Source organism: Poromitra crassiceps, assembly GCF_964638095.1.
Source record: "Poromitra crassiceps genome assembly, chromosome: 8".
Lineage (NCBI taxonomy): Eukaryota > Metazoa > Chordata > Actinopteri > Beryciformes > Melamphaidae > Poromitra > Poromitra crassiceps.
Window position 1 is genome coordinate 16,537,297 of NC_139629.1, and position 70,859 is coordinate 16,608,155.

Below are 70,859 nucleotides of genomic sequence, written 5' to 3' on the forward strand. Positions count from 1 at the left end.
ATATATATATATTTATAAAATGGCTCTCTCAAATCAAGCAATCTGATTGGTTCACAGCCATTGTATAATTCCAGTAACCGAGTTCAATAACCCATGGCCATGGGTTATTGGTTGCCATGGCAACTCTCTTACTAAAAGAGTAATAATAAGGCTTACCTCAAATGACAACGTAGGAAAAAAAAATGGCGGAGACAGCTGTCAGATCCTTGTGAATCGATCTTCGCTTATAACTTTACTAATACTTCGCAGAAAATGATGTTTTGTACAAGAATAGATGCGGGCTAATGTCTTCTTTGCAAAAGAAAGGCTGTTAACTCCGCATTTAACCCCGCATTTAACCCCGTAACGTTAGTTGGTGTCGGGCAAGCCCTGAGAATGCAACGCTGCGCTCGAGCTGCCTGGGTTTCCAGGAAGCTCTCAGCCAAGCGCCAGGATTGGCCAATGTCAACTTCAGTCTCCAGAACGATCCAATCAAATCACCCGCACGTCTATCTTCTTGCTAGAGGTCCCGCCTTACAGTAGTGTTTCAACTGACTCTCAGAATACCATGCCAGTCGGACTTATAGTGTTATTATTATTATATTATTATACTTGGAACCCTTTTATAAAAGCAATATAGCACTCGAGCAGCGTGTGTTGTGGAATATATCCCCCTGCTCAGTTGTTATCCCACTCGGCCTGCGGCCTCGTGGGATAACAACTGATCAGGGGGATATATTCACCACAACACACTTGCTCTCGTGATATATTGCTTAAATATATATATATATATATACACTATACACACTTTTACTACTTGATTATATATATATATATATATATATATATATATATATATATATATATATATATATATATATATATATATATATATATATATAATCAAGTAGTAAAAGTGTTTAGCATGGATTTGACATATTTGCACTTTGATATGGTTCAAAGGTAACTAAACCTCCTTACTTTACCTGTACATAGTGAAAGATGAGTGAAAGTAAAATAAAGTAAAACTCACTATGGATTATTATCTAAGATGGTTGTTTAAGGAATATATAATGAATTATATTGTTGAAATGTTTTGCAATGAACATCAGGTTCACAATCTTCATTATAAACTGTTTTGGGTTGAGATCCTCCAGATTTTCAGTTTGAACATGTCAGAAGGCAGATAATCATCTATCTGCTCTCAACATTGGGGGGGGGGGATCTGTCTATTTTCTTACAAAGGGCCAAATAATGAGCATGACAGTATATCTGGAGAGGATGTCGTCTTTGTGAAAGAGGTAATACATTTGGTTCACTGTTTGTCTTCTGCTTTTATATCTACTACTAACATGGAAAAGAAGCAACTTTGTTAAAAAGTTAAATTTTGTATGACTTGGTTATGCTTACTTAATAACTGCACCTCTTATCATTTGACTGTAAATATCTTCAACTCGACTTGACAATGGAAACAAATCAAAACAAAACAGAAGCATTGCTTTTTGTCGCAATCATTTTAAGCTTCATTCAAAATCCTAAATGGCACCTTTTTTAAACTCTTGCGCGCTACGCTAGACAGAGGGAGGGACGCCTCCCTCTGATGGACAGCCAGAAAGTACCAATCATACCCAAGCGTGATCAGGACACTTACCAAATGTGGTTGATTTTCAGGTGAAAGAGAGTTCCCCATCCAGTAAGAGCCTCCGGAGAGCAAAACGGGTCTCCGCCTACCAGGTAATATGAGTACCTTGTTCTGTGACAATCTTCTGTATTCTCAAAAGCCCTCTAGTTGTGAGCGCGCACTGCGCACAGCCACGCAAATTGATCTTAGCCACCCAAGCCCCTACTTAGTACAGTGGTTCCCAACCATGGGGTCATGACGGTTGTTATTTTCCGACCCTGCTTCTCTTCCTCTTGATTTGCCGCCCCTTTTCCAGCGTGAGTCAGTGATTCAGTGATTCCCACAGGCTGAAATTCAACTTTCTTTACAGTTAATTACTTTACATTGACGGAATATGCCGAGAGAAAAAAGTGTATCTCATGCACGAGTGCAGCCCACACAGCCCAGGCACATTGACTGCGTCATCAGCCAGAATGTAAATAGGTACGTCGCTTTGGTGTACGTCGCTTTGGAGAAAGGCGTCTGCCAAATTAAATAAAGTAAAGTAGGTCGTCCGCTTTAGCTCTTTCAAAATAAAACCCTCGTTGTAACGTTAACATTTTTTTGAGTAATGTTTTACAGCTACAGTTTCACTCCATATGTAACATCACAAGTATCTTGATACGTTTGCTGCTTCGTTTGTTGAAACACCCTTTTCTCCTCCAACGTGCATCAGTAAGGCTATTTACTTGTTTAAATTACATTACTTTGAAAGCTTTGCCCGCAAAAAAACATGTATTAGTGGGGCTTTTGATGTAAAAAAAAAAAAAAAGATTAGATGTGTTTAAAAAAAGCGCGTATACCCAATACTTCTGTAAGTATTAGGCACTATTTCTGCTTTGTCACTCCTGTGCTTCCTCCTTTGCAGGACGGGAAGGGGTTCCAGACAGGAGAGCTGGTGTGGGGGAAGGTGAAGGGCTTTTCCTGGTGGCCGGGGATGGTCATGCCCTGGACCACTAAGTCCGCACCGCCCGGTATGAGGAGGGTGGAGTGGTTCGGTGACGGCATGTTCTCAGAGGTTAGAAGTCAATCTGGTTTTGATCTGTGTGTGTGTGTGTGCGCATGTGTGCGCGTGCCAGACCTGCAGAAAGAGTTGAAATCAGTTTGAATGAATCTAGCTATCTTACCTACCGTAATTGTTTTCTGCTGCAGGTCTACACACAGGGGCTTTTGTCATTCGGTTCATTTTCTACGTGCTTCTGTAAGGACTCCTATGCCAGCGTGCCCACCTACAAGGACGCCATCTACCAGATCATTGAGGTGAGAGGCAACATCACACAATCAGAAGCATATCATACCTGATAGTATCTCTGCAACGGACATGTGATGTGATGCAAGATTGAATTGCAGGTCTGTTGTCTGTCTACTGTTCTTTTGAATATATGCCTCCCTCCCTACCAACACTAGCACTGGGTATATTGTGTACTACAGAGGTTTTCAAAGTGGGAGGCGTGACTCCCCAGTTCCCAGGGTGGCTCCAAACAGTTTCAGGGGAGGCTCAGTGAATGGAAGTGCATAAATAGTACATTAGTCATTAGTTATCAAACGGAGATGACATAGAATGGCCGAAATGTGTGTGACTCCCAGAGTCAGAAACTAATAAATGCCTTCAGAAGACCTTTTTATGTATTTGATGTAGTCAAGTCGAACAGCAATATCAGGATATCTTGGCTCAATTATTGAGTGTCTACGGGATCAAATAAGATAATCACGATCCCATAGCCATCTAGGAATTGAGCGTAACTAAACAAGTGAACCGATATTAGACAACAACAGCACGACCTCGAGTGTGATATTGCTTTTATACAACAGTTCTATTAAACAAAGCTGATTTAAACAAAATGACAAAAAGCTGAGAAAATATATGATTTCTCTATTTATTCCTCCGCCAACAAAAATAGTCCCCTCAGCTTTCTGCTTTGCCGAAAATGTAGCCTAATCAGCCTAATTAACTGCAGGCTGTCTACTTTACTACTGTCTACTCTACAGCTGTGAAGCGTTTTGTTGATTATAGCAGCTTTGAAGCGGAGTGATCTACACACAGTGAAGCGCCAGTGCGTTATCGTGAAATATCGGCGCTGGTAGGATCCCTCTTGTCCAATCAAATTGCTCGGCCGGAACTACCTGTTGTATAATGTGCTGTGACTCCCCCAGATGTTGACTTGAGCCTGTACTGTTCAGCTGGCAGGTGAGCGATGTTGACTTGAGCCTGTCATGTTCAGCTGGCAGGTGAGCGATGTGGGAAGTCTTTTACTCAGGAAGGAGGGAAGGAGGGAAATAAAGAAGAAGAGTTGAAGCTGATGCTGGACTGGGCTTTTGGAGGCTTCCTGCCTACAGGACCTGATGGATTCACACCTCCTGACAGTATGTATATCTGTACTGATCTATCCAGTCCTCTTCATGGCCAATACCACAGACTGCTGGTAGCCATGTTTGATTACAACAAAAAACTGGACTCACAAGGAGGCGCTGCATTTTTCCTGGTCTGACCATTTGTTTAGGTGTATTTCTGGTGGTACGAGAGTTTCATCCATATAAAAAGATATTTGCAATTCTATTTGTTCTCGTCTTCAAGATTCTGCTGTGAAGACTGAATCCTCAGACTCCTCCCTGTCAGACTACCAGCCCCCTGCAAAACGGAGGTATGTTCACAAAGCTAAAGTAATGGCAGCCATCGTCACCCACAACAGAGGTACGTATGAATTGCGTTGCAGCACATAAGCACACCAACTATACTCATAATGTAGCATATCAATATCATCATTATCATGTCCAAGTCTAATACTTTTCATGTTTTACTTTACAGAATCAATGATAAAAACAGTCACTGAGAAAGGCAAAAAAATTGAAGGTATGTTTTGGGGGAAGAGTAAAAAAGAAGTGTTATCTTACTGATTTAAGGCCTTCAATATTAAGTATATTAATATTTGTTCTGATCATTACCGAGGTAATATTTTGTCATTTCAGATTTCTGCTTGTCTTGTGGTTCAAATGAGACTGAGGCGTTCCACCCGCTCTTTGAAGGGAGTCTTTGTCTGCAATGCAAGGTAATCTAATCACTAGTTTGATTTGCTCTGCTTCACTCCCAAACACAGCTACCGTTTATATCCCCAATGCTGTCAAACTACATTCTCATTGTTTGCAGGAGAACTTCATCCAGACGCTTTATCGCTACGATGGAGATGGCTCCCAGTCGTATTGCACCGTGTGCTGTGCGGGCTTAGATGTCATTCTTTGTGACAACGCTACCTGCTGCAGGTAAGCTGCTCAGACATCACCTCTCACAAAACAAATGAGAAACACTAGGGATGGTAAATTACAACAAGATCTCACCTCGTTCATCACCTTCTTTCAGATATCCCACATTAATCACCCTCTTTGTTTGTCTGCCCTGCACTTCCAGTCTCTGCTTTTTTGCTCATCCACATGTATCTCCTTGGGTGTTGCCCCCTCCCCATTCCCTTCCAGGTGTTTCTGTAAGGACTGTGTGGACATCCTGGTGGGTCCGGGAACCTTTGAGAAACTGAAAGACATCGATCCCTGGAGCTGCTACATCTGCCAGCCCTCCACGTGCGACGGGAACCTTCGACTGAGACCCGACTGGAGCGTCAAGTGCCAAGAGTTATTCGCCAACAACAGTGGCTTGGAATTTGTAAGTCGCACATGCTGCATCTCTCCTAGTCTCGGCTCCCAGACGTTTGGTGAGCTGCGCCACCAAACGTCTGGGAATTTCACTGTCAGAAACTGTCTGTCCAAGCCCGGCGAGAACCGCCGGCAGCAGACATGCCTACATTTATTATTAGAATTTTATTTGGTAGTGGCAATGCCATTTATCATAGTCCTAACACAGAGCATGAAGCTGATATGCTCCAAACAAAATTTATAGCTGTGGTTTATTTTACAATCATTTTTCCTACCCGGAAGTGGTCCGCTTGCTACTGTGAAGTCATCAGCAGGCTCTGTAACGTTAGCCTCGGGAGTCGGGTTTATCGCTGGGGGAAAGACCTCTAGCCGCCGGGGCCGGATGAAACACGTCCTATTAACAGGTTATGTTTGTTTCTACGTGATTAATATGTTTCTCCGCAAATGCGACGATGTTTTGCGAGACACCGGTTCTGCATGAGATCTGCCCCCAGAAAGCAGGCCCGCCCACAACACTCATGATTGGTTCTTCGATGCAAGGCTTCCAACAGCGCCACCTAACGTTATGCAAAGATTTAAATAGTAATATTCTCAGTCTTACAGGAGTGAAACGGATTAAGACTGAGGGCCGAGTCTACATCTCTCCTAGCATATTTCTCCCCTCGTTCACAGCTCACCATTTAGTGATGATTTTTCTTTCTGAATCCTCCCCCAATTTTTCTCCCCAATTGTACATGGCCAATTCCCCCTGCTGCCCCGGTCGCTGCCCCACCCCCTCTGCCGATCTGGGGAGAGCCGTAGACTAGCACCAAGCTTCCTCCGATACAGGTGCAGTTGCCAGCCGTTTCTTTTCACCCGACAGCAGGGAGCATCATTGACTATGAATGGAGCGCAGGGCCTTAGCCTTCACAAGTGCATCACATTGGATTGAAGGACTACTTGGCAAAGTCATCCTGTGGGCCGGATCGGACCCTTTGGCGGGCCGGTTCTGGCTCCCAGGCTGTATGTTTGACACCCCTGCTTTACAACACCCTAACTTGGAGCCGAATGCACAACCAGCTGGTGTGTCAGGCTGCATGTACATGTCCACTGTCTGGGTCACTGACTTGATGTTTGGTATCAGTTCTCAAATTATTATACTTATTACAGTAACGGTTGGTTGTTTCTTTTACCCAGGAGCCTCACAGAGTCTACCCCTCCATCTCTGCACACCAGCACAGACCACTGAAGGTGCTGTCCCTCTTTGATGGCATTGCAACAGGTTGGTTTGTCTTCTTATGTAAATGTCATATACTGTACATAATGTCCAGCTCTGCACGACTAGGGTCCCCCCATGGACATTTTACATGGACAGTATCCCACCAACACAAAGCCCCCCCCCCCGCCCATTATATGGCTTGGACTTACATGGACATTTACATTGACTCCAATATACAAGTCACTTTACAGGACTTTTACTTTGCACTTTATAATTTATGATTTGATTCATTGATTGCTGCGCTGCATATGGGGGGGGGGGGGAATAAGTGAAAATAATTTATTTTCACTATAATTCCATCCATAAGTTACACAATGATGACTATTTTGGTCATGGATTTCATACATTTTCTGTAATAAAACATGTAAAAGCAAAAATCCTATCAGATGGCAGCCTGGTATTCAGTCCCATATGAATCACAGTTGTCGGCGCTCTTGGGGCTGGATACCAGGCTAATCAGATGGGGTAAAAACGAAGAACGCCAGCACTCTGTGAATGTCCTTTCTGGGTTTTTATTCCATCATCAAGACCAGTATAACAACGAACGTTTCAGCCAGCAGGCCTTCTTCAGCGTTGTAATGTAATCATCATCATACCATGGGACAAATTCTTATCAAATTGGGGTCCGTGGTTTTATTTGTCAGTTGAGGGGTCCTTGACAAAGTCCTTGAAAAAGTTTGAGAACCACTGTTCTAAAACATGCATATTTCTTGAATGAGTGAATTGCTTGTAACTCTGGTGCCCTGACAGGATACCTGGCGCTCAAAGACCTGGGCTTCAAGATCGAGCGCTACATTGCCTCAGAGATATGCGAGGATAAAATCGCTGTGGGGATGATCAAACACGAGGGGAAGATCGAGTACGTCAACGACGTGCGCACCATCACCAGGAAACACGTGAGCACAACTTAAAGGAGAATTCTGTTTTTTTTTACAACCTGGATATTATTTCCAGCTTTATTTATGCTTTATAACTCAGCCAGAAAGGGAATTTCTGAGATCCATGCACTATACAATGTGCCAAGCAGCAGCCTGGAACAGAGGAAATAGGGGCATGTGTAATGTGTGTATTTACGTCCTGTAAATAGCTTATTTTTTGATCATATCCTTATTATATCATAGTGACAATGAGAAAATGAATGCAGTATTTACCTTGCTGCAGCCAGCATGTTCACCCTCTCTCTGTCCATCACATTGTTAGTGATAGAAGCTCCCGTTCCCCCCACTCCTTAGTTTATAATCCATATGATGTTATTCCGGCTCAAATAAATATGGGCAGCCATCAAATGCAAATGCATCATCCATATTCTCGAAATCAGATAAATATCCAGCCATCCTACGGTGTTTACCATGGACTGTCATGGCAGGCTTGATCCACTTTTCTGAGCTCTCACTCTCTCACTGATGTGAGTCCCCGGATGTCAGTCACTGGATGGAAAACAGAGCACTGGAGACTGGCAGAGGTAAATACAGCGGCTCACATTTCTCCCAGTATGCTATAATAAGGATATGAGCTGCTGCGTGTCAGAAAATAAGCTATTTACAGGACGTAAATACACAAGCATTACACACACACACACACACATGCCCCTATTTCCTCTGTTCCAGGCGGCTGCTCGTAGCTTTGTGGTGCATCGATTTCAAAAATGGCTTTTTTTTGTTTTGTTATAAAGCATAAATAAAGTTGGAAATAAGGTCCAGGTTGTTAAACAAACTGAATTCTCCTTTAAATGATAAATAAATTATCAACATTGATAAAGCAACAATTAGCTAAGATGCTGCCATGAACTTTATCAATGAGTGTAGCAGAGTTTGAACCCAAATGACTGACCACCCAGTGTTTTTGCTTTTCTTTACTTTTCTTGAAATTTCTTTTCTTTTCTGCCTTTTTTTTTTTATTATTATTTTTGGGGCATTTTTGCCTTTTTATTAGATAGGACAGTGGATTGGCGGGCGGGGTGGGGGGAGAGAGGGAGGATGACGACATGTGGTAGATGACCACGGGTCAGATTGGAGCCCGGGTCAGCCACGTGAGGGACTAAGCCTTGGTGGTACCAGGTGAAAGGTAAAGGTAAATTCCCACTGATTGTCACACACCTGAGTGTGTGAAATTTGTTCTCAGCATTTGACCCATCCCCTGGGGGAGCGGTGAGCAGCAGCAGTGCCGTGCTCGGGAATCATATGGTGATCTAACCCCCCAATTCCAACCCTTTGATGCTGAGTGCCAAGCAGGGAGGCAAATGGGTCCCATTTTTATAGTCTTTTGTATGACTCGGCCGGGGATCGAACTCACAACCTCCCAGTCCCAGGGCGGACACTCAAACCACCACACTCAAGCCACTGAGCTGGTGAGCCGGGGAGCAGGTGAGCCACCGGGGCGCCCCTTTTTTGGACTGATTTTAAAGCCAGTGTCCCACCGCTGTATAGAAAAGCTTAGTGGCTGAAATGTCAGCCTCCTAGGGCGAAAATTGTGCCCGCTAAAGGTGGTGAACTTTTTGTGGACCGACTGGCTGACCGACCGACCGACCGACAGAGTGACTTATAGAGCTTCTGTTGATAGCTAAAAAAAACCACAAGGAATGTAAAAAGGTTTTTGTCACACTTGATCAGCTAAATCACAATGTAAAAAAAAAACAGCAGTCACCTTTAGCTCTGCTGTCATGTGTTGCAGCTCGCTGAATGGGGTCCGTTTGACCTTCTGATTGGTGGAAGTCCGTGCAATGACCTGTCCATGGTCAATCCTCTTCGAAAGGGCTTATGTGGTAAGGACGGAGCCTACAAACTTCTGGGCTTTTCATATGTATGGACCATTTCAAAAACTAGTAGTAATTGATGAAGTAATGGATAAAGCAGGTAAAGTAAAATTTCTCTCTCTCCTCCTTTCCTCCTGCAGAGGGCACTGGGAGGCTGTTTTTTGAGTTTTACCGCATGTTGACCATGATGAGGCCGAAGCAAGACGACGACCGTCCTTTCTTCTGGCTATTTGAGAACGTGGTTTTCATGAATGCCAACGACAAAGCAGACATCTGCAGATTCCTTGAGGTGATTATTTGTGATTATTACCAAAGTGTCCTGTCAACCCGATGGCTGAAAGTAGGTCATGTCTCGCTTTATTACTGATTATTTGCCTTCACCTCTACTTTCAGTGTAATCCAATACTCATCGATGCAGTGAAAGTCAGTCCTGCTCACAGAGCGCGCTACTTTTGGGGAAACCTCCCTGGCATGAACAGGTAGGTACATGCATCATGTTTCTTCCCCCGTTATGCATCATCTCACACTGAAAAAGACGTATTTTCCTCAAACTGAACTTTCCACGCCTGTCTGCCTTCCTCTTTAGGCCTCTTGCTACGGCCCTAAATGATAAATCGGAACTCCAGGATTGCTTGGAAGTCGGACGCATGGCAAAGGTAGAAGCTGCGATTTGTCATACTTTCACCTTATCTTAAGGTTGTTGTTTGTAAGATGACAGTAAACTTGGAAGTATGAATGCTTTGTGAACATCATTTTAGATGCTGTTGTCAATGCAACCAGGAAAGCTGGAGTAACAAATGATAGAAAATATGATTCTGATTTGTCTACTCGACTTGCAGTTGGACAAGGTCTGCACCGTCACAACAAAGTCAAACTCCATAAAGCAGGGGAAGATGGTGGCAGCGCCTGTCGCCATGAATGCAGAGGAGGACTACCTGTGGTGTACTGAAATGGAACAGTAAGAATTTCTGGAATAAGTGTATAAAACACCAATAATGTTTACATTGTAGCTATAATGTCATGTTCAGTGCGTACATTTTCCTAAAGCTCAGACATTGAAACATAAACGTTCTGGACAAATCATTCTAAGATTGGTGATCAATTATTTGCTGAAGAAAATATGAATACAGTCCAGCAAGCCCCTTCTGGGCTGTGACCCTCTGATTGCTGATTGAGAAACATTTCTATAGAGGAATATATGAATGTTTCATATTTCAGGCAAGCTTTCAACCAGTATTTCAATATATTTCAGTCATATGAATGTCTTGTTAATATAGGGGCTGAATTGGATCAGAATGCACTTGATGTGATGGTTTTACATCTCTTAACGTTTCCCATGTGATTGCCTTGTGCAGGATTTTTGGTTTCCCAAAGCACTACACCGATGTGAAGAACATGGGTCGGAGTCAGAGGCAGAACCTTCCAGTTATTCGTCACCTCTTTGCCCCACTGAAGGATTATTTTCTATGTCAATAGAATTGTCAGTTGTCTGTGATTGCCCTGCGGTGTAACCTCACTATTGTTTCCTGAGTGTGTGACTGACTGTATTTTATCTGTTTATTTTGTGTTTGTGTGTATTGATGTAACTGTCATTATGCTGCCGTTTTGGCCAGGTCGCTCTTGGAAAAGAGGTTTTAATCTGAATGAGTTTTTTACCTGGTAAAATAAATGAGATTGATTGATTGAGTTGTGTTGTCAATAGAATGTCAGTTGTGGTGGTGTCAACAGAATGTCAGTTGTGGGGTGTGTAAGTGGTGTGCTGTAGTAGCTGTGTATTGTTTTTCCAAGCTCTCACCAACACCTACCTCTTTTGTGTGTTTTTGATATAAGTTATGTTGTTGCTGTCATTTAAGATTGATAACCCTGTTCACTACAGGTCTCTACCTCAATACTGTTTGACTGGTTACAAATCTGCCTTTTTTAATCGCCATTTAATGAATGAAAATAGTTAATTCTGTTGACTTTCTAGATGATCCGTGTTTTATATTATAATATTCTTATCAGGGGTTTAGTCTGGTATAATCATGATCCTCACTAATCATGTTGCATTTTAATGTTTTGTACTGTAAAATCTGAGAAAATTAAAGGGTTAGCCAATTTTAACTCTTAATCCAAATAAAACAACCTCTCCATGGTGTCTCCATATGTCAAAAGCAACAGTGAAAAGGTGGTTCAATTCTGTAATGGTGTAACCATTTCTGCATACTCCGGTACAGTAGGTGGCGGTATGCACCTTCAAAGTCAAAGATTGCAATCCGCCATTAAACAAGAAGAAGAATATGAAGATGGCGGCCAGTGTGTGAGCCGTGTCAGCGAAGGTCTACTTTACCGAGCTTTCCCCCTTTCATCAGTTTACAACTAATTGACCAACAGAAGACTGTATGTATGCATGCTATTATCACGAATATATAAACTGGAGGCGATCGAGGCTCCGTTTAGCACTGAGAGAGGAAGAAGCTCATCTCTATGGGCTCAGATGAATGAAGCTATGGAGCTAATGTTTATTTGAGCTTTGAAGAACAACGTTTGTCAGTAAATCGTTCAGGAGGAAACGTTCCTGTGTCACTGTATGGAAATGTAATGTCCAAAAACCTGACAGCGTTGGTGAACTAGTGACTAACTGCGGCCGTTGAGAGCTATTTGGGCTGTTTTGAAAGAAGATAGAGTACGAGGAGGGAGCTTCTTAAGTCCAGATCGTCAGATCTTCCCACTCCACTGAATTTACTGCTTCTGAAGAAGGAAATGGAGTGTAACGAGTTAACCATTCAGTCTAGAACCAGGCTAGAATCTCGTTCCAAAAAGAACGAGCAACAACGAAAGGTGCTAGACACTGTTTTAAATCCTGAAGTGCGGTTACACAGAGCAGCTGTCCCTCCAGACTTGCAGCATCTGTTGGTCAGTAAAGAAGAGCCATCTGAGCTGCAGGAGTGGACCACCTGCCTGGACCAGGAGGGCCCAGAGCCCCCACATATTAAAGAGGAACAGGAGGAACTCTGGACCAGTCAGGAGGGGGAGCAGCTTCAGGAGGACCAAGAGCCCCCTGCACACATTAAAGAGGAACAGGAGGAACTCCGGATCAGTCAGGAGGGAGAGCATCTTCAAGGGCTGGAGGAGGCTGATATCAACAAGTTCCAATTCACTCCTGTTCCTGTGAAGAGTGAAGATGGTGAAGAGAAACCTCAGTCCTCACAACGTCATCAAAGTGGAGCATCAGAACCAGCCAGTGCTGGTAAGACTGCAGACTCTTCTGAGACTGAAAACAGTGATGATTGGATGGAAACTAGTGAACCTAGACTCTCAGACTCACAGAAAAACAGTGAAGTTGTTGGGAATAAACATGTTAGTTGTTCATTCTGTGGTCAAATATTTGTTCATAACAGAGACTTGAACAGACACACGAGAGTCCACACAGGAGAGAAGCAATTTAAATGCTTGGTCTGTGGTAACAGTTTTGGCCGTAAAGGAACCTTGAAAGAACACATATTAGTCCACACAGGAGAGAAGCCATTTAATTGCTCAGTCTGTGGTAAAGGTTTTGGTCATAAAGGAAACTTGACAAAACACATGCTAATCCACACAGGAGAGAAGCCATTTATTTGCTCAGTCTGTGGTAACAGTTTTCGTGAGGAAGAAACCTTGAAACGACACATGAGAGTCCACACAGGAGAGAAGTCGTTTAATTGCTCAGTCTGTGGTAACAGTTTTCGGCAGAATGTAACCTTGAAAAGTCACATGAGAGTCCACACAGGAGAGAAGCCATTTAATTGCTCAGTCTGTGCTAGCAGTTTTGGTCACAAAGGAACCTTGAAAAGACACATGAGAGTCCACACAGGAGATAAGCCATTTAATTGCTCAGTCTGTGGTAACAGTTTTCGGCACAATGTAACCTTGAAAAGACACATGAGAGTCCACACAGGAGAGAAGCCATTTAATTGCTCAGTCTGTGCTAGCAGTTTTGGTCAGAAACATAACTTGACAACACACATGAGAGTCCACACAGGAGAGAAGCCATTTAAATGCTCAGTCTGTGGTAACTGTTTTGGTCGTCGACATCAATTGACAACACACATGAGAGTCCACACAGGAGAAGAAGTAATTTAATAAACCCTTCTCACGGTACCATTTTGTGTCGAAAAGGCAAGGTAAACACAGGTGCAAGCAAAACACTAATGAGGGTTTCAAACTTCCATGATTGGAATTTGGAAAGCCTCATTAGTGTTTTGCTTGCACCTGGCCTACTCTTTAATTCATAATAGGAAATCACAAATAAACACATTTATTTAATTATATTTACATCATCTTGGTCTTGACCACAACACTGCCATTTATCATGCAAACTATACGAATATATGAACTCAAGTATACAAATAATACAATAAAAATACATACCAAAAAAACTGCTGACTTCCTACCAGACACGAGTTTAAAACAGCAAATGTTGTTTCATGAACCTCTGGATATAACTGGAAAGCTGAGACAAAATAAAGGAGCATATTGAGAGCTTTGTAGCATCTGTCATTTGTTTGGTCTTTTCTACCTCTCTTGAACTCTTCTTTGGTCTAGCACTTATATCATAAATGGTTATTGGTATCGGCCAAAATTTTCATATTGACAAGAAACAATCTATGATTCATGGGCTTTTCCAAATGTTTTGGAAATAAAGAAAGATTGTTACTTTTTCAAATTCACAGTGCATTTGTGTTTTTCAGTATTTACAAAATTTGATTATCATAGAAACTTGTTTTTTACAGATCCTATCGACATAATTAAATATCGGTTATCGACCATAACAGCAGTGTTACTGTAATATCGGCAAAAAAAAATCATATCGGTGCATCCCTACTACAATATAAAATATACCGGTATAGGGAGTTCGTCGGTGGAGAATCGTTGCTTCAGTCTTGCTTTCTGCGCCAGTCCAGGAGGTGGACGGTGATGACGGCCAACACCATGATGATGAGACCGACAGACAAAAGGATGGTCTTCAGCAGACAAAATGAGATCCCAGAGACACTCTCTGAACCTGGAGCACAACAAGGACAGAAGGTTATTTCATCACAACACTGACACCCCATCAGAGACTGACTACTACAGCATATTTGTAGAACTAGGTTCAAGGTTCAAGGTTCAAGGTTTTTATTAGTCACATGCAGCATCACAGACATGTCAAGAGCAGTGAAAATTAATCCCCAATCTGCAGTGTCGGCATATCAATCTGCGTTTCCGTCTTACCAGTGCCTACAGTTAAGTGTTAAGGAACCTACCTTGAACTGTGACATTGTATTCAGCAACTATATGGTTTTGATCCCCAGACAATAGAGCAGTATAAACTCCACTGTCGGCTTCTTGTAGATTCTTCAATCGTAAAGCATAATCTTCAGTAGAAACATCAACTCGTCCTATGTAATTTGCCTGGACTATTGGTTTGATATTAGAAGATAATGTTACTACAGTGTGTTCTTTGAAGGACCATAAAAACAAGTGAATTTCTCCTTTCAGAAGATCAGGTTTCTGGACATCCAGACGTACATCCTCTCCCTTCAGCACAAACACAGGGCTCACAGCACTAGAACCTGTAAAATGAATACACATGATCAAAATCACATGTATGGTTTTATATATTCAGTGTTAAAACACGTCTGTCAAACTGAATCATTATCCAATTCTCACCCTACCTGGTGATTGTATGCAGCCTAGCAGTCCCAGTATCAGAAAGATTGACATTATAGTCTCACTGTGTAGATGTATCTTGTGTTAAGGAAGACTAGCTGTTGAAGCGATGAATTGTGTTCTGTTCTGCTCTTATAAACACACTGCAGAGTCAACACTGTTAAAGTGATGTTTTTCCGGTGTAAACCACAGGAACATTGTGCATTCACTTCGGTGAATTGTGCAAACCAAGTAACTTCTCTATTCAGGCCAGTTCCTCTCTTAACTCTTATTTTGCTGAAGATTGAAATCTTGTTTTACTGTAGTTTCAGAAACGTTCCTTATCTTTTACATGCTCAGAAATCATTTTAACATTAGACACATATTTATACTTAAAAAGGCCTTGCTTTATAAATATAAAAGGTATGCCTATAAAAAGAACATAACAAAGGTAAATTGTTAAAGATCTATTTCTATCTATTTCAACATTTCTTCATATCTAATGTTGCTTAATTTGAATCAATAATAGCTGTCTTTATTTATATTTAGTAGACAGGGACCATGCAACATGTTGCACCAGAGTTAGCTGCCTGTAAGTTAGCTGGTCACGGGTCACAGACCACAGGGGTGTGGGGGTGGGGTGTGTGTGTGTGTATATATACACACACACACACACACATATATATATATATATAGACTATATATGTGTGTGTGTGTGTGTGTGTGTGTGTGTGTGTGTGTGTGTGTGTGTGTGTGTGTGTATGTATGTATATATGTATGCGGTCTCATGATCCTTATTATTAGAAACTGGACACAATGCTCACAGTATTTCTATTGAAAGGAACAATATGTATTGCAGCAAGGGTGACGCTCCTCGTCCTCGCCCTGATCTCGATCGCTGTGTTTCTCCTATAACTGTGGCTTAGGTATCAGAGTAAAGATCCATCAATTCTGTCATTGCTCTTTTCATTTGATAGCCTACTTTATGATTCAATTTTAATGAATTGAAGTTTGTGTTTGTGTTTGTGTTTGTGTTTGTGTTGTGTTGTGTTGTGTTGTGTTGTGTTGTGTTGTGTTGTGTTTGTGTTGTGTCGTGTCGTGTCGTGTCGTGTTTGTGTTGTGTTGTGTTGTGTTGTGTTGTGTTTGTGTTGTGTCGTGTCGTGTCGTGTCGTGTCGTGTCGTGTTGTGTCGTGTTTGTGTTGTGTTGTGTTGTGTTGTGTTTGTGTTGTGTCGTGTCGTGTTTGTGTTGTGTTGTGTTGTGTTGTGTTGTGTTTGTGTTGTGTCGTGTCGTGTCGTGTCGTGTCGTGTTTGTGTCGTGTCGTGTCGTGTCGTGTTTGTGTTGTGTTGTGTTGTGTTGTGTTGTGTTGTGTTGTGTTTGTGTTGTGTTGTGTTGTGTTTGTGTTGTGTTGTGTTGTGTTGTGTTGTGTTGTGTTGTGTTGGCTGACTGATTCATTCCAGGAAGAAGAAAACACTGCACTCCATTGAACCGAGTGGCACGTTCTGGCTTGCTTTAAAATCTTTGTTACATTATTACAGGATGCAGTAACAAACTTTATCCAATAGATGGTAGACTAGGCTTCATCTCCAATGGGAGGCTGTGCCAGTTTGTATGTTGGCAATTGTAATAAATCAAGAATTTTGTCCCAGTCTTATGTTGAAAAAATATTGTCTTCTCTATTTCTGGGTAATTTATTATGATTAAATGTAATGGAGTCAATATCAAACGTGTTCTCATAAAACATGAGTAAAGGTCTTGAAAATGAGCCTAGAATAGGATATGCACCAGCGTCTATAGAATCCAATTTATTGTAGGGGCTGGCTAACTTCATGAGCTGATAACTGTGACAAAGCTACCATTCTGCAAAGGCTATCATACTAAAATATCATCTATGGTCATATTATACCTGTTCAAAAAGCATGATTAGAATTTGCCCACTTGAGTGCTACCGAAATCTGGTCTGGACCATGGACTATCAGCAAACACCTGGAAATAGGCAGAGATGATGACCCAAATGTAAAGGAATTTATTTAGCCATTGACTTAAGGCTGTGATCTGCGATCAATACAAATTGGTGAATGATGAGTCTTCACGGACCTGGTTTTCACCAGGCTAGAGTATCTGGCAGTTGTAACATAATTACCAGCTGTCTTTTCCTTTGCCCTTTGATTTCATTTCGCTACTTGTGTCTTCTTTGTTCATTCAGTAATTATTTTCTATGAGCAAAATATCTCATTTCAGTATCTGCCTGTGATTGGATGACACCTCCCCTGCTGGGCGTGTTTGAAGAGAGAGCTCGCTCGCCATTGGCTGAGCTCATGTCTTGGGCGTTTCGTTGTGATTGCCCGGTTGTGTCCGGGTAAGATGGCGTTGGAGGAGCAGTGCTCGGCACCACCTCGATGGCGGTCAATATCTCTGACACACGTAGAGTTCCCGGAGGGTACGTAAAACTCAACCTCTTTCTCCGATCACCGCCGCTGAGCTCCAAGACCGTACGCTTCGCGATGTTCGACATGTGTTTTCTTGCTACTGAACGGACACGGCCGTCGGTAGCACCATTACCAAATAATGAGATGCTGCAAAACCCCAAGCACAGCAGGGAATGTAACCCGGACTGCGAAATAGTGAGACACTGCCGCATGCGCAGTTGGTAAAATGTCCACAATGATGGCTAGCCAGCTAACTAGCTAGCTTAAATATCGGCATTGACATTTTATGAATTGGTGGTTTCCCAGTTTGTTGCAAGAAACGCGCAGCAAAATGCAAGCATTATATTATAATGTTTCTATAAGCGCGTTGGAAGTAGCTCTTCCGTGTACAATGCATGTCAAACTGAAGCTAACGTAGTAGCTTCCTGGCCTGGTTTGACACTGGTGTCTGTAGCATAAACCACGACAGTGCACATAGGACGGTCTGAATTTGATCAACTGTTGTGGCCTATTATTATGGAATGACTTGATTTGCTACACCAGCTTGCTAACATTAGCCTACCTGTGCTGTACTGTAATGTATTCCCCAATATATTGATCATCCAGAATCACTGTCTGACTGTCTTCTTCTTTCTTATTTCCTGTCTGACTGTCACTACACACCACAGGCTTAAAGGGTCACTCCAGCAAAAGCCCATTGGTGATGCTTTGACTTTTTAATGGGGGTTTGTGGTGTTCCCTAACAAGTATTGTTTTTGTGTATTGTTTTTAGACGATTTAACGGGACAAGCGCTGGCTTACATCAGTCTCCTACCCATAGCAATTCTTGTGGGGTTTGTCACTCTCATAGTGTTCAAACGGGAACTGCACACAGTAAGTGGTGTCCATGAACTTTGAACTTTGTGAATTAAGGATTATTATACAGTCTATGATTAAGGAGCATCATTTTAGGTCAGTCTCCAACTTGCATGTTGTATGAGCCTGAAGAGTGGCATTAAGGGGCTAAATAGCCCATGATATCAAATCTTTTAAATGAACTGCCCACCTTCCCTGAATTTATTATTTACTCTCTGCCCGTGTGTGTGTGTGTGTGTGTGTGTGTGTGTGTGTGTGTGTGTGTGTGTAAAATAAGTAAAAAAAAAAATATACACATCTTATTAAGTTGTTTGTTTAAAATAAAACTGTGAAATTAACTTTTTTTTATTTAAAATCACCTGACTGTCCTTATCTGGTGGAATAGTGGGAGCCCTTGGAATGAAATTGTATCCCTATGTGCAGCAAGGTCTATTAACATTTCATGTGATTTGAGTTGCTATAGAAAATATGCTCGGCAGATATGGAACAGGGCATTGCTATCTGTTCTCTTGTTCTATTTGGTTCCTGTTATGATTATGATTTAATGACACATGCGGTGGCTCTACTGTACTCTACATGGACTTATCACCGATCATATGATGTCAATTTAATCCATTTAATATCAGTCAGAATAATTGACTATTGGTCAAATAGCTGATGATATTGATCGATTGTTGAAGTATTTCTTAGCTGTGGCTCCTCCGTTACGTGACTGAAAACCAACTTCTATTTAATTATGCAAAAGATTTTTCAAGGGCCTATGCGTCAGAAGGAATGTTGTTATGTATGGTTGTGCCTGCTAAGGTTGGGGCGAGTCCATCGACGATGTCGGGCACAGCCGATGGTCTCAGCCCCCACCATCCAAAAACATTGTGATGTCTAATATAAGAGCCGCGCGCGGCGCGCATTGCATAAATGTCTGGCGTGCTGCGGGGAAAAGCAAGCAATGCATTTATTTACCAACCCGTGCTGAAGCATCATTATGTGCTTTATTAACTAACAATTTTTTCTCTCAGACAGTTTTATTCACACTCTCACAGACACTGCAGTTAAAGCCACGCCATTAGAAGTATTACAGAATTCTACAATCTATCTAATAACCGCAATATTAAATAGTATAACCGGCGTAGTAGCCTATACAACCATCACTCCTCCGTTATTCCACTGCTGCTGCCTCGCCTGCCCGCAAAGCCCTGAAAGCTGTACTTCCTCTCTCGTAACGGACAAGCCCGTCTCTCTCTCATAACGGACAAGCCCGTCTCTCTCTCGTAACGGACAAGCCCGTCTTTTATTGTCACACGAACACCACAATACATGCATGCGGCCACAGCACACTCATGCTGACGGTGGCCGGTGAAAAGTGTCCTCTGCATTTAACCCATCCAGGCATGTCCTTTCCTCCGGGGGGCAGGCCAGGAGCAGTGGTCGCTTTCTCGTACAGCGCCCGGGGACCAACTTCGGATGTTGTCGTCACTGGTCGGATGGCGATGACGATCTGATCTTCTGCATGTTTTTAGTGGGGGGGGGTTATATACGGAGGAACCCCCTGGGGGAGCACGGGGAGAACATGCAAACTCCACACAGAGAGAAAGGCCCTTACGACGAGATACCCCACCTGGGCAGTAGGCACTGAAGATATGGGGGGGAACACAACCACAGCGCCCACAGTGTCCCAGGCGAGAATCGAACTCAGGACCTTTTGACTGTGAGGCGACAGCTCTACCGACTGCGCCACTGTACCCCACCGTTCCTCAATGGCCATTTGAGGTTGGACCTGGAAAGGAGTCGTTCCCGTTCACCCCCATGTTCAAACGCCCCACTTTGTAACAGCGATTAAGCGATAGCCAGCACATTTTCAGCAAGCACCTTTTCAGCTGCAACCAGCAGCACACCAAAGTTTGACAATTTAGGGAGAATCTATTTGTGTGTGTGTGTGTGTGTGTGTGTGTGTGTGGGGGGGGGGGTCAATGTAAAACATATGTAGCAAAACACAACGCCAACTAATGCAAAACAGAAAATACAAAAACTGTATCATGTTGAGCTCTCCCCCATCTCAAAATAAAGTACCTTGCCCTCCCCAGTACTCAAAATAAAAATAAAAATGCCCTCCCCCCTTTTCACCCCCACCCCTCCTAAATATTGAAGTAGGCCAGATTTTGTAACCTCTCTGTGTTGTGTTGTGTTGTGTTGTGTTGTGTTGTGTTGTGTTGTGTTGTGTTGTACACATACTCATTTTGACATGTCTTTTTAGATTTCATTCTTCGGTGGGCTCATCCTGAATGAAGGGGTGAACTGGCTGCTGAAGCACATTCTTAGAGAGCCACGCCCATGTCCAGGTAAACAAAGTCACACGATGTGGTTATGGTGTGTGTGTCTGGGGCCCACAGAGTGAGTGCATACTAGACTTGTGTATTTATCCCTATTGTGCATGAACGACGTGGTTACAAATGTACAGTACAGTATAATACTTCATCTTGTGTCTTCTTGCAGGGGCTCATTCAACATTGACCACAGAGTATGGAATGCCCTCCAGTCATTCCCAGCTCATCTGGTTCTTTGTTGTTTACTTCTTCCTTTTCCTTTATTTAAGGTGAGCTTCATTCTTCTTACAGTTTGGTGAAACCGTCAAATGACTAAAGCATGCTAACCATGAAACGGGCTCCATAAAAAAGCTCAAAGACTCAAAATGATAAAAGTATAATATATTATATTCTGCAGGGGTGCAGTCTACATCTACCCTGAAACAAATTAATTGATCGCACTGAACCTATGCCCACACTGAACAACTTCTTAAGAAGTCATGACATATATATATATATATATATACACACACACACACACACACACACACACACACACACACACATACCTACATATAATTGATTACGATACATGTTACAGTGTCAAGACGTTTTAACTCCCAACATCACATGCAGTGGGATGCCATGGTGTGTACTCACTTTCTCCTCTGTTTAGAATGCATCAAACGAACAATGCTCGATGTGTGGACCTGCTGTGGAGACACATACTGTCCATCATCCTGTTGGGCGTGGCCTTATCAGTCTCATACAGCAGGTAAGGACGTGCTGCCCACAGTCAAAAGAAAGAAAGAAAAAAAAACTAATATCTAGGGCTGTCCCGAATACCATATTTATCTGTTACCATATATTTGTCTGTTCTCAGGGTCTACCTGTTGTATCACTCTTAAACCTCATCTTGTCTGGTTCTCAGGGTCTACCTGTTGTATCACTCTTAAAACCTCATCTTGTCTGGTTCTCAGGGTCTACCTGTTGTATCACTCTTAAAACCTCATCTTGTCTGGTTCTCAGGGTCTACCTGTTGTATCACTCTTAAACCTCATCTTGTCTGGTTCTCAGGATCTACCTGTTGTATCACTCTTAAACCTCATCTTGTCTGGTTCTCAGGGTCTACCTGTTGTATCACTCTTAAACCTCATTTTGTCTGGTTCTCAGGGTCTACCTGTTGTATCACTCTTAAACCTCATTTTGTCTGGTTCTCAGGGTCTACCTGTTGTATCACTCTTAAACCTCATCTTGTCTGGTTCTCAAGGTCTACCTGTTGTATCACTCTTAAACCTCATCTTGTCTGGTTCTCAGGGTCTACCTGTTGTATCACTCTTAAACCTCATTTTGTCTGTTCTCAGGGTCTACCTGTTGTATCACTCTTAAACCTCATCTTGTCTGGTTCTCAAGGTCTACCTGTTGTATCACTCTTAAACCTCATCTTGTCTGGTTCTCAAGGTCTACCTGTTGTATCGCTCTTAAACCTCATTTTGTCTGTTCTCAGGGTCTACCTGTTGTATCACTCTTAAACCTCATCTTGTCTGGTTCTCAGGGTCTACCTGTTGTATCACTCTTAAACCTCATTTTGTCTGTTCTCAGGGTCTACCTGTTGTATCACTCTTAAACCTCATCTTGTCTGGTTCTCAAGGTCTACCTGTTGTATCACTCTTAAACCTCATTTTGTCTGTTCTCAGGGTCTACCTGTTGTATCACTCTTGGAGTCAGGTGTTCTACGGCGGAGTGGCCGGTACTGCTATCGGCATAATCTGGTTCTTCATCACACAAGAGGTGCTGACACCGTTATTCCCCAAGATAGCAGCATGGTAAGGAGTGGTGTGGCCCTGTGTGCTCTGCTTTGCCCGCTTTCGCAAAAATTCTCATGAAATGACGGAATAAATAAAACTTTGTTCACGCGGTTTCTCTAACATTCTGTCTCGTCGACTACCTTCTCACACCTGACAGGCCAATATCAGAGTACTTTCTGGTGCGAGACACAAGCCTGATCCCCAACATCTTATGGTTTGAGTATACAGTGACCAGATCAGAGGCAAGGTAAGATACTGGTTTTGTGTGTGTGTGTGTGTGGGGGGGGGGGGGGGGGCTTTAAAGGTGTCCTCTTATAGTATATCAAGCACTCCATCACCATGGTTACGGTATGTTTACAATTGTTGCATGTTTAGATTTGTTTTTCTCTTCTCTTCCAGGAACCGACAAAGAAAGCTTGGAACAAAACTTCAGTGATCTGTACAGTTCTTTGTGAAACTGAGTTAGGACCACACACACACACACTCATGTACACACACAAACAAATGCTCAGTCGGAAAGAAAAAAAAAACACACACACACTGGAGAACCATCTTTTGGACTGACGTGGTTGCGAGGAGTTAAAGGGCAAAACCGTTTACAGGTGGTTAATGAGTGCCTGGACCGGGCCCGGGCCCGGAGCCGACAGCCTGAGCGAGTCCGTCCACACGCCTCTCCTCCTTGTACAGCTTTTGCCCAAATGCTCTCCAACGCATGCAAGGCTGTGCAAGAGGCACAATATTTAATGATAGATTAATATATATTTTAACTGTAAAACGCACGCTGACAGTAACGGTGCACTGTAAGAGATTCGAGGAGCCCAAAAGGAGGCGTAGGTCAATTTTCAAACAAATTGGGTGGGTGTCATTACAGCATGTATTTAGTGATTCTTTTTTAAAATACTGATGGATAGCTGGTGGATGGTTGGTTGAAGCGAGTCAGATTGGGGAGGGGGTTTGGTTATGGCTAGGATAGGGGTAACACGTAAGTGGAATTAACCCTTTTTTCGTTGTTATATAATGGAACATTTCTAAAATTGGTTATAATGTAATATAAATGAAAATTTGCACTTTGTGAAATTTACAAGTTAACAAAAAACCTAATACTAGTTCAATGTTAAGTCCTCCCTCTTTTCCGTAATAATCAAATCCTCCCTCTGTGTCTATGACTGTCAGTCCTAATATATTAGACTCCAATGCTGACTTGCGAGCAGTGTCAATTGAATGTACCTTCTGTACTATCGAGCATCAAGGTTGTGGTTTCTGTTCACGTCCACGTTTGAGGATTATGAGACGGCGCATCGCAAAACACGATTGGCTTTCAGCCGTCACGTTTTTCTTTGTTCTACACAAAATGGACCGAGACTGTAACGCCTCACACACAGTAGCAGCCTGGGAACAGAATTCCTGGAATCAGTCTTTTTCCTTTTCTTTTCTTTTCCACGTTCTTGTGTTTTTTCTGCTGCATTTCCAAGATTACATTCCATATCATTTAGTGAGAAAACATACAATATGACTGCTGAGGTGGAGATGTTTTTGTTTTATTATGATTATTTTTGACACAATTAAAAAGAAAAGACAAGCCTTAGGTCAGTTGTAGCACGTTGCTTATGCTTTCTTCATCACTACCAGGGCAGCTAATGTTGAAGGCTGTGGAGCGGGGATCTGAAGCTGATTTGAAACTCATATCATTACATCCACAAAGGGAAGTAGTTCTCTTAGATTTTGATTTTTTTTTCTTCATGTGTAACCATGTCGGGCTGAATAAAAAATGTGTTTATGTACAAAGTTCATCTCCTACTTGTCTAGTGGCAACATTAAACATTTAGCATTTTAATGTCTATCTTTAATATTGTAAAGCTGGCGCATGATCGTATCCCATTTAAAGAGGTCTGAACTCAAGATAAAGGTTCAACTGAACTCAATACCGCCGATTTTTAACCAGCTTTGTATCATTACAAAATCAGTAGTGCTGTATATCCGAAAACGAAACCGTTTTGCAGGCATTCAGTTAGTTTGACAGTTGATTTGAGTTAAGTTGTGGACCAGTGATGTCTAATACGGACTTCAAATGTTTGCTTAATGATTTGCTAGAGAATGAAGTAGGCTGTGTAGAATGAAGGATGTATTGGTTATGTATGTCGGAAAATACTTGAAAATTCAAATCAAAGTATGAACAATATCCATGTCATGGGGTGTCCTGGCTGGTGGCTCAGTCCTCCCTGTCCGTCCCCACTGTCACCTGTCCAATGCCCAAAAAAGTCATTCATAAATCCATGTCATGTTCAGGGAGTGCCATACCACTGAATGGATCCACTGTATTTCCAAATATAGGCTGCATAATATTTGTCTGGAAATTGTAGGCTGCTCTAAATGGCTGAATGCAAAAATAAATATCGGCCATATTTAGCATTCTCTACCTAGGATATTCCATTTTGGATCCCTTTGTCAGGTCTAACCTCAGGCTATCCCCACCCATTAGGCCTCACTCACTCCCCGCTAGGAATGGGCATAGCCTAGATAAAAAATTATCAAGACCTAAATTAATCCTGTGTCTCTGAGCTATTCTCTAAGAGCTGTGCTATTTGGATGAGCGCCTAATGTAGAAACCTTGCTTGGATGTTGGATTGGATTAAATGGGTGGTTGAGGGCAGGTATTCAAGTGGGACTCCCCTCAGATAATTACTTGAATTAAGCCCACCACCACCCATCCAAAAGGCCAGTGGGTCTCTCAACGTGGGGTCCGGGGACTGCCAGACGTCCTTGAGAGCAAATTGATAAATGATTAAACTTCATTATTTCATCTACAAGAACAATTATAGAATGTAGAAGAATTGCTATTTTGACCATAGTTTCAGTTATCTCTCTACCCACAATACAGATATAGTCATGGAGTTCTGGACAACGTTCTGGACAAAATCAGATCTAACAAAAGTATTATCCGATTTGGGTCATCAAATGGGGATATGTGCCCCTAATTGTGGACTAAATGAGGGGTCTTTGATATTAAAAACGTTGAGAACCCTCACTGCACACTAGAGGCCATTTTTTAGGTCGACATGAGCGAAGACTTCACTGAGAACATCTGATTGACTGCATTAGGCCTACTAAACAATATATCTGTGCTTTTCCTGACTGACTCCTAACTGATCATTTTCTCACCAATAGTACATGTGATCCATGTGATCATTGTGTTTTGGATAGGTAAGGTGGGCGGGACAGTTGAAGCACACTTTGAATGTTGTGATGTTGCCGGTTTTATGAGAGGGGAACTATCCAAAAGGAAATACAATGATTTAAAAAGGCTATAGCCAGACCCAGGCATGCCTTCAAAATAATCACTGAAATCTTGAAATTTATTCTAATATTTTACAGGTAGCTGAAGTGCTTTCGTGTGTCCCTTGGTTCTGATTATACATTTTATTGGGGGTAGAGAGTTACATTTATCGGTACGCATGAGAAGAAACCGATGGCCGATATGACTTCTTCAGATTGTCTCAGAATAAAAGTGCCTTCATAATAGCTCTTCTTGTGGAAGAAATGCTATTTACCGTAACTATAATAAGTTTTATATCTGTGTGATTGGAAAGTTAGATTGATTCCTGGTGGAACATGGAAATGTAAAGAGCCTTTATCTGTTGGGAAAAGGCATAATGAACATACTTTAATACAGTAAGAAAAGAAAAAAAAACATGTAATATGCAGAATCAAAATCAATTTACAGTTTGTGCTGGCATTGTAATTTCACAATTGAAAAGACAAAAAGGCATGAAGAGGACTTGTGTAGCGGTGACTTTCATCAATAAAAATACACATTCTATCATTCTTTCCCTGTTTTGGCCATCTGAAATCCTTGTGAATCTATCATTTATTGTATGCTTTGTAGGAGAGTCCATGTCTGAATTTAGGTTCAAATGAGCAGTAAGGTACTAAATAAATAAAGTCAAATGCCACTTTCTTTATAATTATTTTCTTCAAAATATTTCTGGTTGGGATTTTCAAAACTAATGACATGTAGGACTGAGTCTTAGTCTAAACATTCCACTTCTATATCGATGCGATCCAAAGAATCTACAGCATTCACATGCAAAGGATGCTGAAGGAATACATCTGATTATCTATCCTCAGGGCGTTCTACACAGGAAAAGTAAACCCATCTTTCAATACAAGACTAAACATTGGCATTTTGCAGTGATTGCATTGACCTGTATGATACATACCGATTGCAAATATACTTGATATTCTACAGCAACAGGAGTCAACAATGGGCAAATGTTTTTAAGCAGTTGATCAGGGACAAAATCCCTTGGTGCCAAAATCCAGGCAAAAAGTCTGGTTTAACTTTGGAGAAACTGAATGTGTACAGTAGACGAGGGAGACAACAATTTATAATAATCACAGTGGTGAAAACAGGATTTTGTCATGTATGCTGCTATCTATTTCTACTTTTCATTACACTTTTTCCATAATGTAGTTTTCTGGGAAATATATATATATATCTTTCCACTGTACAGCATTTATGTTCTATATTATCAATATCTCATTTCTATAGTTCAATGATGTTCATCATGTCTTCATTTATACATAGACGTTTTTGCTTTCTTGTGTTCAGACATAGACAACATCTATAAACCTATGTCTGAACACAAGAAAACAAAAATGTCTATCTCATTTCTATGATGTGATAATTCAAATATTGAATCAGTCAGAAATGGTGCCAACTGCTTTGATTATAAGAGGAGTTGAGACATTGCTACATCTTTCTTTTCATCCGATAAAGTGCAAAAGGCAAAACAAAAAATGTAGATCTATCATACCAAAAAACAAAGCAAATTTTTCCTGTACTGTATGTGGTGATAGAAAGGCTCCATTTACAGTTGTAGGCCTGTGGTGCAGAAATATGCCTACAGTACTGACTTTGAAGACACCGTTACACAGCCAGCCAGTATAGTTGAAAAGCACACAGTACGGCGGTATTCAAACATGTTCGCCAAAAGCCACTTTTCTGAGGATGAGCTAAGAAAAGTGTGGCTGCGTGTGTGAACGTCTCTTCTGATTCAAAGGCATGTTGCAACAGGAACAGCATTTGGGTTTTCAATGCCACAAAACACACATTTAGTATGAATAACAAACATCTGACTTTTCTGCATATAGAGGTATTGACTCAAAAATTCCCATAGAATTGTGAAGCACAAAATGATTAGTCTACAGCAGAGGTTTTCAAAGTGGGAGGCGGGCCTCCCCATGGGGGCTCCAAGCAGTTTCAGGGGAGGCTCAGTGAATGGAAGTGGAAAAAAACATTACATTATTTGTTATCAAAAGGAGATCACATAGAATAGCCCAAATGTGTGCGATTTGATACAGAGATAGTCGTTTTGGGGAATTTTGACAGTTTTTACCACTTTCCCAGAGTCAGAAACTAATAAATGCCTTTAGACAGACTTTTTATGCATTTGGTGCAGTCTGAAGTATGTCAACAGCAACATCAGGCTATCTTGGCTCAATTGTTGAGTGTCTGGGATCAAATAACAGAATCCCATAGGCATCCTGGAATTTAAAGGGGGGGGGGGTGCCTTTTTCCAAGCTTTATCTGGGGGGAGGCCCACAGTCTCAGACTTTGAAAACCCCTGGTCTACAGAAAATGTCTTCACTTCTCCCATTCGCACACATGCACGCAAGCAGTTAATAAATCATTTTGTATTTGACAGCTTCCTATACAAACAGAAACTATAGCCTGCATAACACAGATCAGTAATGGAGTCATCCATTGTAGGACTGCGCAGGAAAACTCCTGGTAGCTTTTGGCGTCTCGGTGCCCCTTCAGTGTCTCTGTGCTCCAACACCACCACAACATTGGGCAACACGGGGGTTATCAGTGCATTTCTTAGGTTACAGCCTGACTGGACAATGCCCTGTCCTTCACGACATCATAAATAAATACATGTAGCCAACCAACTGTAAAACAACATCCACACTACTAGATGGCACTGTTCCATTTAGAGATCCCTTCAATTGCAAGGTGTCCGAGCTGGGAAGATGGCAAGACGGGCAAGAAACTGAGGAGACACGATTGTGATGGAGACTGAATTTACAGCCAGTGAGCACCACACTGACAACACAGTTATTATACGCACTTCAGAAAGAGTATACTGAAAATAATTCTGTATATCTTCAAATATCTTGTGTTCGGAAAATTTTAACATTTTCACTACTTTTTTGTGTTAAATTGAACCTAGCCGGAATTGCAGCTGGTAGGGTGTTCAAAAACAAGGCCATTTGGGTATTTCAACTGGCTTCATTGGCAACTTCTCACTCATGGTGTTTAAATGGGTGTTTCAGGGCACTTGGGATTGTGTTATTTGCAGTGGAAAGATTTGTGTGTCTGTGCATCATTTACAACTGACAATTTTCATCCTTTGCTCAATAAATTAAAAGCGAAGGGAATACTTTGATCCAGAACGAGCTGAAAAGAAATATAATTTCTTTGTTGCCATTTTGCATAGGCCGGCTCATGCTACTTCAACTGAGAAAATGGCAAGTAATGATTAAAACATTCCAAAATGGTATGAGGGTGGAATATAGTAGATAATTCAACGACCAACCAAACTCAGCTTGCATACCATGTCCTTTTCATTGAACACACTATTAAGATGTGCCACCTTCAACACCTGTCACCTTTGGAATACTCAAGATTAAAGAGGATTTAAGTACAATCAGTGTGGAGACTAAAGCATTGGGTCCTTCAGCAAATATCACTCAATACAAGTCTTCAGTTGGCTACGGGTGTTAAAAATTATCCTAGTTTGAAACATCATCACCCCTTTAATATAAAATATACAAATACACCATTTTCCTCTCACACAGAGAATAATTAACACTATGATTTCCAACCCAGGTCCGTAGGTGATGAATGGGAGGTTACAATGGAACCACTGCTCTCTGTATGAAGACGATTTCTCCACCACGTATTCTAAATGTACAGAGACTTGACCCGACCCGACGTGACCAGTGCATTCTTCATATTGAGAATTCTCCCGTCAGCATACAGTAGGTGCGTCAAGCCCTCAGACATATAATAGAACACGCAACTAGGTAAGTCTCGGTACTTGAGAGCGCTCCAATTACAAGGGAGAAATGGAATCATATTATCCAACCAGTTGTCTCCCACATTTATACAAGGTCCAATGACAGGTCTGATGAAAATATATCTCCTCATAAATAGCTGTGTTTGATGAACACAGATGAATCAGGTGATGATGGTCTTCAGTCTACCACACAAGCTTGATTCGATCCCATATTACTATAGCTATAGAATAAATGCACAGCTGTGGTCCTTGTCCTTCTCCCCTGGCCAGCCCACTGCATTTGACCTGGCATGTACCAGCCCAGCGACGCCCTAGTCTCCGTTGGGCCCTGGCGAGCCTCCCGTGTGTCTGGACAGGGCTCCATTGACCTCCAGAAGGCTATTGATTCCCAGATAGCCCAGCAAGATCTCACTGCGGCGGTGGGAAAGGTTCAGGATGTCCTCAGCCAAGCACTGGGCTGTGGTGAAGCGGACCTTGTCGTGGTCAAACATATCCTTAAAGTACTGCTCGAGTTGTTGCTGAAGAGGAGAGGAGAAAGAAATGAATGCCATTTCAAGGTTCCTTATTGTTATAAGAAGCATTGCTGAGGAAGGCTTGTGCCGAAACGTACGTCCACTGATTGATGTCACTGCTGCTACTGAAGGTATTAAAAACCAAAAGGATTTATTTTGAGTGCTGGCTTTTCTGTCTTCTTGTATATTGTTTGCGCCTTGCACCGTAGCTTTTGAAACTTTTTTTGAGAGTGCTCACTTGTCGTGACTAGTAGTCACTGACTTTTTGGACAATCCTTATTGTTATGACAAAAAAAAGTGGTTAAGATTAGAGGTAGGAGGTGAAAGATATTCAGCTCAAGTTGTGCTTGGGCTTGGGGCTTAATGGGTAATGCACTTGCCTTCCAGTCTGAGGACTGGTGTTCGATTCCCAGTCAAAACTACACACATTTTTAACAAGCATTTTTCTTATTTTCCAACATTAGGGTTAGTTTATTTCGGTCCATTCAACAAAACATGACAATACATACAATCATACAATGAGTTGTGGCAAGAAGGGCCGAAAAGGTGTAGGCTGAAGCCGCAGCTTATTTTGCCTACCCTATGTAAATAAAAGAAAATTACAAAAACAAAACATGTTAACGCAGTTTCAATCATGTATTTAACTAAACTGCAGAAAGAATTTTTAGAAAGAAATTTACAAGTGATCGTGCTCATATATAATACATACTACATATATAGATTTATTTTAACATATATATATATACATATACTTCAATATACCATATATACACCATGTTAGACAAGTCAATGCAGTTGTTTCAGGTTAGTAACAAATACATTGGTCCTTGTTTGTTTAATTTGCTTTTGGTTGATCATTGTACAATCTTATCTTCGATTTTATTGGTGGTTGGATTGTTTTTCATAATGTTTTATATTTATTGAGTACCTGAGTTTTAAACATCTTTTTAAATTTGGTGACAGAAGTGCATGTTTTTAATTCTTTGTCCAGGTTGTTCCATAAGTGTACTCCATTTACAGATGTGCATTTGCCTTTAGTGTTGGTCCTTGCCATGGATGTCTTAAAAATACAAGTTCCCCTGAGTGGATATAGCGAGTCTCTGACTGTGAACAGCTCCTGTATGCAAGGTGGAAGTAGGTTGTTATGTGCCTTATAGATTATTACAGCAGTGTGTAGGTTGACCAGATCTTCTAGTTTTAGTGTATTTGTACTGACACTACAGTCACAACACAGTGATTACATCTGTGTTTCAGGAGGATACTAATCTATTTAGCAGCAACTTGAAGTGCTGTCCAACAGTGAGACAAAATAAAAACTTTTTAAGTTGCATAAACTCTCACCTTGAAGATAGTGCACACTTCAGTTAGGTGCTGCCTGGGTCCCAAGAACCCAAAAGCTAAAACTGGGCTCACATGCTCCGATATGGCATAGAAGTGGGAGATAAAACCATCAGGAACCTATGGATGGTAGAAAGTAAGAGATGAAAACGGTCATAATCCATCTGCAAAGATATATAAATGGTACTTTCTGACTAACAAGGAAGCAATAATAATAGTGCTTGCATTTCAAGGCACTCATTTCAAGGCTGACCTTTAAAATAAGGAAGGCTACAGTCCCTTCTTATCTGGTCAATTATTTTAGTTGGGTGTGTGAGACACATAATTATTCCACTAGAGGGAGCCAGAGAGATATGATTCCATACAGGTTTAGAAGCTCTATTAGACAACATTCATTTTTATATACAGCAGGAGGTCTGTGGAACCAGTTACCCACTGTTTGCAAGGAACTGCCCACAGAAACTATTTTGGTTGCAGATTTTTATAGTGTTCATTTAACGATTAATTGAATTTGAGTGTGGATGCGTTGACATGTGTATTGTACTGTTAATTGGGTGATTTGCGGGTGATTTGTTGTGATTTGCCTTGTATGTTTTGTTCTGTTGGGCTTCATAGTAGCTCACTGTCTATTATGTTCCGAAATCCTTACTGTTCCCCTCACCACTCCCTTCTCCCCACCATTCCCCTCCCCACTGCCTATCCCCAGAGGTCCACAATGGAAATAAGCCATTTGGCTTTATTGTGTTTTTAACCTCGATGATTTTTAATTGTATGTATTCCTGTTCTGCAGATGTATGCATAACTTTTTTATAATTGTCAAATAAATCCAATCCAAAGCGCTCAGAACTCACCATAAGAAGACGCCGTTTGGCTTTTAGGACAGACCAGCAGGCAGTAGCGAGAGCCTAAGAGAAACACACAGACACACCTCTGTTATTACAGGAACTGGTTTAGTGGTGGCATGATCAAGGAGTTTGTGCGCGTGCGTCTGTGTGTGTGTGTGTGTGTGTGTGTGTGTGTGTGTGTGTGTGTGTGTGTGTGTGTGTGCGTCTGTGTGTGTGTGTGTAAATTCACCGTCTCTTTAAAGCTGTCCGACAGCCAGCGGTTCCTTAACACAGCCACCACAGATGAAGGAGGGCTCTCTAGATCTTCAAAGGCATCCATCAGGATGAAGTCCAACACGATGTCAAAAAAGTTCATACAAACCACCTGCAGAAGGCGCCGACAGTACATTGTGTCAAACAACGTGATTCTTCTATTTCCGCATGAAAACAATCTTCGTTGCAATTGTGCCATGGGTATGTTGAGTTTTCACAAGGTTTTATTAGAGTATAGCCTACAGTACCTATTATTAGAGTATAGCCTACAGTACCTATTACTAGAGTATAGCCTACAGTACCTATTACTAGAGTATAGCCTACAGTACCTATTATTAGAGTATAGCCTACAGTACCTATTACTAGAGTATAGCCTACAGTACCTATTATTAGAGTATAGCCTACAGTACCTATTATTAGAGTATAGCCTACAGTACCTATTACTAGAGTATAGCCTACAGTACCTATTATTAGAGTATAGCCTACAGTACCTATTACTAGAGTATAGCCTACAGTACCTATTACTAGAGTATAGCCTACAGTACCTATTACTAGAGTATAGCCTACAGTACCTATTACTAGAGTATAGCCTACAGTACCTATTACTAGAGTATAGCCTACAGTACCTATTACTAGAGTATAGCCTACAGTACCTATTATTAGAGTATAGCCTACAGTACCTATTACTAGAGTATAGCCTACAGTACCTATTACTAGAGTATAGCCTACAGTACCTATTACTAGAGTATAGCCTACAGTACCTATTATTAGAGTATAGCCTACGGTACCTATTATTAGAGTATAGCCTACAGTACCTATTACTAGAGTATAGCCTACAGTACCTATTACTAGAGTATAGCCTACAGTACCTATTACTAGAGTATAGCCTAGCCCTACAGTACCTATTATTAGAGTATAGCCTACAGTACCTATTACTAGAGTATAGCCTACAGTACCTATTATTAGAGTATAGCCTACAGTACCTATTATTAGAGTATAGCCTACATTACCTATTACTAGAGTATAGCCTACAGTACCTATTATTAGAGTATAGCCTACAGTACCTATTACTAGAGTATAGCCTACAGTACCTATTATTAGAGTATAGCCTACAGTACCTATTATTAGAGTATAGCCTACAGTACCTATTACTAGAGTATAGCCTACAGTACCTATTATTAGAGTATAGCCTACAGTACCTATTATTAGAGTATAGCCTACAGTACCTATTATTAGAGTATAGCCTACAGTACCTATTATTAGAGTATAGCCTACAGTACCTATTATTAGAGTATAGCCTACAGTACCTATTATTAGAGTATATCCTACAGTGTCTATTATTAGAGTATAGCCTACAGTACCTATTACTAGAGTATAGCCTACAGTACCTATTACTAGAGTATAGCCTACAGTACCTATTATTAGAGTATAGCCTACAGTACCTATTATTAGAGTATAGCCTACAGTACCTATTATTAGAGTATAGCCTACAGTACTTACCTACCTCAGCTCTATTCTCTCTTACATGATCATTCAATGCCTGGTCACAGGAATAATTTAATAACCCTAGTACTCCTTGCTTTAGGTGACATGTACGGTAATCTTAAAAAAATAAAATATTTTTTTGGGGTTTTCCTGAATTAAAAGGGGGAACAATTTCCAATCTGAGGTTGATGCTAAAATTCAGAAGCTAAGTAAAAAAAGTTAAACCACTTACAATTAGACAGTGAACATATTTATCCTACCTAATGAATCCTGTCTGTTTGGGTGTTTAGGTCACATGGGAGAAGATATGATGATCTCAATAGTAACAGTAAGTTGTGCTCACAGCAGCCATGGTGTTTGTTGTGTCAGCGTACAGGTTTCACAACGCAGATAAAGAAAAACAAAAGTCAAATGAGATTTAAAATGAAGAAGAAAGGGCAGAATGATGGCATTTCTCACCCCTCGGCCCTCCAGCTCCATCTTGGTGACGGGCCACGTCTCCTCCCTCTGCGTGTAAAGGAGCATGTCCTCATAGCTCTCCAGGAAGCCTTTGGGACTCTGAGGTAGAGGGGAGAAACAACCGCCAGTTAGTTACAATAATGTCCACACAAACATAACCAAAAATAAGCGAATAACTGAGGATCCAGGTAAGACGTTTGACCTTGTTTGCCTTAACCATTAAGCCTGCAATCATTTGCTTCCCGGTCTCCATGAAGAACGTACGGTGAGTTTCATCCAACAGCAGAACCTGAGCAAAGAAAACAAACAAAAACAATGACATCAACTAAATAAACCACTAAATAACACCATGGCATGAACCCAAACGGCAACTCTCCTCACCCGGTTGCATTATTGTACATGCAGGGACTTCACCCCACTTAGGTGACATAAAGTGGATATAAAAAAGTTAGAAATTGTTATTGCCTCAATGCCTTGAGGTCACACGCTTTCATGTGGGTGTATTAAATTGTTGATTTCAGGTGTAGGCCAATTCGCTTTGTGCATGCCTTGGAATGCGAATACCGTAAATTCCGGACTATAAGCCGCGGCTTTTTTCCCGTTTTTTGGCCCCTGCGGCTTATATAACGGTGCGGCTTATCTATGGATTTTTTCAGAAAAAAAAAAAAAAAATACAAATAAAATCTCTCTTTTTTAGCACTCTTTCTAACTATAAATCCACTTCTGTTTTAATTTCCTCTCTTGCCCTCTTTTCACCACACCGCGGACACTGTGTGCACTGTAAAAATAAACAACGGTGGTGTTGTGTTATGTTGTTTTGTTGAAATGTTACGGTAATACGGTAAATGGGAGCTTCCTCAAACAGCCATCTCTTTCCCGACAATCCCCTCTGTGCGTGACCACTTACATATGGTAATTACGGTAAGCAAACGGCCACTCGCCCAACAACTCCCTCCCCCGACTACCAGGAGAAAATCACAAACTTCGGCGAATTCACACAAAGGAAGATCAAGGAATATTCACAACAAGACGAGCAGTAGAAGCAACACTCTCACTTACCATGGGGAAGGTACGCAGAAATTCACACGACGCAGCTTTCAAGTTGAAAGCAGTCAATCTCGCATTAAAAGAGGGAAACAGAGCAGCCGCGCGTAACCTGGGCATCGATGAGTCAATGGTGAGGCGTTGGACGGTGCAGCAGGAGGAACTGTCTCAGTGCAAGAAGACCAAAAAGTCCTTCAGAGGTCATAAAAGCAGATGGCCCGAACTTGAAGATTCCCTTGAAGATTGGGTGTTGACCCAGAGAGCAGACGGCCGAGGCGTTTCCACGGTGCAGATCCGACTGAAGGCCAAAACAGTCGCCACCGAAATGAAAATTGAACATTTCATAGGTGGCCCATCTTGGTGCTTCCGATTCATGAGACGAAAGGGACTGTCCGTCCGACAACTCCCTCCCGACTACCAGGAGAAAATCACAAACTTCGGCGAATTCACACAAAGGAAGATCACGGAATATTATAGGAGTGTGAAAACATCCACAATCACCAACGGGTTCCAAAACGCTGGACTGCTGCGGGATGAAGAGGATGACGCCGCCACAGCTGGCGCTGAGGGCCGTCAGAGGCTTCAGAGGCTGTTCGATGCCGACAGTGACGAAGAGGAGTTCGTTGGTTTTGAGTGACAATGAAGGAGAGAGAGAGTGGTTGACGAAGCCACCCTGAACCTGTTCGTTTCCGACACTGAAGATGAGGACTTTGGTGGTTTCAGTACGCAGGAAGAAGAGGAAGACGAGGATTAGTGACTTGACTTCTCTGGTTACAGCCGTTTGCTGCACATATAGCCTATTGTTGTGTGATTTTGTCTGGGGATTAGTGACCTGACTTTTGTTTTGTTTTGTTGAAATGTTAATAAATGGGAGCTTCCCCAAACAGCCATCTCTTTCCCGACATTCCTCTCTGTGCACGAACCCTTTCATATGGTAATTAAACATCAAAACACCCGCGGCTTATAGACCGGTGCGGCTTATATAAGAAAAAAATAGTCAATTTTGGTCCCGCGGCTTATATACCGGTGCGCCTTATAGTCCGGAATTTACGGTAGTTAAATGGCTTGAACAGGGAATATTTCATTATTAGTTGCACCTATATGGTCAATTAATTACAAATGTGCGCTTCAATCTGATTTAAATGGGGTATGTCAATATGGCTGGACGGAGGCTTTCGAGCAGGACGATGTGCCTCTGGTTCCCTTTGGGGATGCTGCCAACCCTCTTTTGCCCTTAAGGGCAGAGGTGTCACACCTGCACACTGGTTGAACCACCTACTCAGTCAGGCCTGAGTTGCCGAGATATCTGCAGTCGTGTGAACAGTGAAGATGATCATTATCAGCAATTGCTAGAAACCACAACACACCTGGAATGCTTGTCGCACACAATGAAGCTTGGCGAGGAAGTCTTGGTCACCATAACATTCAAGTAATTCAGTCCTGGTGAAGAGAGAGGGAAGGTGGAAATGGAAACCTTATTGCAATTGAGTAATAGACTGTATAGATTGATAGATAGATTGGCTGCAGAACTCAAGTTAGCATTCTTAGCTACCTTAAGGAGCGATAGATCACTTTGCCTTCCCGGACCTGATTCAGGGCCTCGTCATATAGAGCGGCTTTCCTCAGTGGCTGCACGTCTTCAAGAGACATGGCATCAAACAGCTGCACAGAGGGAGATGCACATTGCTTCATCCACATGTTCACACATGACATTTAATACCTTTGTTTTACTACACATTTATGAGTCAAACAGGGGGCAGCTGTGAATGAATCTGTGAGACATAAAGATGTGCTAGTATGCAGTGGTGTAGTGGTGGCCTGGAGAAGTGAGTAGACTCTTAATTTACACCCAGACTTTTTTAAGCGGCCCATCCAGCAAAGGATAAACGCCTGTGTGATAAAGAGTGACATGTAAGACTACTCTTTCATATTTAATTCACCCAAAAATGGGCCAGTAATATTTGCACATTGTCTCAAACTTCTACCGTTTGACTTCAAAGGAGTAAGGATCATCACACCTGGAGGGGTGTTGGTCATTTCAGATACAGTAACCTCACTACATGGCTCTGACATAGCTCCTCATCACGATCAGGATGCCAGTTACTTTCGTGGCATCAACAACATCTTTAGAATACACTTATATCAGCTTTATTCATTGGTCTGCATCGATTCACCCTGAACTCTGTTGGTCTGTGTCTCCTCTAATATGTGATCCCTGCCTCCATGTGGCTCTGTTAAACAGATCAGTACATGTATTCAGAAGTTACAGGACTGATGGCTGTCTATTTTAAATGACTCCTGTATATTCAGTTGAACTCAAAGAGAATGGGCTTACATGAGAAGGCTATAGATAGTCTGTCAGAGAGGGTAGAGAAAAGGAGATAACCTCTGCGGCTGAGAAGAAGGAATCGTCGGAGGTAACGGTAGTGGCATCGTCATCCTGCAGTCTGTGGGAGCTCTCCACATGAGGCAAGATAAGGGTTCCTTCACTCTCTGCAAGATGAACGTCACAAAAATGTTGACCCTCAGGGCGAGAATTAAAACAATTATGTTTACCTCGGAAGCCTTAATGATAGCTACTTTTGACAACAGATCTAAAATGTATGCCAGCCAGCACTATAATAATAAAAACGCTACTGGACCCTATTTTACCAACTTTTTGTGTCCAAGGCTGCTTTCGTTCCGTTCTGTTGCGCACTCGGGAACGATTGCCCTCCCCGCCCCTCTCCCCCACTGGTCAGCTTTCACATTACAGCATTTCTTCCGCGCTCGGAAACGGAACAGAGTGCACTTGCATCATCAACTATGCCTGGAGTTTATCCTCGCCCGTGTGTTGTCTATGTGGTTCGGAACGGTTGCCTTTCACACTCGCAAGTGTTCTGTGCCCGGGGCACGCCAAAGCGCTCCACAGACCACCTTTTCCAGTGGATCCTGTCACGGTTCCCCGTTGCGTGCCCGGGCGCAGAACGGAACGGAACGCAACGTTCACACTCGTCAAATGTTCCGAAACTGGGGTCAATTTGGGGACAAGTGTGCACGGGAACGGTACCGGGGCGCCAGTGAGAAAGCACCCTAAGAGACTAACCGGGACAATTTTTGAAATTGGTCTAGTATTATTGAGCGAGAGTGCTTCTGCTGACAGGTGCGAAACGGGCTGAAATGTACGTCCACTGACAGGCTCAGGTTCTCTCTCATTCCCACAACAAAGTGTAGTCAATTTCTGGTGTCCCGCCCAAAGAGAACCAAGCACCCTTTTTTCCTCAGTAGGTGAACCCAGGGAGTCCCGTTTACCAAACCAAAGTGCATTCTGAATCTGTTAACACATTATTAAATGCATGTGGCCATCTCAATTGTACTGCTCAAATGCCCATTCATTTTCCATGCTCAGACCCTGCGTGGTGGACCTTATCCACATGCCGGTCGCACAAGCCGCAACTGCATTATGTAACTAAACTGATGATGCCACAGGTGATGCACAGTCAAGTCTGCAAAAAGCGTACACTTTATTTAAATTGCCCAACTCTGCTTGATGTTGTCAACGATCTTTGTTTCCTCTGACACTGGCAGTGTTCCCGACTCACTCAAAGTAGCAGTTATCAATCCACTATCAAAAAAGGTCAGCCTCAATCCTGAAGATCTGGAAAAAAAGAAATGTATCTTCAACTTAAGTAGGAGCTCACTCAGTTTCTCACTCAATATCTATGACCTCCTGCAACCTAGCCTTAGACCAGTCAGCACCACTCAAAGAAAAACACACCACCATTAGCTTCAGAGCAAGGCTCTGTAACAGTCTTCCAGTACTGTTGAGAAAAGAATCAGGCTCAAGCTGCGTTCACACCGACCTATTAAAGTTTTTCGCTGGCATCGAGTTTACATACAAAGTCAATGCAAACGAGCGATTGAGCGTATATTCGCCCGGGAGAAAGATCGCTGGGCGTCCGAGCGACAGAGACAGAGCGATAGGGAGAAAATACGCTCGTCGCCCCAGATGAAATATCCCAACTCGAGTGAAAATACGCTGGCATCAGTCGCTCGCTGTTCAACGCTGATTGGCTGCCGTGTGAGAGCGAGTCAAGGATCACACTGGCTTGGAACAAACCGCTGGTTTATTGTGTGGCAACAAACCGCATTGACAGGCTGACAGCTGACATGAAGTGAAGTCTGTACTACCGGTATGGAGCTTGCGTTAGGAGCACGCTGATAGGCTTAGCTTGTAAACATCTACGGTGGCTCGTAGTGGACAAACATCATGACATTGCGTAACGTTATAGCCCCCACATGTCCGTCAATTTGTGTGCCTGTTGACGAGCGATTTAAACAGAGCGACAGAGCGATTCCAAAGGGTTGAATCAAGCGACAGAGCGAAAAATAAATATATCGGTGTGAACACAGCTTCAGGAACGATTAAGAAATTCTTGTTGGTAGCGCAGCACGTTCCTGTTATTCCCCGACCCTACTCGACTAAAATATCCCAATATCCTCGATGGTCACACTTCTGCCAGGTTCAAGGTAGGGGTGTCAAAATGAATCGTATAATCGAGGCATCGTGATGCGGACATGTGAATCGGATCGAATCGTTGAATCGTTTATGTTTAAATTTCTGTTGACATTCAGATTTTAAAGCACTTTCTAAGTAAAAAAAGAGACTTGATATTTATCTGACTGCTTGTATTAATTGATGAAAAAGTAGCCATGTGCAGTAATAATACAGAAAATTGAGGATTTGATACTTGGAGCTGCGATACTTTGAGCTGTATCCAGATGCATCGTGATGCATTGTGGAATCGAATCGAATCGAATCGTTGACAGATTAATCGTCATCGAATCGTGAGGCCAGTGAAGATTCACAGGCCTAGTTCAAGGTCACTTCAAAGCTCAGCATCTATGAGGGTTCAGTTCAGCATCCTCTGGGAACGCCTGCTCGCTTACCAAAGTCTGCCAGCAGGCTATCTGGTGGGATGCTGCTGCCAAAATCCTCCTGTAGGTGGTACGCTCGGTGTAAAAGTGTCTCCAACTTGTCAGCAAACACTTTGTTGCGGACTTCAACCTATAATGAAGGGGAAGGAACGCAAAATCAGCACACCTTTATCAGGTAAGAACATTGAATCAATTACATTTCTTTCATTTTTGTATTGTTTTCTATTATTGCTATGGACACTGGCAACTGCCACTCTTACAGAAACCATGTCCTATGGTTGGACCTATGGGACACGATAGACAAAAGGTTGTGCACTGGACTCAAACCCACAAAGTCACAAGTACATAGAAAGCCGAATTCCCGCATAAACTACTACTACAGTACTTGGATTGGAAGGTAATTCAAGACTTGCAAAATGTGTTTACTTCCTACATAGCTAAGAAATACATGATGCGTACCGGAGGGATGTCTGCACACGCTGCCCCCTGGAGGACGAGGCTGCTATTGGAGGAGCTGGAGTGGACGTGGTGGCGAATGTTCAGGGCCTGCTCCCACTTCTGCAGAGCCTCCTCAAACAACTCCATCCCTGTTAGCAGGAGGTTAGGCAAAACAGTGATGATGATGATGATGACGATGATGATGATGGAAGGAGGAGGATGAGTAGGAGAGGAGAGAGTAGAAATGCAACAAATATCTTCCATAAATAAAACTATTCTTAATTAAGTAATAATCAGAGGCATTTTCATATAAAATGTGATGTCCAGGAGAATGGACATCAATTTGTTGTTATTTACATGCATGCACTGCGCGGAGGGACGGGGGTTACGCTACGGGGAGAAGGGAAGCCTCTACCCCGGCTGTCACTCATCAGGCAAGACCGCAGCTTCGCTGAACCCCCGCCTCCGGCCTAGCGGAGCCGACGCTGCACACAACTACAAGGGCTTCCCGAGCAGCGGTTTTTTTCTCTCTCAAAACAATTGAAAGCCACCGTCATGTTAAAGCTGAGCAAGGAGATCGATTTTATTTCACCAGAACCGAAGGCAGCAACACAAAAGACTGATGGAAATAACAGAAGAGAAGCTAAGTCCCACTAAACTGGTATCCAGCATTGATAGATACAGTAGACACGATTCTGCCTGACCAATCAGTCGTCTGCAGTGTTTTCACGTCACCGTATGGTACCGGCTGGAACCTCAACAAAGCAGGGACCAAAACTAGCACGACTCAACCCCGACTCAACCCGGGCTTGTCCAGGTTTTTGATCGGTGGAATGAGACAAAAAAGCGAGTCAAGCTGGGCGGGGCCACGCTGATACCAGCGGTGGAAATGGGCCATAAGGGTGTGTTCACACCTGGTCCCTTTCAGCCTTCCAAGTGAGCTCAGACCTCTCAGTCGGTATTTTTTGCACATGTGAACATGCCAAAAGAACTCCGAACCCTCTGAAGTGAACCGAACTCAGACCTCCTCGGGAGGTGGTCTACGGAATTTTATCCCAGCTTTTAGGACACAAAGGGCTTTACTAATTTCTTCAAACCAATTATAATCAGGAATTGTGATCTGGAAAACGCTTCACAAACGTGCATCTGTAACCTTGACGTTAGGACTGATATCATCAGTGGGACACGGGAAGTACCTACCCAATATATAGAGGTTCTCTGCATTTGCATCCTCTACTGCCCCTGGCTCTTCCACCACAGGCTCCGCCTCCCAGGGGGTAGATGGATTGGCTGACTGGTTTGGCGAGATCGGGGCGCGCATCTGTGTGTGTGACACACATACACACACACACACACACACACACACACACACACACACACACACACACACAGTGTGAGGAACTTACAGATGTCAGGCTGTGTGAAGAAGACTTACGGATGTCAGGCTGTGTGAAGAACACTTACAGATGTGAGGCTGTGTGAGGAACTTACAGATGTCAGGCTGTGTGAAGAAGACTTACAGATGTCAGGCTGTGTGAAGAAGACTTACAGATGTGAGGCTGTGTGAGGAACTTACAGATGTCAGGCTGTGTGAGGAACACTTACAGATGTGAGTCTGTGTGAGGAACTTACAGATGTCAGGCTGTGTGAGGAACTTACAGATGTCAGGCTGTGTGAGGAACTTACAGATGTCAGGCTGTGTGAGGAACACTTACAGATGTCAGGCTGTGTGAGGAACACTTACAGATGTGAGGCTGTGTGAAGAACTTACAGATGTCAGGCTGTGTGAAGAACTTACAGATGTCAGGCTGTGTGAGGAACTTACAGATGTCAGGCTGTGTGAGGAACTTACAGATGTCAGGCTGTGTGAGGAACACTTACAGATGTCAGGCTGTGTGAGGAACTTACAGATGTCAGGCTGTGTGAAGAACTTACAGATGTCAGGCTGTGTGAGGAACTTACAGATGTCAGGCTGTGTGAGGAACACTTACAGATGTGAGGCTGTGTGAAGAACTTACAGATGTCAGGCTGTGTGAGGAACTTACAGATGTCAGGCTGTGTGAAGAACACTTACCGATGTCAGGCTGTGTGAGGAACTTACAGATGTGAGGCTGTGTGAAGAACACTTACAGATGTCAGGCTGTGTGAGGAACTCGAGTGTTTACTGGGGGCCAGGGAAGAGATGCCACTCATGGTGTCGTTGCTCCGCATGCTTGGACTCATCATCTGTCGTCCAGGAAATGGACCTGGCACAGACAGAAATGAAAAGCATTCTTTTGTCGGTACATTTCTCAGTAGATATTGAGAGACACACCGGTGTTTTCAACATAAGGCTGGGTGATATTACTTCAACAACCAAAAAGCACAGCCATGAGTTCAACATTTCAGACATTATTTGACCTCTCTTTAATGATGAGGGTCTGCCCGTCTTCATCAGCGCCTCAGGTATTCCCACGGTCTTCTGACCACCCTTCCCTTGTGTCAGCTGCTTCCTCTTCCTCCCCCTCCTTTTCAGGTGATGGGCAGTGAGAGCCAGCGCTACACTCCCCAGCGCTGTGGCAAACAGCACCTTCTTCAGGCTCGGACTCAGCTTTAATTGAGCAAATATGGACTGGAAGAGAGAGAGGCAGAGAGGGTATATGAATGAACACGACATGCAAGTAGCAGGAATGCAAATTTGAATCAATTTCCTTAATCGATTAAATTGCCATGTTAACGATCAATTAATCATGATATAAAAACAGCTTTTTACACCCGTTTTTAGGCCTACTCAACAAGTTAATCAACCAATCAAACTTCCTGCATTAGGCGCTGTCATTGTGCTTGTAGACATGCTGTATTTGAATGAATGAATGAATGAGTTTGTTTATTTAAGACAGTTGTTAAGAATACAAATGAACAGATAAAATCCATACACCGCTATTAAAATTGTCGAGGAATAAAACACAATAAAGTCCATGACTTGTTTCCATTGTGGTCCTCGTTCGTAAAAAACACTCAATGGTCGGCCCAAGACAGAATAAAACAGCACATCAACAATACACACACCACGAACAGAAACCACAAACAACGAAGACAGTTAGAAACTGTCTTGTATTAACATTGTATTACAATGTTTACAATGAATACAGTCTTTTTGGGTGTAATTCTCCTACGCTGGACTTTTTGCCTGCTTGCTTGACTTTCTTCTTCCTCTGTATAAGCGGTGAAAGTGAAATTTCGCTCTTGTGGTGTTAAATCATTTCATTGTCGATAATCGGTTAACAAATGTTTGATCGATCAAATTCTTAACGGCGATAAATCAATTGTTGATTAATCATTAATATCCATAGTTGGTAGCATAAAGAGCCCTCTCAACCATGTATTTGCTTAGTGAACCAGATAACCCCCCCCCCTAGTTACTTATTTCTTTTAGTCTTTAAAACTATAATAACTATATCATTATTGTGAAAATGTACACACAACAGTGACTGAAGCATGTGCTCAGAGATGCAACTCTAACGCCAAACTTAACTGTGCATGTGGATTATTAAAGTGGCTTACCTGCCCAAACGTGGAATAAAGAAACACCGGTATCTCGGCTACGGTCATTGCCAAGGCCTGGGCGATGGACATCCCGTCTACTCGTTTCACTGACATCTCACAAAGGAACGTGCACTGCCCGCAGGCCACAGCTCTCCAAGGCACCTTCACATACACCTTCAAGAGGGCTTCCTCTCTGTCCCGGGACCAGCCAGCACAGGGCCCGCAGTCCAACCGCCTGTCCTCATCCAATTCTGAACGTGTACTCCGCACTATAACTCCAGGGATCAGAACTGGGTTTTTGAGCTTATCTGGAACACAAACCCAACCAGGTGTGCAGGTCTCTCCTTCCTTCAGTGTTGCATTACGTTGCTCAACCCTTGAATGGAAAGGATCAATAAACATTATTTTTGAGTGCATGGTGGCATGTGATCGGCTTGTACTTTGTCACAGAACAATGCTGTTCGCCCCACTGTACAGCTATTGAATGAATTGACATCAGTTCATGGTTTATGTTGGGAAATCAAGATTACATAAACTGTCAAGCACAGTAACTTGATTGTTTGCCAACTACTTACTTAGCTGCTCATGCCTGCTCTGCAGCTAGCGAGCCAGGCTGCCTCACACCAACATGACTAACAGCAGGTGCGGTTTTTAACGTGCAAGGCTGTCCTGGTTATCACCTACAGTAGGTGACCTACTAGCTAGCCAGACAGACAGACAGACAGACAGACAGACAGACAGACAGACAGACAGACAGACAGACAGACAGCAGAATTAGTGTTGATGGTGATTCCATAGGCTGACAGTTGAATGAAAAGTGACTTGAGAGTAACGTTAAGGTGAACTGCATGCTAGCTAGTAAACGTTAGCTTTGCTCTGATATGATAAGTGAGAGCAGGAATCAGGCCTATCCACTTCCTCTGAACTCTAAGTTAAAATATAGCCACTCTGGATCCTGTCTGTGGGGATTTCGTTACATTCTGTCCTGCTGACCAAACAACAGCAGCAGCAGCAGCAGCAGCAAGCAGTGGACTTTACATGATAGCCAGTTAGCAAGCTAGCTAGCTCAGTCTGATCTGTCAACATCACACCACACTAAACATCACACCACACTCCTGGTCGATAAGACAACACAGCGGCTTTGAACTGACAGGGCATGCTATAGAGGCGTTAGTGGGACTATTGTATCAGTGGTAATAGTTATTAATAAAATATCTCACATACCTTGGGCATCCAAAGTGTCGGAGAAGGGCATTCTTCTATCACATTGAAAGCCGCATTTCACACACTAGTTTTTGCTTCAGGGCGGTACTTTGGAAGAATGATGGCACTATCAACCAATGGAGCCCCGAGTTTGTCAGGGCAGCTCATTTTTCGACTAATCGGATACAATATGGGAGTGTCTAGTATGTAAAATCCAATCAGATCGCGATCATAGAACATCATGACTGCACGGGCAAAGATCAGAAATTAAAGCAACAGTTCAGCCAAAATAATGTTACAACTTACAATGTTTTAATGTGAATAAAAATATATAGTTAAAGGTTCCTCTATACATTTAAACAGAGATTTGGCATTTTGGACTATATAGGCTACACAGATTATGTATCACTACAGACTGAGGTCACCTTTCATTGTAACTGCACAGGTTGTGATTCTGGATTCTAGGACCTTTAGGGGGCTCAGCCCCCAAGTGGCGATTCAATAGTCTGTAGGGGCCCTAGGCAAAAATTCCCTGGGGGCCCCTCCATCCTCATCACCATCATTTTATTAATAACCTGACACCAATGAAAAATACATCAATATTATCATTGGAATTCCTCAAGTTCCTAGGACATATTTTATTAGCCTATTCATACATGGTGCAAAGTTAACTTTTTTGTCCACCGGCCAAATGTCTAGTGCAGGGGTCTCAAACTCAAATTACCTGGGGGCCGCTGAGTGTCCAGTCTTGTCACAAGGGGGCCACTTCATGTATTTAAAAAAAAAGAGAGAAAAATGCAACCGTTCGAATTCTCAACATTAACAATTTATTCATTTATTTGAGGGACAATCTATTTTTTACATTAACAATTTATTTGTTTATTTGAGGGACTTTGTTTTCTTTTTTTAGGGACAATGCACATTACTAAATTAGGCAGTGTTCATTTTCAGCTGTCCCTTGGAACTCCAGCTAGAATTAGAACTGATCATAAATGTCACTTGACAGCTCAGTAATCCGCTCTGCCACTGTGTTGGCTGAAAGGCTGATGTTGCTTAAGTGACATTTTTTTCTGGACAGACGATATAATAACAGAAGTGTATTGGCCAGAATGACATGAACATTTGGAAACGTATTCAGCGGGTATTTTGCATGTTGCGTTCAGGTGCATTTTCTTTGCAATTCCATCGCGGGCCACACAGGGGGCGTGAGTTTGAGACCCCTGGTCTAGTGAATGTTCAAATGTTACCAGCCACTCAATGGATTAGTATTGTTTGTTTTTGGCTGGTGGTGAGTGAATCAAATCTACCTACCAGCCACTTGCAGATTTGTATTTTATTACCAGCATTTGGCTGGTGAGTTATGACTGGTGCTAATTGTGTGCCCTGCTTTCATAGCAATTAATAGCTTAACTATTAGCTTAGCCAGGTTAACTAATTAAAAAAAAAGTGACACCATTGCTAGCTGAATTTATTCAAGTAGCCTATCTCCCCATAGGTTACTATACTAAAATAACAGCATTCAGTTATCTGCCTAATCAGTATCTGCCCCACTTTCGTTTCAGATACATTCATTTACTTCATTCACTTTCAATTCAAGAGAATACATGAACATACAAGTTTGACGGGAATGAGTCACATACTTGACTTATGTGAGTGTGTGTGTGTGTGTGTGTGTGTGTGTGTGTGTGTGTGTGTGTGTGTGTGTGTGTGTGTGTGTGTGTGTGTGTGTGTGTGTGTGTGTGTGTGTGTGTGTGTGTGTGTGTGTGTGTGTGTGTGTGTGTGTGTGTGTGTGTGTGTGTGTGTGTGGGTGTGTGTGGGTGTGTGTGTGTCACTGGTGTAGCCAGACTTGGCACATTGGGTGTGCCACAGAAAGACAGGATGTGAACCATTCAAAAATGTGGGCCTTTTCAAGCCAGATTTAGAGGACTATGAAGATAGGACCATATAACCATAACCATCAATGTTTGCTCCTTTTCGCACTCATTATTAGCAGGTAGAAGCAGTCAATTAAATTGTATTTTTTGGCAACATGTAAAACCACTTTGGTATCTCAAAAAAGTCTCACCTACTTTTTCCAATGAGTGTTCTAGTCGGGAAAGAACGCAAGTTTGGTTGGCATGCAGGTTTGTCTACTGCAGAGAGATCTGTAGCGTTCTCAGTGTCCTCTGACTGCTGCTGCACAAACCACCAGTGTGTTTTTGGCTGCGTCCCCCCGCTGTTATTAACATAATTGTTGCGGCTGCATCATCTTCATCATCGTCTGTCTCTCCACTGTCCACCACCAAGCGTTCACACCCAAAGCGTTTTTTTCAGTCAGAACGCTATGAAAATCATGTTGAGAGCGCTTCCATTGTGCACAAAACACAGCGCACAGAGCGTTTTTTTGTGCTCCGTTTGTTTTCCCCTGTAGTCGCGTGCAGTACAGATCAGAACACAACGACCACAAGGACGGTAGCCAGCTGGTTTTGTCTGTTTGATGTTGTTCACTGTCAACATGAAAGCCAGATTATTGCCAATTCTGGCAGCAGCCGAGGCTGAAAATCCCTCGGGAGGAGAAAAGGTAGGAAGAGAGGAAAAGACGATCAGGGCGCTTTTCCTCTAATGTTCAACTTTTTTCTGCTAAAGACGCCTAGAGTGCTCCGTCAAAAAAACACTAGACGCCACCAGCGCTGAAACGCCAGGTGCGTTCATTAAAAGAGGAGCACGTCTAGCGCGTCCTTACATAGAGAATGAATTGCAGAAAGACGTTGGCAGCTCCAAAAACGCTTTTGGTCTGAATGGGGCCGTTACATGTTGCCAAAAAATACAATTTAATTGACTGCTTCTACCGGGGTCATCCCTATGTTCCCCGGGTCCTATGTTCACATACTTGACTTGAATTGAAAGTGAAAGTGAATTCACATCATTCAAAATTGTCCAGGCCAGGGAATGACATGGAGCCCCTTTAGGGAGGTTTCAATGCCATTGCACATGTTCCATTGGTTCTTTAATGGATAGGGGTTTGTAGTCACTGCTGTGGAGTAAAGTTTGTCAGGCCTCAGGGGGCCCTAACGGACTGGGGCCTCAAGCAGTTGCCTGCCTTGCCCGTTCACAAGCTGCCCCTCTGCCCATGAGAATATGACCTGCATACATTGCCTTGCCAAAAAGCCAAATTGTTCGATGCCCCCACTCCCCCAATCACTCAGGAGTGCTGAATTTCGTGCAATTCGGACACGGGCATAGTCACTGTGCCACCTACTGGCAACACAAAAAGCGTTGGTCCGAACGACTTCAAACTTGGTGGGTGTGCTGCTGGGAACCCGAGAAAGTGCAGTGTCGAATTTCATGCAATTCGACCAATGGGGGAGCAGGGGGGGATGGGGGGTCAAGAGAGAGAGCATGATGTGTGAATGGGGGGGGGAGGGAAAGAGGGGAACAGGCGTAGATAGACTACACTAGTAGTCTATCTACTTAGGCCGAATTCAGACACAATCCGTCGAGGGTGTAGTCCGGCTGTAGTCTGTAGGCGACCTCAATTCACCCCCCCCCTTTCTGCCTTCTCCCCTTCAAAACAAGCATGTGTGTGAGCGAGTGTTGAGGCAGGCAGCTTTCATTGACAAACTAACCCGATCATTTTTATTGAGCAGAGAAAAAAGAAAAAAGCTTAATTTTTTCCCCCTTTCTTTTTGGGTGGGCCAGCTGCCTGTGTGGGTGGCACTGGCACACCCAGGCGCATCCGTAGTTACGCCATAGGTGTGTGTGTGTGTGTGTGTGTGTGTGTGACACACTGTGAAAGCTGTCAACGCTCTGCCTCTTACGTGACTTACCTGAGACAAACCAGTTACGGAGACTCGCGGGGCCCCCACCCTCACGGAGCTTTGCTCGAGTATAAGAGCACCTTTAATCTTCCACTCCTCACTGAGAAGAGACACACCGAGAGAGACAGACGAAGATTCGCCTTCAGACCAAACAGACGTCCACTGAGGGAGAACAGCTACAGGAGGTCAACCTGCTGCTTACTCCTCACACCGAATGTGAGTTCTAGAAGAACCACGACTCAAAGTCAAGGGAACTTTTAAGAATGCAATGAGAATGCAATGTTACGGTACCCCAACTGACTGACTGAATTCCTGTTGAAACTGCCTGGCATGTTTTTTGCTTCACTCCGAGAGAAAATGGCTTCCAGATCAGATGAATCAGATGAGGATCTCTCCTGTGCTGTCTGCCATGATATCTTTAAAGATCCTGTCCTCCTGTTCTGCAGCCACAGCTTCTGCAGAGCCTGTCTGCAGAGCTGGTGGACAGAGAAATGTATACATGAGTGTCCGGTTTGTAAGAGCATCTCTTCACAGAGTGAACCTCCTCGTAACTTGGCGTTGAAGAACCTGTGTGAGGCTTTCTTAGTGGAGAGAGATCAGAGATCTTCAGCAGGATCTGAGCTTCTCTGCGGTCTGCACTCTGAGAAACTCAAGCTCTTCTGTCTGGACCATCAGCAGCCGGTGTGTCTCGTCTGTCGAGATTCAGAAACACACGCCGACCACAGATTCAGACCCATCGATGAAGCTGCACGGCATCACAAGGAGCAACTCCAGAGATCACTGAAGCCCTTACGGATCAAACTGGAACTCTTTAATAAAGTGAAAGGAAACTGTGATCAAACAGCAGAACAAATTAAGGTCCAGGCCCGACACACAGAGAGGCAGATTAAGGAGGAGTTTAAGAAGCTTCACCAGTTTCTGTCGGAGGAAGAGGAGGCCAGGATCGCTGCACTGAGGGAGGAAGAGGAGCAGAAGAGTCAGAGGATGAAGGAGAAGATTGAAGGTCTGAGCAGAGAGATAGCAGCTCTTTCAGACACAGTCAGAGCCATAGAGAAGGAGCTGAGAGCTGAAGACGTCTCCTTCCTGCAGAACTACAAGGCTGCATTGGGCAGAGTGCAGCACCCTCTGCTGGAGGAACCACAGCTGGTCTCAGGAGCTCTGATAGATGAGGCCAAACACCTGCGGAAGCTGAGCTTCACAGTCTGGGACAAGATGAAGGAGATAGTCTCCTATAGTCCTGTGATTCTGGCCCCCAACACTGTTAATCCAGAACTCATCCCGTCTGAAGATCTGACCAGTGTGAGACGTAGAGAGACACAGCAGCTTCCTGCAAACCCAGAGAAGATTAAATGTCACTCTGTTCTATATTCCCTCCAACCTCAACATCCGAGCTGTGAGTTATTACATATATTATTACATATTATAACTATATGTATGCCAAGATGGCTCTGGCTCACTGTATATAGGCCTTAAAGTGCCTCTTTGATGTAATCAACATAGATATTACAAATCTGTATGCATGGTTTACTAATCTGAGAATGGCGTGTGTGTGTGTGTGTGTGTGTGTGTGTGTGTGTGTGTGTGTGTGTGTGTGTGTGTGTGTGTGTGTGTGTGTGTGTGTGTGTGTGTGTCCATTATGGTCATACCAGTGTCACTATACCGCTGTGTCAAAGTTAGGGCATGACTTATAACCTGATTAGCTAATGTGATCATGATAGATGGAGTCACACTAAAGGACTAGCTTGCAATGCCGGATTCCTCTTGACTGGACAGTGTGTTGGTACAGTGCAGTTACTGGGGCAGGAACGGGAAGTCCCACTGATTGGTTTTAATGCCGATTGGTTGTTGTTGTTGTTGCAGTTCCAGACTTCCAGGAGCAGGACATTTTTCTGCGCCAGAAGGACACAGGCTTCGGCTTCACGATTATTGGAGGCAATAAACCAGGAGAACCGGTGAGGCTTCCCTCCCACCTCTCTCTCTCTCTCTCTCTCTCTCTCTCTCTCTCTTGGTCTCTTTCTCTCTCTGATGGTGGGGCAAAGAAGGGGCAGGGATAGGGAAAAGGGGACCTTCGCTATAGGGATGGGAAGGTCCAAGAGAGTCAGGGTTCAAGGGGTGGGTAAGGGAGTGGCTAGAAAGATGTGGGTGGTGGAAGGAGGTGTGGTCAGGAAGGGGGCGGGGCTAGCGAATAGGGGCCGTAGGGATCATGGATGTATTAGGTAGGGATAGGAAAGTCAGAGAGAGTCTGCGTTCGAAGGGTGGGTATAGGGGAGTGGCTAGGGGGATGTGGGTGGTGCGAGGGTGCATGGTCGGGAAAGGGGGTGGGGCTGGGGTAAAGGGGCCATAGCTAGGCAGGTTGTAGAGTCAGGGTTCGAGGGGTGGGTAGGACTAGGGTTAGGGGTAGGATCATTTACCATGTTAAAAACAAAAACTAAGTGCCATCAGGCTGAATGACCACACCACTGCGCCACTGGGGGCTTCAAGGTACTGTATGTGCGGTTGTTTGTTCTTCTTCGCTGGCCTGCGCTGCTCTCTTTTGAAGGAAGAAAAATTATTCACTGGAGAGCTTGGCTGGGTTGACTAGCGAGCTATAGGCCTAAAAACGAGTAAATATGCACTGGCTAGGTCAAAACTGTCCCAGACCTGTACTACATCCCAACGTTATGCCTGTTGTAAAAGTCTCTGGATATGGGTCTTGTTATTGATATGTGTGTATTATTAAAAATAAATCTGGCTTTGTTTAATATGCTTTCTGTTAGGAAGTTTGTGTGCTTGCCTTGTGTGAAGTGTGAAGTTGCTGGATCTTAGGTAAGGGCTCACGGGCAGTGATCGATTAGAACCACAGAGATGTCTTTCAGGCTAATTTATTGGAATATCAGGCAGAAGCAGTATACAGAGTGGCATACAGGTTGCAGAAAGGGAACATAGGACCAATACATATCATAGCAGAACAACACCTTTTATAACCCCCCCACATCCGAGGTATGACATCGTTGGTGATGTCACAACGTCCGGGGAGGTATGACATCATCGGTGACCTCATAAAGTCACGTCTGCCATCACAGTCAGCCTAGACCGTCTGACATCGCTGGTGACCTCACAGGGGAAACTCTGACATCACCGATGACCTCACGAGGTGAACTCTGACATGATGTCACCATCATTACGTCATTGGCGCCTTGGTTCGTGGGCGTTAATTGCCCCAAGAACAGGCCTGATGGTGGGCCATTATGGACCATTTTCTACACTTTCTTTACACTATTTAAATAACCACTTTCTGTGTGCATATTCCACATAATAGCTATTGCCAGTCCTTACCTATTCGTCCATGATCTAGCTCTGAGCACACAGTCACATCTGTCTATCTGGGGTGTCTTGTAGATCTCCATCGGCCACATAGTGAAGTATGGTGCGGCGGATGAGGATGGACGCCTGCGGTCCTGTGATGAACTGATATGTGTGGACGCCACAGCGGTGGTGGGTAAGTCTCACCAGCTGGCCGTGAAGCTGATGCAGCAGGCCGCCAAGCGGGGTCAGGTCAACCTCACAGTCCGACGCAAAACCAGCTAAGGAGCACAGAGGTAAAGACGAGGGAGCAGCCTATTGGAAACCTGCTGACGGTTCCAGGAAAGTCAATGTTTGGCAGCCACACGGTTTAATATCAGACTATAGGCAGCAGAGTCTGTCCAGAGGAAGGAAGACATACAGTCTGGATTATGGAGAATAGGGTTCTAATGGTGATTACAGAGCATGTTCCTCACCAGATCCAGCGACGGTTCTCCCAGTGAAGAAGCAGATCCAGAGGCTCAGAGTGCATCTGGAGTGGAACAGAGGAAAGCTGGCATTCTCTGACCCTGATAATAACACACATGTACCCTCACATACTTTCACTGACAGGCTGTTTCCATTCATTTGGACTCTAAACACACTCCCTCTGAAGATATTACCGATGAATGTCACATAACACACTCTTTTGTTATGAATTGTTGAATTATTTACTATGAGAAAGCCAGTACTGTAATGTTTGAACAGTCAATTGTAATGTAAACTCTAAATAATTTTACATTAGCCAGATTTCTATGGTAACATGTTGTTTTGGAATTTAGTTGCATTTTCTTATTGTATTTTTTGGTATTTTCAATATACAAATTATTGTATTTTTAACTGGGAAATTAAAGCATTTTTCACCAGGATCTTAAATTAAAAATTCAGCGCCGCACATGGGATTTGAACCACGTTCTCCCACATTCAAGCCAAGCCAAGCGGTGACATAAACGTGTTATATTAAAAAATTAAAAAAAGAAAAGGGCGTTCAATAAAAGTCGTCATTGCACGTGGAGTGCATGTCACACTGCGAACGGCCCTGGGACAATGTGACGTGCAAATGACTGTAAAGCTAATTGGACGAGGCTCTATGAAGCAGAAATGTTAGATTGTGGGAGGGGTATTGATTTACAAATACCCCCCTATTTAATGATTAAGAAATATACCCCATTCAATAATTGAGATTCCACAACTCTGCTTTGTTGTTTTTAAGATGTTGTTTTTAAGACTTAAATATTTCCAAGGCTGTTTAAATTTACTGTAATATTCATGTTTATGTGTAAAATGATCTGGTGAACGATGGCATACAAATATCCCCCTATTTTATGATAAAGAAATAAACCTCCAATCAATAATTGAGATTCCACAACTCTGTTACTGCAACACTGACCACTTTATGCTGTATTCAAATAATAAAGAAATAGTCAGAAATATTAACTACAATAAAATCACTGTCAGTACTAAAAAACAATATAAAAACAACATAAAAACAACATAGTACCTGATGTAGGAGCAATGGAAACACATAAGGTGCAATGTGTTTGGCTCAGTTAAAGTGCAGTTTGTTATGCTCACAGCTGGAGGCAATAAGGTGCATAGAGTGAAGCAGCAGTACATTACACAAGCAGCAGTTTAGATACATATATAGCTACAATGCACAACATGCAACATTATGATACAATACAAACATATGACCAAGTCAGAGTTTAGATACACACATATATATATATATATATGATCACAATACACAGCATGCATGTAGCAGAGGCCCGTTTGTGTTGACTTGATGGCGTGTGCCATAACTGAACTAAACGCACAACTTGAGAGGACGCGCGCTGAAGTGAAACAGCTGGATGCGCAGTTAACAAAGGAGGTGAATGATAAAAAGAAATTGGCTGAGATTAAAAAAGATATTGATCGCTTTGCAGCCGAGTGCTCCAGCGAGATCCGCACCCGGAAGAAGGCCAAGTTCGCCCGAGATACCGAGGATTACCAACAGAACAAGGTCTACTTCTGGAGAGACGGCAAACCGGAGCGAAACAACGCCAGACAGGGATCCAGAGGACGCAGACAGCCGAGCCCCGGCATTACAGAGGCTGGCCTTCCTCATCATCTCTTGACTCCGGTTCTGACACGAGTGGCCAATCAGGACGCGGTGCGTCTTTTTTAGGCCGCGCCTTCACCAGAAGACCCTCCCGCTGGAAGTGGGATCTGCCCGGATCTGCCCGACATAAGCGATGCAGGAGAGGGCAGCGGAAGAAGGCGAGTGTCTCCGAGGATTGCCGAGAGCTACAAACGGTAATCAACTTGTCTGACACATTATTATCTGAGTCATGTTTTTCAGCATTGAGTAAAGGGCTGAGTTTTGCGCCCACCACTCAGACCAATGACCAATGACAAACATTCATCGACTTCCAGAAGTTTTTCCGCAACTTAAGACATTAAGAATTTTTTCACACGCGAATTTTTTTCACACAAATGCAAGACCCGTTACCCCAAGTACCAGCATGGATAGCCCTGCCTCCAATCCCACCACCACTGCTATTCCTGACACTACTACTGGCACCCCTCGTCTCCCTTTCAAAAGAAGATCCACCTTCATCCCACCCAAACACAGAAATGCTTCACTTGATACATATTGTCGTTTGGTTGAAAATGATTTGAAAGGTTTATTAAAAAAGAAAAAGGAGTATAAAGTGTTAAATAATTTGTCCAAAGCAGAAGGGATGCACTAACAGACTTAAGTAAAAATAACAGATCATTTTCTTAAGCCTGAGGTTGTAACCCTGCCTTCCTACATAAAGGACACCAGTGATTTCATTACTTCTTTGAAATCCTTTGATAACATCACAGACACATTGTTGATGGCTACTTTTGATGTCCAGTCACTATACACCTGCATTCCAGAGGGCGGCGGTATAGAGGCATTACAGCATTTTTTGAGCCAACGCCCACCCATCCAAGCCCAGCACTGAGTGTATTTTAGATCTGGCCCATACAGTCCTCACTAATAATTACTTTCGGTTTGAAAATGACTTTTATTTACAAACCAATGGCACTGCTATGGGAACCAAGATGGCCCCAAACTACGCCTGCCTATACATGGTATACTTTGAAAAATCCGGTTCTTTAAGAGATTCATTGATTCATTGATCCTAGACTGCACTGTAGCAGAACTTAAGGAATTCCATCAATATTTGAATTCCTGTGATGATCACCTGCGCTTCACCCTTGAGTTCAACAAAGACAGCATCAGTTTTTAGATGTTCTTGTACACAATAGAGGGGGCAGATTTGAAACTGATCTTTTTCGGGGGGGGGGGGGGGGGGGCCTGACCTTAGACCGGGTCGTAACAAATAATATAGTAACAGTGATCATTTCTAAGATAGGCAAAACAGCAGCATGGCAGAACCAGATATAACTGAGGTGACAACAGTCATACGCACAGGGAGTGGCAACCGCCAAACGAGCAGAGGGCCACCAGCCAAGGACTCACTGCAACGGATGTACTACCAACGAGGCAAGGGGCACAATCGTGTGTGTGTGTGTGTGTGACCAAGCTTGATACATTTTGTTCCATTTACAGTATCACTCCCCAAGTAAGCTGAGCTGTCATTGGTTGTTGTGCTCTCTCGCAGGCGCTCTTAGCTCAAATATGCAGCTGGTTGCGTAGGTATTCTGTGGTGGATACATTTCTGTTCTGATCTTTTTTTTTCCCAGGCTTCATTGCTTGAAACCCGCTCGAAAGGTCATTCAAATGTATCATTACGAAACAATTACAAAATATTTTTGCCCGCTTGCCCTGGCTAAATTCCTACAGCTGGTCTGTGTCCGTCCACTCCAGTTCCTTCATCTCTGTCGCTCTGATGTCAACTGGGATAGACATCAACACAGAGCGGCTGTTTGTCACCCATTTTTGGAGACTGAATCCACCTTGTCACAGAGTGCAGTCAAGTTCTTTACAATCTGAATTGCATCTCCCTCTGTGGCTGTAGACTTCAGGCAGTCATCCACATAGAAGTTATGGTTGACTGTGCTGATGACTTCAGGAGGAAAATCAGATGCATTGTCCTCTGCACTGCAGTTCTCCTCAAGGCATAATTGGCACAACTTGGGGACGATACGGCTCCAAACAGGTGTACCCTCATTCGATGTTCCACTGGTTCTATCCTCTTCTCTTTTATTCTAGCTCAGTGTTGCCATGAGGCCACCAAAGAAAGTGAAAGAAGTTCACATGTTTATCAGGCACTTGTACTTGATGAAACACATGGATGTCAGCCATGACTGCCACAGGCTCTTTCCTGAATCGAATGAGGACCCCGATAAGAGAAATCTGGGCCCTGCAAGAGCTGGTGGTTCAGGTTCTTCCAGATGTTCCACAGAAATTCGATTTGTTGTAACAACAGTGCCTTTGATGGCACATGTGACAGAAGGTTAATATCAGATCCAATATCAGCATTTGATTGCACATGTGACTGGAGGTTAATGTCAGGAGGTCCAATAGCAGCATTTGATTCAACATGTGGCTGAAGGTTAATGTCAGGAGGTCCAATATCAGCATTTGATTCCACATATGGCCGGCCAACATCAGATAACCACATCTTTACATCTTCAGTAAAATTATGAAACATGGTCATTTTCACATGAAAATATTTATTTTGCCTTTCAATTTCATCCTCCGGTAGATTCTGACTCATGAAACATTCATGCACGTCCTTAGCCTCCTCATAGCAATTAATGAATTTGTCCAACTTTCATCATCGGAGGGAGTGTGTTTTCACAGAGCCAGCCACAATGCAAGGTCACATGCAGGAGCCGCACGCACGCACACACACGCGCGCACACACACACACACACACACACACACACACACACACACACACACACACACACACACACACACACCGCCTCCGTACCCGCCCATAAATATAAACTCATTCACAGTAAGAGCGAGGTCAGTCAGCTGTCAGTAGTGTGTGTGTGTGTGTGTGTGTGTGTGTGTGTGTGTGTGTGTGTGTGTGTGTGTGTGTGTGTGTGTGTGTGTGTGTGTGCGTGCGTGCGTGCGTGCATGTGTGTGTGTGTGCGTGTGCGTGTTTACATGCTGTAAACACTTCACCATATTTGACACAATGTATTTTTTTTTTATTACAGTACAACTTAACGTATAGCTATACGTTAACTTAACGTCAGGGCTGTATTACTGAACGGGCATACCGGGCACTCGCCAGGGGCCCGAGAGCTCAGGGGGCCCATGAGCTAGAGTCTCTTCGCAGGCCGCTTGCGGCGGCCTGCGAAGAGACTAACTGATGGGGCCCCTGAGCTCACTTTGCAGCTGAGACTCTAGCTTATGGGCCCCTGAGCTCACTTTGCAGCTGAGACTCTAGCTTATGGGCCCCTGAGCTCACTTCGCAGCTGAGACTCTAGCTTATGGGCCCCTGAGCTCACTTCGCAGCTGAGACTCTAGCTTATGGGCCCCCTGAGCTCACTTCGCAGCTGAGACTCTAGCTTATGGGCCCCTGAGCTCACTTCGCAGCTGAGACTCTAGCTTATGGGCCCCTGAGCTCACTTTGCAGCTGAGACTCTAGCTTATGGGCCCCTGAGCTCACTTTGCAGCTGAGACTCTAGCTTATGGGCCCCTGAGCTCACTTCGCAGCTGAGACTCTAGCTTATGGGCCCCTGAGCTCACTTCGCAGCTGAGACTCTAGCTTATGGGCCCCCTGAGCTCACTTCGCAGCTGAGACTCTAGCTTATGGGCCCCTGAGCTCACTTCGCAGCTGAGACTCTAGCTTATGGGCCCCTGAGCTCACTTTGCAGCTGAGACTCTAGCTTATGGGCCCCTGAGCTCACTTCACAGCTGAGACTCTAGCTTATGGGCCCCTGAGCTCACTTCGCAGGCGGCCTGCGAAGAGACTCTAGCTCATATCAGGGGTGCCCAAATTCTTTCCCATGAAGGGCCAAAGCTCAATCTGGGTGGAGGGCCGAGGGCCAAAAATAAACGTTGTGGAATTACATTAAAATGTATTGTGTTTTATAGAAAATTAACATTCTAAATCTAAAATAACATTTCAATATAATAATCTACTTTTTATCTGTTTGGTAATTGTAATAATTTGCAATTGGTTATATATATTAAAAAAAAAACATCTGCATTTGTGGGGAGCTTAAACATTTAATCAGTAAACACCCAGTTAAAAACAGTTGTATTTTCCACCTTTGTAATCAAGAGAGAAATTTGACTTAATTCACAACTTGAAAAATCCTCAAGGTACTCAGCTTTATTGTCCATCTTTTGTAAACAATTTGCCATGACAATTTGCAGGGATGCAATCTCAGGAGTGAACAGTATCCGCAGCCACATTCAGACGCTGTTTCACAAAGTCACCACATGAAAAAGCTTGTCCACCCTTTGCAATCAGTGCAGATATCTGATAACTTGCCCGAGTTGCATTCTGGATAAAAAATTGGGGGAAGGGGGGAAAAAGAAAAAAAAAAAAAAAAAAATCCCAAATCCGTGGCGGGCCAAAACAAACAGAGCACAAACCAAACTTGGCCCGCGGGCCCCAAATTGGTCAGCACTGCTGTAGACGGTCTCTTCAAACCCAGCCATCTGTACCAAGCCCCAAGGACCATGGGTGGACCACAGACGATGAGGGGCAGCTTGAAATCCAGTGGATGTGTGGTTCCCCAGCACCAGACCGTTTTGCAGTTGCTCTCCTGCAAGTGTGTGAGGTCGTGCAAACCACCAGAGTGCACAGGTCTCAATAATGGTCTGAAGTGCACAAACCTGTGCAAACTACAAAAATGTGCCAACCAGCACATTCAGATGTGAATGACGATGATGGTGTTGCCCTCGTGGGTGGCATGGTGTCTCAGGGAGGGTAGATTGTCCTAATATTGTCCTGAAAGACTGGAAACATTTTGAATGTAGCTGTTCATATAATGTAACACAAATACAACTATTTTTGGCAGAAACGTGTCAATTTACTCTGTTTTTGACTGAGAAATGTGCCAATTTAGTACACAAGCATATTATATATATCTAGTATAGTATAGTATAGTATAGTATAGTATGTACAATATCATAGGATAGTTTGCCTATATCTATGTAATATTATAAACAGTAGTCCAGACACACCCACACACCAACAGATAATGAAAGAAAGATGATTTCCAGGGAGGGCACTTTCCTGGTTTTGAACGACAGCAGTCCATAATTTAGGAGGGTATAAGCACTAATAAGCTACCAGTCATCAAGGTCTATCATATAAAAACATAATCTAGGGATGTTTATGAATTAAAAAAAATCACAAGTAAAATTTGCCCCCCTGGCTGGTACCGATATGTTAAATTTAGGGCTCTGGCTCATTTCCCTTGAGAAGTCATTCTTCTACCTTTAGGGCCACATTCACCCCTCACGATGGGATAGTATGGGCACATTATACCTTTTCTGAATCCTTATAGTCCTATGAGTATTCCAGTGTTTGTTGTTTGTGTCTGTGATGTTCCTAGTTGCCACAGTGCTGAAATAAAGACTATAGTTTAGGCGAAAATTGTGGAAAAATGAATGTCACTGACACTTTGAAGAGCCCATGTGACCTCTGTATTTGTCAGACAGACTCACAACTGAGCTCAAATGAAAGCTAAGAAGCTACCCTTTAAAATGTTGTCAAACATGTTCTCACAGAACATGAGTAAAGGTCCTGAAAATCTGCATAGATAGGGTATGCATCAGCACCTAGAATCCAATTTATTGTAAGGGCTGGCTAACTTCATGAGCTGATAACTGTGACAAAGCTACCATTCTGCAAAGGCTATCATACTAAAATATCATCTATGGATATATACCTGTTCAAAAATCATGATTAGAATTTGCCCACTTGAGTGGTACCGATATGTGAAATTTTGGGGTTTGGCCCATGGACTATTACTGGACCTGGACCTGTAGAGATATATTGTTGTTATTATTGTTGCTGTTCTTTGATCAATATTTTTATTGTTTTGCAGTGCACAAGAGGCTAGGGCTAAAGACAGTTACTGTGACTGTGTCACAGTAACTCAAGAGTGTTTTGGAGTATAGACTGACAGACAGTTCCAGTTCACGTTCAGGCAGCTGTCCAGGGTGCTGAACCGGCCGGGTGTCAGATAAAGTATGCTATACTCGGGCGGAGCCGCGGCCTGCAGCTTGCACTAGATCTGTGATTTCTTGTGTCTATATAATATATCTGGTGTCTAAATATTAACCAAACCTGAACTGTGAACTCTCTCTCTCTCTCTCTCTCTCTCTCTCTCTCTCTCTCTCTCTCTCTCTCTCTCTCTCTCTCTCTCTCTCTCTCTCTCTGATGCTGCTAAATGGGTTGCCTTGAATCCTCGAAATGATTGTGGAGCCCAACAAAATAAAAATAAAGACGTGTTGTTCTAACTCCACAATGTGCAAGTTAGTAGGCCTAATAGGCTATGTGTCTCTATAGGCGGGTGCGCACAACGCACACAACGGACTGAGCTATACATTTACTTATAATATCTACGGAGCCGGGCACTTATATAGCCTACTCTATCTCGCACGCGTGTGTGTGAGCGTCTATATGCTGTACGGCTTCAGAGGTTAACTTAATTTAACACCAGCAACTCAGGAGGTACACAGAGCCTACAGTCTGTTACAATAATAGCGTGCCGAGCACCTCGTTCCGCACTTGGTGCAGACCGGTGCAGACTTGCTTTGGTCTAGTCAGTCACAGCTGAATAAAATGCGTTGAAATGTAGTTTTCGTGTAGACCAGACTTCAACTCTCAGTTACACAATAAAATGGACAAATGCCAATTCACACACTATCAATATTGTCTCTTTTTGAAGCTACAACAAATATTCTAACAATATGATTAACCAAATTGTGTTTTTTTTTTATATAGTAGCCTATAAGATAAGATTTACCCATCATTTACAACGGGCGAGGAACACTTCATTTACTAAAAGTTTATAGATGTCTTACAACACATTTGTGATATGTTAACATGGAAAAGTAAAAAAAAGTGGCGGCAAGATAGCTCAGCAGGCCAATATAAACAGTAAATAGAAAAAAGGAGCTTCTTGATGCTTATAGAAGGATTTAATAAAGAAGTAATGTACAGTTATACTTATTCAGTTAATAGAAAGTACATCTTCAAAATAGGACAAGGGCACAAGGGACGCAACGCGTTTCTGGAACCTCTGGACGAAGACCAGAGGTTGAGTGTGTGTGTGTGTGTGTGTGTGTGTGTGTGTTCGTCTTATTCCTCCATTTGAAATGGGAGTAATGCTTGCTTGAGTGTGTGTGTGTGTGTGTGTGTGTGTGTGTGTGTGTGTGTGTGTGTGTGTGTGTGTGTGTGTGTGTGTGTGTGTGTGTGTGTGTGTGTGTGTGTGTGTGTGTGCGTGCGTGAAGTGAGCTGTCGTCTTTCCAGTCTAATCCCACCCTGCGTGTGGGCCGGCGGAGTGACGCGCGCGATGATTTATATGGGAAGCAGCAATGCGCAGCAGCCCACTTGACCGCTTCCAGACACCTATAAACCACCTGTTATTGGTAACTATTGACTCTGTTTTTGGGGGGGATTTACTGTTATTATACATTATGGTATAGATAAGAGAGATTTGCATAGTTTGAGGATCTGAAAAATTTGATTATTTGGAAAATATAGCTATATCATGACTGCTGTGGTTATTGACGTTTTCACTAACACAGACCACACCATAGTTCGAAACAAAAGGTAATTTATTGTAGTTTGATTGTTTGGGTGCAAGTCGTAATGGGGTCGGGGTGCGGGTCGGGGGGGGTGAGACTCAGGGTGGGGGTAACGTCTCCGGTGAAGCGCCTCTCAGTGACAATGGTGTGGTCTCATGTTGAACCTCCGTTATCTCAATAACTCCATATTATGCAGACCTGTGGTGCTTATTTTTGGTAGGCTATATGGATGTGCTATGTGTAGGCTATATGGATGTTTCATTTTATAATAATATATTATTATATTATTGTTATATATTATATATTTTTTTATAAACAAAGTTGTTTAATTAGGTTATTAAAAGCATGCACAATTAAGGTTAAACCAAGATTTGTCTGTCTAGGTTGTCGGCCCACTATGAAGATTCACGCCTTCCTCGTGTCTGTGATGTGTATCCTTGCATCTGCAGGTAAGATTAATTAAGTTAATTAGGACAATTATTAGTGTTTTATGTTGAGTCCTAAGACTTTTCACCTGTGTGACACTTGGCGCCGCTGACATTCTGCTGAGGTGATCAGTCTCGGCTGGACTTGATTGCTGCTTGAGAACTGATAAAGCGCGCGCCAGGTGTGTCTGGGAGCGGAGCTAGGAAGCAGGACAGGGCTGCGGTTCGAGCTGTCATGTCGAGCTACTGAATGTCACTGACTTGTTGCCTTTTCGGTACCGCACTCACGGGACGGGAGGCGGGTGGGTGCCGTTCGTAACCGTGCCAAGGCTGCCGGCGGCTGAAGACGCGTAGGCCACGGGTTTTGTGTTGATTTGGCCGATGATCGCAGGGGGAACATAGGAGTGCCCTTGTTACGCGCAAATCAACCCCCCTGTACATGCGCGCCCCCCTATGTAAACAAACGCATTGGACAGACCTGCCCCCCGTAGTACCACATTTTAGCCGCCAGGTGTCATCTGGACATAAAAACACTGCTACATTTACAGGCAGGCAGTACGTTACCTCAGATCTTCAAATCTCACTAAATAGACAGTTTTCACGGAACGATGTTGCTAGGGAACAGTTTGAAACCTAGCTTAATTCCTGTCAGTTATTGTATTAGCAAACACTGCAACTGGAAGGAAGCTAGGGACAATTTAGAATGGCAATTGTCAAGTTAAAACCGTCTAAAGTTGGATTGTAAAAACGTGTCTTTGTAATTAAGAAAATAAAAAAATAAAAAAATCATGACTTGACAAGTAGGCTATAGGCTACGTGCTGTAGACATACTCTGTTATAATAAGGACATGCAAAACACATTCCAACTGGGATTTGAACTCACGCCTCCCTAATCTGCAACATGGACCAGAAGTCAGCTCTTAACCCACTCCACCACAGAGACCATTAATGGCAGTTGGTGTGTTTTGCATTAGTTAAATCGTTTCTATGTGCAACCTTGCTCTCCCGTACGTGAGTGTCCCCCCTGTCTAAACACCTCTCCTCACCTTCCACTTGTGTCTGGACAAAAAGGCCCCCCTGCAGTACCGCATTTCCACCACCATGTGTAGTTTCTCCCATGGAGGCTTATGTTTAACTGTAAAAACAGGTGCTAGTGAGATAGATAGATAGATAAATAAATAAATAAATAAATAAATAAATAAATAAATAGATAATAAATAGATACATACATACATACATAAATAAATATATAAATAAATAAATAACATTTCATCTCTAGGTCTCTTTAGATTGCCATAAGATGGACTGTAAAAACAGGTCAGTAAAATAAATAAATGAATAAACTAAAGAATTCATGGCCTTACAAGTAGGTAGACATACTCTGTTATAATAAGGACAAGCAACAAAGATTACAGGTGGGATTTGAACCCATGGCCTCCAAGTCTGCAGCATGGACCAAATGCTAACTCTTAGACCACTGTACCACAGAGACTTCTTGTGGCATTCACGCTGCTTTGCATTAGTTAATTCTCTATGTGCAACCTTGCTCTCCCATACATGATTGTCCCCCCTGTCTAAACACCTCTCCTCACCTTCCACTTGTGTCTGGACAAAAAGGGCCCCCTGCAGTACCGCATTTCCACCACCATGTGTACAAATGTTTCTCCCATGGAGGCTTATAAAAGAATGGAACCTCATCAAGTCTCGTCTGTACACACTAGCCCATTTAAAGGGAAAGGTTTCCAAATGTAGCCTATATTTAGGTTTTGAATTAATTGGAGTACCAACATTTCATCTCTTGCCAAAGGATGGACTGTAAAAATAGGTGTTAGTAATCAATCAATCAATCAATCAATCAATCGACTAAAGAATGCATGGCCTTTCAAGTAAGTAGACAAACCGTTATAAAGACATGCAACAGACAGTGGGATTCGAACCCAAGGCCTCTGCAGCCAAAAGTCAGCTCTTAAACCACTGCACCACAGAGAGCTTTGATGACTGTTGCTGTCTTTTGCATTAATTAATTCCTCTCTATGGGCAATTCTGCCCTCCCATACATGCTTGTCCCCAAGACCTCACATCTCTTCCACTGTCTATGTGTACGCCTCATGCAGAAGTGTCCCCTGCTGTACCACATTTCTGCCACCAGGTGACTGGGAAAACCAAACACCTTGCTCTAGTCTTCCTAGTTCCTCTTTATTGGGGTCACAATATGACCGTAAGTGGTCATTTTGACGTCAAGATTACAAGCTCTCTGATGATAAATTCCTCAATTGGGAGATTCATGCATTTATTGTGTTAATATCCTTTAGAAAGACACTTAATGTGAAGAGGCAATTTTTTCTATTCTGTACAGGCACAATTAGATTGACCACACCTTGTTGCAGGTTGTTTCTCACAATCATCATGCTAACCATGTCTGTCTCTTTCATGTATTGCATGTGTGAGAGAATGCAACAAGCAAAGGTTCTTGAAATAACATGTATTAATGGTTGGTAGACTGATCAACAAGGAATAGACCTACATGTGTTTTGCTTGAAAATAATAGCATTTCAGCATCTGTCACTAACTAGATTAAAACCTATAGGCTATCTGTTTTGTTTCAGACAGCCTTGTGACTTGCTTTGAACACAGAAAGAAAGAAGGAGCCTGCCTGCATATCAAAATGAGGCTAATAATTGCATTTAACTTGTTTATTTAAAATAGTACTTGACCAAATAGAAAACAACAGAATATTGACGAAAAACCATTTTGACTCTAGCACAAGTCTGGGTAAGGAATGCTTATGAAAGATTCTGAGGCCTTAGTAGAAGCTTAATGTTCAAGGCAAGGCAAGGCAAGGCAAGGCAACTTTATTTAATGCCAAAAACAATTCAAAGTGCTTTACAGAAATAGAAGAGATAAAACAATACAACAATGGAACACATGAAATTACATCAGGAAAAAAATTACAATCACAGTAAAAAGTGACAATAAAAAAGAATTGAAGTTGAAGAATACTGTCTGACGAAGAGCTGTTTGGCTCGAAACGTTACCACTGCACTTGGTGCAATAAAGCTATCAAAAAGGAGTCCTTTTAGTGTGCGAGCGATTTTTTCATTTGTTTCACTGTTATATTTTTTCGTCTCAGCACCTACCCGAAGTCTCGGTCCTTGGATGTGCATGTTTTCATCTATTTCAAGTTGAAGAATACAACATGAATCTCCTGGTAATTCAACGTATTAGCAAGATACACCTGGGTGTATTCATTCTAACAAAGCTTGTTTGCTGGTCGGACAAAACTGCCTCCCCACCAAGCCCCGCCCCCGCAGCAGACATTGTGCAGACTCGAGTTTGCCAATGAGTTTGCTTCAAGTAAGTCAAGACAGGCAGATTCAATGGTGGAGTGCATGCGCCCCCTAGTGGATGCATGCATTTACACAGGGGGGGGCACGCATGTACAGGGGGGTTGATTTGCGCGTAGTCTCGACGCCAGACCCATGAGAGTTCTTACGCTGATACACTACGTTACTAAAGGCTAGATGGCTTAAGGCGGAGTCAGCAGCGTCGTTGAACGGCCGTCATCTTGCTACAGTGCCTTTCTGGTACGTTCTATGGTAGCTGGTGACCTGCACAGACAAAAATACTCATAACCCGCTGAAATCTTGACGGATTTACAAACGGTTTGGTTTATTACAAGCATATTCCGTTCCCGAGATAGACCAAAAAAAAAAAAAAAAACACTAAAAACACTATTTTTTTGATGAGCTCCAAATTACACCAAAATTAACCCGAAGCATCTATGCCATGAGAGGGATTCAGGCACAAAGTTTCATGCAGTTTCATCCATTTCCCTAGGAGTTATGATCATATGATGTTGCCATACTAACCCAACAACAGATGCTCATAACTCCTAGTAGCTCCCTGTAGCAAGATGGCCGCCATGCGACGACGTCGCTCTCCATTGGCCGGCAGCGCGGGTAAGCTATCTAGCCTTTATATATATCTATGTACGTTACTGCATGCTGCAGAGCTCTCTCTGGGTCTGGAACGCTTCACCCCCGCTGGCTGGTTATGGGAGGGAACCGTTCACTTGACCAGTCATATGCCAGTGATGGCTACAGTCCTGTCCAATCAGCAATGACTTTACGGTGACGCGAGGTCAACCCACCCTGAGACCGCCCAGCGCCCATCCCACCAGGAAGCCTGCAGCATGCTCTTAAAAAAATAAAAAAATATTGTGGATTCGCTAACTACTTAACATAACCCATAACCCATTCTATATCATGCAAGTGGAAGACAATATTTTGCAATGTGCACTGCTAGAAGTTTGCAGTTTGCATTCTATCGTAGAACTGAAAGATCTACAGCATCTGTGTTTGAAATACCTGGTATCCCATCGCGACGTCCTTGCCTGTCTGCCAACAGGTTATGACAAAAGGCTTATTTACCAAGCATGGCCGACGTTATGCCAAGTTTTGGCAAAGGACTACCCGCGACTATGGTCAGAAGATTGCAATATAGTGCTGGTGGTGTGCCCACTAATTTCCATCATGGAGGAGCAGGTCGCTTTCCTAAACGAGAGAGGCATCAAAGCGGCCTATGCCGGCAAAAGTCCCGAAGTTGATGAGTTGATCATGAGCGGCCAATTCAACGTGGTTTTCGGTTCACCGGAGACATTCCTTGGCAACGAGACGTGGAGAGCTGCTCTCCAAACGCTGCAGACGTGTCATTGGACTGGCTGTAGATGGTCACACCATGATCCTGTGGTAAGTGTATAACGTGAATGCCTTCATCTATAAATAATCAATTTTCCCGTATTTTGTAAATATGACAGCTGATTAGGCATAATATGGGCATAGTGGAGGGTAAATGCAGTTTACACACCTTTGAAATGAGGCAGTTTTAATAGCCAACCAATTCCACTATTTTCATATAGGCTATCAATGAGGGGAAACAAGGTAGTTAAACTACTCACATAGTTTACTCACCTGTGTATTTTCCACTACACCCCTGATAATAAGGAACTATGTCATTACATTTGAGCCAAAACGTTCCTCACAAAAAATGGGTGTGTGTAAGAGAGGTATGATGGGAGCAAGAGGAACATATCTTCTCTTTGTTAGTTGTTTATTTGTATTGTATTGTATAACATCTTTCACAGATACAAGATCACGAAGTGCTTCACAATATTAAAATAGCAAAAACAGGCAACACAGTGCCATAAAATATTTAAATTTGTTAGATGTGGACTACAGTGATGTCCACATCTAACAAGTAGTAGCTTCACAAACTAACCCTAACCCAATTGAAAAATGATGGCATCTTTCCCAAATAAAATAGACTTCACTGACTGCTTTTTCTCATTGTCTTTATAGGGGTTCAGCCAAGGGGAAATGTGACCCATTCCGGAAGTGGTGTAGTCTCATTGGTGAACTACGTTCTTTGCTGCCTGTGAAGGTTCCTGTCCTAGCCACCACTGCGACAGCCTGCAAATCTACAAGAGAAAGTATTAAGAAGTCCCTAGGAATGAATGACTGCATCGAAGTAATAAAAAGCACTAATCGCAATAATATACGCCTTGCTGTTAAAAAGGTGTCCGTTGACCCTGTCAACACATTTTCATGGCTAATCAAATAACTTGATACTAAAGGGAAGAATACAGAAAGGACTGTTATCTATTGCAAAATTATTGCAGACTGCTCACTCCTTTATTATGAAGTGTTCAAGGCAACATTGAAAGAAAAGTCTGTGTGCCCTGTTGGAGCTCCAGACACCACTGAGAACAGACTTTTTGAAATGTTTCATTCTGAAACCCCCGATCACATCAAAAAACAACTGTGCTTCGAGTTGTTATAGCAACATCTGCATTAGGCATGGGGAAGCACAAATTCACAGGAGAAAACAGTGTAAACGTCTTTCCTCAAGTTCTAAGGTTTCAAAATGCTCAAGTGCATCAAAGTATGAATACAATTATTTTACACTTCACATGCTCTGCAGGAAGCACAAATTCACAGGAGAAAACAGTGTAAACGTCTTTCCTCAAGTTCTAAGGTTTCAAAAAGCTCAAGTGCATCAAAGTATTAATTATTATCATCTGACACAGTATACATGTCCCCAAATACCTCTTGGATGACTAACAAAATCAATCTTGCTTGCTGTATATTTCTAACCTGTATTTTGCACAGAATGTCCTCTAATGTGAAGTCTATTGCATTCCTCCAGCACTTCTTCTGAAATGATGTGATTTGATTCATGTGATGACTCTGCTGAATAAACAGACATAAAGGAATATGCTTCTTCAGACTTCCACTCATTGCCTAATGCATTCATCTTTTCTTTCAGTGTGTGTTTTTGTTCCTGGGTAGACATTCGTTCCCTCTGTGGAACGACCTCTGACGCGTGTCTCTCGAGCGGGCTAGCTTGGCCATTACATGCTTCCCCACAGGTCACAGCAATCATGGCCTGGCAGAACAGGATCGGTCTTTTCTTTATCAAAAAGATGAAAAAGTTGAACTCTCCTGCACATGTCTACATTTGTGATATACTCCCTCATCTGCTTAGATAGCCCCAGCATCAGTCTGCCGTGATGCAATATAATTAGACATACATGTGTTACTGCAGGTCTCTGCATAACCACAGGTAAACATGGAGGCTTTGCGGACTGGTTGGTGCAGTTATCTTCCAGGATCCCACTTTCATGGCTCGCAAGCTGAGAGAGAGAGAGGGGGGAGAGAGGATAGAATAGATCTATTTTTTTTATTGTCAATCTAAATTTTGATTCTTTGACAAATTGTAGATAAGATACAGGGAGAAATGTGACATACCTGTGTTGCTGCAGGGCTCTGCATAATCACAGGTAAACATGGCGCATGGACTGGCTTTGTGGACTGGTTGGTGCAGTTATCTTCTAGGATCCCACTTTCATGGCCCGCAAGCTGAAACAGACAGAGAGAAAAAATATAATAATGTTTTTAATACAATTTTAAATCAAAACTACATTGTGGCTCTTTGAAAAAAGTAGATAAAATACAGGGAGAAATGTGACATACCTGTGTTGCTGCAGGTCTCTGCATAACCACAGGTAAACATGGCGCATGGACTGGCTTTGTGGGCTGGTTGGTGCGGTTATCTTCTAGGACCCCACTTTCATGGCCCACAAGCTGAAGCAGACAGAGAGAGAGAGAGAGAGATTTGTTTTAATACAATTTAAAATCAAACTACATTGTGACTCTTTGAAAAAAGTAAGATAAGATACAGGGAAAAAATTGACATACATGTGTTGCTGCAGGTCTGCATAACCACAGGTAAACATGGATGCTTTGTGGACTGGTTGGTGCAGTTATCTTCCAGGATCCCACTTTCATGGCTCGCAAGCTGAGAGAGAGAGAGAGAGAGGATAGAATCGTTTTTTTTTTTTTTTCAATGTAAATGTTTCCCTTATAATCAGTGAAGTAGGCTATTACTATAGTTGCTGGCTACTAGCCCTTTCCAAAGACTCATAACACTTTTATTGGACATAATTTTAGGTGCAGTGATCTTGCATATAACAATATTTAAAAGTTCAATTCTGACAGCATGGCTAGCCAAAATGGACATGTGTGTAGTCTAGAAACAGTTTTGACAACCACCTGGCATTATTTTTTATTATAAAACGAAAATATGAACTACTGGAGTGAAAAGACCTAACGTTAATAAGTGAGAATTGCCTTACCTTAACTACTTTTGATTGAGCAGTAACTGCTGGCACTGGGAGATCCACTGCTGGCACGGAGACTGTAGAAACTGGCCCAGGTTTCATCATTACGATTAGCCGGCGGCATGTCCATTTGAGTTCCTTTATCACAGGTTGCCGTTCTCCCTCCATTATCGTTACCATCATTATGTGAGGCAGTTCTTCTCTTTGATTCTTGAGTCGGGATTGAAGGCGCACACCTTTTATGTCTTCCTGTTAAACTTGCATTCGCATTGCTTTTTTCGCCGATTAAGCTACGAAGTCTAGCAAGCTCACAATATAGCTTATAATACTTTACCAAGATTGAGCAACATGGTCTACAAATGGAGCGCGGCTTCTTGTCTTCGTAGCGAACAGGTCCACATATTTCTTCGAGGGCAATTGTATAATTTGGCTTCAAGAGATGTTTGCCCTGAAATAAGTTACGCTTATTTCCTTATTCGTACAGTCACCACATACT

General features: G+C 42.9%; 4 protein-coding genes and 1 long non-coding RNA gene across 7 annotated transcripts in view; 3 read left to right on the forward strand and 2 right to left on the reverse strand.

The window, feature by feature from the left end:
* LOC310780509 (uncharacterized protein) overlaps nt 1–10,767 on the forward strand; it is a gene marked incomplete at both ends in the record, with an annotated part of 13,323 nt that extends 2,556 nt beyond the window's left edge. The window contains 16 exons of the mRNA XM_083641080.1: nt 1,651–1,713; nt 2,508–2,657; nt 2,792–2,899; nt 3,862–4,003; nt 4,215–4,331; nt 4,607–4,686; nt 4,785–4,897; nt 5,108–5,291; nt 6,458–6,542; nt 7,290–7,435; nt 9,210–9,300; nt 9,432–9,580; nt 9,685–9,770; nt 9,878–9,947; nt 10,131–10,249; nt 10,647–10,767. Of these exons, the coding sequence (XP_083497206.1) occupies nt 1,651–1,713; nt 2,508–2,657; nt 2,792–2,899; nt 3,862–4,003; nt 4,215–4,331; nt 4,607–4,686; nt 4,785–4,897; nt 5,108–5,291; nt 6,458–6,542; nt 7,290–7,435; nt 9,210–9,300; nt 9,432–9,580; nt 9,685–9,770; nt 9,878–9,947; nt 10,131–10,249; nt 10,647–10,767 (1,824 nt within the window). The remainder of the gene's footprint in view (nt 1–1,650; nt 1,714–2,507; nt 2,658–2,791; nt 2,900–3,861; nt 4,004–4,214; nt 4,332–4,606; nt 4,687–4,784; nt 4,898–5,107; nt 5,292–6,457; nt 6,543–7,289; nt 7,436–9,209; nt 9,301–9,431; nt 9,581–9,684; nt 9,771–9,877; nt 9,948–10,130; nt 10,250–10,646) is intronic.
* Nucleotides 10,768–17,296: 6,529 nt separating this feature from the next.
* On the forward strand, nt 17,297–24,114 carry dolpp1 (dolichyldiphosphatase 1). The gene is made up of 8 exons (XM_083641015.1): nt 17,297–17,378; nt 18,140–18,240; nt 20,474–20,558; nt 20,713–20,812; nt 21,199–21,297; nt 22,220–22,348; nt 22,488–22,577; nt 22,730–24,114. The coding sequence occupies exons 1-8, from the start codon at nt 17,303–17,305 to the stop codon at nt 22,764–22,766; spliced, it is 717 nt and encodes a 238-aa protein (XP_083497141.1). The 5' UTR covers nt 17,297–17,302; the 3' UTR covers nt 22,767–24,114.
* Nucleotides 24,115–28,603: 4,489 nt separating this feature from the next.
* Nucleotides 28,604–44,909, reverse strand: miga2 (mitoguardin 2). Of its 2 annotated transcripts, XM_083641559.1 has the most exons (16): nt 44,803–44,909; nt 44,246–44,603; nt 43,103–43,313; nt 42,833–42,948; nt 41,903–42,023; nt 40,724–40,851; nt 40,277–40,394; nt 37,734–37,840; nt 36,900–37,009; nt 36,715–36,787; nt 34,506–34,592; nt 34,304–34,402; nt 32,337–32,471; nt 32,114–32,167; nt 31,266–31,382; nt 28,604–29,930 (listed from the first exon to the last, which is right to left on the reverse strand). In XM_083641559.1, exons 2-16 carry the CDS (start codon nt 44,339–44,341, stop codon nt 29,724–29,726), a joined length of 1,779 nt encoding a protein of 592 aa, XP_083497685.1. In that variant the 5' UTR covers nt 44,342–44,603; nt 44,803–44,909; the 3' UTR covers nt 28,604–29,723. The 2 variants fall into 2 exon arrangements, with proteins under 2 accessions (XP_083497685.1, XP_083497686.1); XM_083641560.1 differs by lacking the exon at nt 31,266–31,382.
* Nucleotides 44,910–49,346: 4,437 nt separating this feature from the next.
* Nucleotides 49,347–53,185, forward strand: LOC310780349 (E3 ubiquitin-protein ligase TRIM35-like). The gene is made up of 3 exons (XM_083640926.1): nt 49,347–50,620; nt 51,088–51,179; nt 52,606–53,185. Exons 1-3 carry the CDS (start codon nt 49,558–49,560, stop codon nt 52,792–52,794), a joined length of 1,344 nt encoding a protein of 447 aa, XP_083497052.1. The 5' UTR covers nt 49,347–49,557; the 3' UTR covers nt 52,795–53,185.
* A 14,684-nt stretch (nt 53,186–67,869) lies between these two features.
* On the reverse strand, nt 67,870–70,788 carry LOC310781330. 2 transcript variants are annotated; one of them, XR_014552964.1, is made up of 5 exons: nt 70,379–70,788; nt 69,942–70,041; nt 69,717–69,827; nt 69,492–69,602; nt 67,870–69,376 (listed from the first exon to the last, which is right to left on the reverse strand). It is a non-coding gene; the product is annotated as an uncharacterized lncRNA (long non-coding RNA). The 2 variants fall into 2 exon arrangements; XR_014552965.1 differs by having other exon boundaries at nt 67,870–69,414.
* Nucleotides 70,789–70,859: the final 71 nt, after the last annotated feature.

Coding starts and splice junctions, on each gene's coding strand:
- dolpp1 (XM_083641015.1), top strand. CDS start 17,303: ATGGCGTTGGAGGAGCAGTGCTCGGCACCACCTCGATGGCGGTCAATA. Junction 22,349..22,487: donor TTCCCCAAGATAGCAGCATG/GTAAGGAGTGGT, acceptor CACACCTGACAG/GCCAATATCAGAGTACTTTC. Junction 22,578..22,729: donor GTGACCAGATCAGAGGCAAG/GTAAGATACTGG, acceptor CTTCTCTTCCAG/GAACCGACAAAGAAAGCTTG.
- miga2 (XM_083641559.1), bottom strand. CDS start 44,341: ATGTCAGTGAAACGAGTAGACGGGATGTCCATCGCCCAGGCCTTGGCA. Junction 32,472..34,303: donor TGGAGCTGGAGGGCCGAGGG/GTGAGAAATGCC, acceptor CGCCTTCTGCAG/GTGGTTTGTATGAACTTTTT. Junction 32,168..32,336: donor CGGACAGCTTTAAAGAGACG/GTGAATTTACAC, acceptor TGTTTCTCTTAG/GCTCTCGCTACTGCCTGCTG.
- LOC310780349 (XM_083640926.1), top strand. CDS start 49,558: ATGTTTTTTGCTTCACTCCGAGAGAAAATGGCTTCCAGATCAGATGAA. Junction 50,621..51,087: donor CCAACCTCAACATCCGAGCT/GTGAGTTATTAC, acceptor TTGTTGTTGCAG/TTCCAGACTTCCAGGAGCAG. Junction 51,180..52,605: donor GCAATAAACCAGGAGAACCG/GTGAGGCTTCCC, acceptor GGTGTCTTGTAG/ATCTCCATCGGCCACATAGT.